This window comes from Scyliorhinus torazame, chromosome 30 (genome assembly GCF_047496885.1).
Source record: "Scyliorhinus torazame isolate Kashiwa2021f chromosome 30, sScyTor2.1, whole genome shotgun sequence".
In the NCBI taxonomy this organism is placed as follows: Eukaryota; Metazoa; Chordata; class Chondrichthyes; order Carcharhiniformes; family Scyliorhinidae; genus Scyliorhinus; species Scyliorhinus torazame.
In genome coordinates this window covers 7768675-7840763 of record NC_092736.1, presented here as the reverse complement: position 1 = coordinate 7840763, position 72089 = coordinate 7768675, and the positions used below count along the sequence as shown (strand labels likewise).

The following is a 72089-nucleotide window of genomic DNA, read 5'->3' as shown; positions in this document are numbered from 1 at the left end:
ACCAGAGACAAGGGAAGGTAGTCCTCAAAATCTTCCACTGGTGCCTCACTCGAAGCCTGCGCAGGTCGTTACAGGACCGAATGGAGATAGAGACGCTGACATGACGGAGGCAGCAGACTCTGACTCCGAGATGGAGACACAGGATGCATCAGAGAGGGAATCCTCGGGTCCACAGGCCGTGGATGTACAACCGCGCCGTTCATCACGGAAGCGCCGGTCTCCGTCTCGTTACACGCCGCCTGATCCAGCGCCGCGTGCAAATGGCGTCAGGCCTGCGGCAAAATGAGTCCAACGCCCTCCTTCGCCAGGGTCTTCGGTGGATTCCTTGGACTTTGGGGGGGGAGGGATGTTATAACCTGCCTACGTACGATTGGCTGGGGACTAATGACTATCCCACAATCCTATGGGAGTATGAACTTCCCCAATGAGTGGGGCGGAGAAACTCCTAGTATAAATAAGCTGGCCAGTTCAGGAACCAGCAGGAAGGAGAAGGTAGCAAGGGAAGTTACTGCTACGACTATGTATATATTGTTATAGTAAATAAACGTTATTATTTTGTATCCTTAAAACTCGTGCTGGATTCTTCGTGGCCCTTACAAAAGTCTCAAAAATGTAATGGCCGGGTACAGAAACCTCCAGGGACATAAGAACACTTTCAAAACAAAGTGCTTCACAATAAAGCTGAATCAAGCCATAGAGTTCAATAAAAATACAAATAGCCTGATCTCAAACTGAGTATTTGAACATAACAGACTAGCAAAGACCCAAATTTGATCTTTGATGGCCTAATGGGGGAACAGTCTGGGATGTTTCCATGGGTGTGGAAATAATAGGAGTCAACGTCCTCTGGAGTCTCCAAGAATCTATCCCTGGCCTCTTTGCTTTTTGAACTTTGTTAGACATGGCCAAGTTGGTCACATTCTCGCTTTTGAATCACAATATGGTTGTGCCACTCCAGGCTGACATTCCAGAGCAGTACTGAGGGAGTGCTGCATTGTTGGAGGGGGTGGCTTTTGGATGTGATGTAAAACCAAGGCTCTGTCTGCTCCCTCAGATGGACAGAAAAAATCTCTATTTTGGAGTAGGGCAAGGAAGTTATTCCCAGTGCCCTGGTCAACCCTCCCATCAACATCCTGGAAGTTACCACTGACCAGAAACTGGACCAGCCATGTAAATACTGTGACTACAAATGCAGGTCAGAGGATAGGGATCCTGCAGTGAGTAACTCACCTCCTGACTCCCCAAAGCCTGTCCGCCAGCTACAAGGCACAAGTCCAGAGCGTGATGGAATACTCTCCACTTGCCTGGATGAGTGAACAATATTCAATGCACCATCCAGGACAAAGCAGCCCGCTTGATTGCCACCCCCTTCCATAAATATTCACTCCCTTCACCACTGACGCAGCAGTGTGCACCATCTACGAGATGCACTGCAGGACAGTACCAAGGCTCCTTTGGTAGCACCTTGCAAACCCCTGACCGCTACCATTCACCACTTGAAACATTCATTCCCTCCACCACCAATGCACAGTGTCAGCTACAAGAAGCATTGCAGGAACTCACCCAGGGTCCTTTGACAGCATCTTCCAAACCCGTGACCACTACTACCTAGAAGGACAAGGGCAGAGGGTACGTTAGCTCAGTTGGCCGGACAGCTGGTTCATGATGCAGAGTGACGCCAATGTCGAGGTTAATTTCTCACACCAGCTGAGGTTATCCATTAAGTCTTCTCAACCTTGCCCCTCGCCTGAGATGTGGTGACCCTCAGGTTAGACTACCACCAGTCAGCTCTCTCTCAAAGGGGAAAGCATCCTCTGGGATTGGTGACATTCACATTTTACATCCTGTAATTGAGTAAAAAATAATTTATTCTTCAATCAAAATCACGAAAACAGATTATCTGATCATTAACACATTGCTGATTCTGGGAGCTTGTGAGTGCAAATTGACTGCCTTGTTTCCTACAGTACAACACTTCATTGGTCGTAAAGAGCTCTGGGATGTCAGGTGATTGTGAAAGTTGCTATATAAATCTTACTTTTTTTTCATTGATAACTTGGTGACATCTGAACGCAGGGAGTTAGCTGCCACGCTTAGACTGAAAACACCAAGCTCTGTGTTGCCACCACATGTCCTGAGCCCTCCACTACCTGTCTTCCAGTCCACTGATCTTGAAATGAAATGAAAATCGCTTATTGTCACAAGTAGTCTTCAAATGAAGTTACTGTGAAAAGCCCCTAGTCACCACATTCCGGCGCCTGTTCGGGGAGGCTGTTACGGGAATTGAACCGTGCTGCTGGCCTGCCTTAGTCTGCTTTCAAAGCCAGCGATTTAGCCCTGTGCTAAACAGCCCCTTGCATCTAGTCTTGGATAAGCTTCAAATTCCTCCTGTTAAACAATGTCTTCAACCCACACCACCGGCTCTATCCCCCTCCTCAGGCCACTGTCTCAAGTTAAACTCGACTGCTCCCAATTTCAGCACCTATTTGAATGCAGATTGAGTTTCCATTCCCGTACTGAAATATCTAAAGGGCTCACATGTAAACGTTCAAGATAATCCGGAAGAACTGTCACACAAAGTGTAGCGAATATTTAGAATTCTCAACCTCACCAAGATAACGTGGGTGGGTCAATTGAAATTTTCAAGACTGAGATTGATAGTTTTCTTTTTGAGGTAAGGGCATCTAGGGTTATGGAGCAGAGATTAATAAATGGAGTTGAAGTTGAAACATACGACTGGATGTCGGCCATTCAGCCCCTTGAGCCTGCATTGGCGTTCCGTAGATCATCTGTAGACATACTCTATTGACCAGACTTCACTCCATACCTTTTGTAAGAGCAACAAAGAGTCCACACCGAGTACCTTGCTACTCTAACTTAACAAAGGTCTTGCTAGCTCCCAACGTCCCAGCAGCTGCAGGCCTTTTGAGGAGAATTCTGAGTTTCTACTTTCCTTTTGGAGCACAAGAATTTCCTGAATTCCCTCCTGGCTCTAAGTGATTCCCTCACCTGATTGAAAGGCGGAACAGATTCGAGGAACTGTGTGGCCTGTTCTTAATTCTAATTGCTACCACTTACACCTTTGTAACATCATCCCTCTCCACATCTTTCGTGGATGAAAATCCTCACCCTTAGTCACCTCCAAACTCGATGATTCCAATGCTCTCCTCAATCCTTTCCTTTCTTCGTCTTCCATAAACTTCAGTTCCACCCGCCCATTACTTCCGTCTGTGCCGATTTGCAATGGTTCCTGTGAAAATTTCCTAGTCGCCACACTCCGGCGCCTGTTCGGGTACACTGAGGGAGAATTCAGAATGTCCAATTCACCTAACAAGCACGTCTTTCAGGACTTGTGGGAGGAAACCGGAGCACCCGGAGGAAACCCACGCAGACACGGGGAGAACGTGTAGGCTCCACACAGACAGTGACCCAAGCCGGGAATCAAATCCGGGACCCTGGCGCTGTGAAGCACTAGTGCTAACCCCTGTGCTACCAAGTATCTATATATAGGAAATCAGAAATGACTGTGAAGTTTTAAATTTATTAGCACTTAGAATCATAGAATGTACAGTGCAGAAGGAGGCCATTTGGCCCATTGAGTCTACATGGCCCTTGAAAGAGCTTCCTACTTAAGCCCATCCTTCACCCTATCCCCATAATCCAGTAACCCTACCTAACCTTTGGACACTAAGGGACAATTTAGCATGGCCAATCTACCTAACCCGCACATCTTTGGACTGTGGGAGAAAACCGGAGCACCCGGAAGAAACCCACACAGACAAGGGGAGAACGTGCAAACTCCGCACATACACCCGAAGCCGGAATTGAACTCGGTCCCTGGGGCTATGGGACAGCAGTGCTAGCCACTGTGCCTCCATGCTGCTCCATGGATAAGATGCAAATACTATGTACACTGCCTCCAGACGAGTATTGGACCCTACAAGCATTTGCTGAATTATTACATATGTTACAAGTAAATACTCATTCCCTGTGAACCAAAGCATGAACATATGCATGAGATATCTCGTAATATGGCATACCCAGGATGAACAACACACTCCTTATGCTGTTAATAATCTCACTTGTGTTGCGACCACAGTAGATGTTATTGTTGAGGAAGCTGAATACCAGGGAGACGTCTGCTTCACTGATCATAAACCATTTTTTACTGTGAAAACGAGGAGGAAGAGCTACTGACCCCAAAAGCATAGAACTCCGGTGACACCTTTAGAGTTCTAAAAATGAAAATATCTATTGAAAAGAAAAAAAAACTTAAGCACATAAGATTAAAGTTACACAGTTAAAACAGCTTTACAGCGCATCCTCCAAAAAAACCAAACTGCTTGGTTAAAAGCACACAAGTAAACTACCTTCTTGGCAACTACCCCACGACTTCTTAAACACTTACACTCTGATGTGGAACGACATAACCCCGCATCAAAAAAATCTCTCATGACACTGGAGTGCTAGAATAAAAACACTCTAATAACCGTATATCTCAGGCTACATGCCACGTACCAAGTTTATCAAGAAAGAAAAACAAAATACTGCGGAAGCTGGAAATCCAAAATAAAAACAGAAAATGCTGGATAAACTCCGCAGTATCTGTGGAGAAAAAAAACAAAGCTAACGTCTTGAGTCAATATATGACTTCTTCAGAAACATTAACTAACTCACCTCTCGGGCAGCACGGTAGCATAGTGGTTAGCGCAATTGCTTCACAGCTCCAGGGTCCCAGGTTCGATTCCCGGCTGGATCACTGTCTGTGTGGGGTCTGCACATCCTCCCCGTGTGTGCGTGGGTTCCCTCCGGGTGCTCCGGTTTCCTCCCACAGTCCAACGATGTGCAGGATAGGCGGATTGGCCATGATAAATTGCCCTTAGTGTCCAAAATTGCCCTTAGTGTTGGTTGAGTGGGGTTACTGGGTTATGGGGATAGGGTGGTGTGGGCTTGGGTAGGGTGCTCTTTCCAAGAGCCGGTGCAGACTCGATGGGCCGAATGGCCTCCTTCTGCACTGTGAAATCTATGAAATTAAGAAATCATTCAGCTTATTATTAGAGTTTATTTAAGAAATAACATTATTTGAAACACAGCAACATATAAAACTTACATCAAACGTGTTGCAAAACAACTGTGGTCACTCATTACAGTGTTGCACTTTTATTTTGTACCAGTGTCTATGAGGCAAAATTTAGACATGATCAGGAGTGTTCCACTGACTCCAAATCATCGTCGGCCTGGTAAAGCTGAGAACTTAAATGATCAGATGGGTTAGCTGCTTCTCAACTGATCTGAAGGTCAAGCAATGACAAAAGGATCCACTGTAAGCATTTCTGTCGATTGTAGATCAGTCAATTAAATTTGTCTTTTTAAAAAAATCAGTATTGAGGCGGCTGCGTGGGCACTGGCCTCAGCACATTGACCCACTTTCTGGACAAAGCAGAGCTAAGTGGTACACAGGCCTCCCATGTTGAGGCAGATAAATCACAGTTAATGATTCTGGTTCTCTTGTGCTTTGGCCAAATTCACAGAAATGTCTGAGGTGTCCGGCCAAACTATTTCAATCTGGTGAGCCGTTTCAGCATAGGAAACAGGGAATGTTGAGCATAAGCATGGATAACCTACTTCCACAAGGCAATACTTAAAGTGGTACATTACTAAAATAGCTATAAAATCACAGAAGGAAGTACGAAAATAATAGAATCTTGTACGACACTGTCCTCCAATTCATCACGATAGGTTTGTCCTCTTGCGATAGCTCAATAACACTTACTTTTCCATAGTCTATAAAGATGAAAAATGGTGAGTTAGTTGATTGAGATAGAGGGCGCGATTTAATGGCCTTGGTGTTGCCATGAGGCCGCTGAATCTCAGAGGCCTCTCACGAGATTCACGATGCTCGAGACAACTCGCGAGATGCAACCAAACCTCTCGAGACATCGTGATCTGGATCTCGCCATCGATGGGCAAAATCCAGAGCAGCATATTTAAATGATCCATTAGGCTTATTTAAATATGCATGCGCTGGATTCTCTGTGCTTGTGGGAACTAACGGCCTCCCCAGCAAGGCCTTGACCGGGCGCCCTTTAGTATTGGTCCACACAAACTTGGACCAGGCGTAATTGCACCTGGGGGGGTTCCCCCTGGGTCATCGGGGACAGGGAAGGGTGGCACCCTGGCTCGCCCTCTGGCACCCAGACATCTTGGTACTACCACCCTGGCACTACCAAGGTACCTGGTGGCCTGGTCAGGCCAAAGAGTCAGGGCCTGAGGGGGGCCATGTCCATAAAAGGGGGTGTGATGACTTTGGGGGGGGGGGGTAAAGGATCAGTATAAAGGGCCCTCATAAAAGTTGGGGTGTGAAGGGTGGGGGTCGTAAAATAAGGGGCCTATTATGGGCCAGGGTTTAGAGAACACGAAAGTATATCATGGAGTTCACCTGACCCACAACCTTCAATAGAATTTGGTTATGGGGAGCACAAGGGCCCACTTTACAGGTGTGATGCAACAGAGATCTAAAGTATTTTAAAACAAAAACAATGTTTATTCTATGAATTCAGTTAACATTTTATAAACACACAGTAAACATCTTAGCAACTACCAACACTGATAATCCCCACAGATACAGTACTCTATAGGTAACCCTTAGTAACTTTCCTAACAACATCCATAAGTCAAAGACCCTTTCGAACAAAGACAGTAGGTTTGCATTCCATACAGAAACAGGTATTACTTTGAAATCATCAAGTGATCTGGAGATATTCTTTAGCATGCGGAGAGAGAGACCAAAATACACCTCCTTGGTTTGAATGCAGCTCTCCAACTGAAAACGAAACTAAAACTCAGAGCCAAAAACAGCTTCCAGCTCAAAACGAAAGTAAAAAGCCGAGCCAGAGCCCAGCTCCACCCACACAATGACATCACTGCAGACACTGGAGAAGACAAACATTTCTTAAAGTGACATTCCCATGACGGGCCCAAAAAGGGTCTTGGAATGCTGAAGACCTCTTTTGGGAGGCCTGAAAATGGGGTCTTCAGCGATCCCCTAGCAGGGTGTTCTCACTTGGTGGGGGTAATACCCGTATGTGCGGGGGGGGGGGGGGGGATGACATTGCATGTGGGTGGGTGGGGTGTCTGTGGGACCCTCAAGCTCACTTACAGATCGGGGCACCCTTTCAAAATGGCGGCCCGATCCCGGAGGAGCTGGCCTCTCCGCCTAGTTCCGCTCCCTAATCCCTGTTCTGGGTGGGAACATGTCCAGTGATGTGTGGGTTAGGTCAGGTTGCGGAGATAGGGCGGGGGCCTGCGTAGGGTGCTCTTTCAGAAGATAGGTGCAGACTCAATGGGCCGAAAGGTCTCCTTCTGTACTGTCGGGATTCTGTGAAAAGCTATCTAACAGCACTCTGTTGCTATTTCAGGCCCGGGTCAGGAAGGCCCCAGGCCCACCCCCCCTGAGGCCGCGCTCAACGTCATTTCCTGCACTGAAGCGCTCCAATGAGCAAAGCTCCACGGAGCAGGAAGCTCTCGGGGTGCCATTTCTCAATGGTGTACCGATCCTGCGACCCACTGACGTGAGCCCCGGGCCCCCCCCAACTCACCTTTAAGGGGGTCTTTGAGCCTCCCCCTCCCCGCAGCCTACTACATACTGGCAGAGCACCCCCGGGCCTGATGCACGACCCAGACAAAATGCCAGCTTGTTACCCTGGCACTGGAAGCCTGGCACTGCCAAGCTGGCTCCTGGGTGCACAGGTGACACTGCCAGGGTGCCAGGCTGGTAGTGCCAAGCTGCCCAGGTGGCACCAGAAGTGCCAGGGTGTCAGCTGGCCAGAAGATAACCACCCGGGACCTCCAATTGCCTGGGAGACTGCCCCACCCCCACCTCCCCAAGTGGGGACGCCTGGTCCTCGTTTGTTCGGCCCAGTACTCATCAGCGCTCGGCTGGGGTCTCCTCAGTGAGGCCGATAGATGCCGGGTGACTGCTTGATCCAACGCCAGTGCGGCTAAGTGGGTTTTGAAACTCACTTAACCGTGCAAGACTGGTTAGATTGGTCTCTCCCAGGGTCTAACGGCCACGTCTCGCTCCGAATCCGGCGAGCGAGGCCGATGGGTCACGCACCAAGTGTGAGTGAATACGGGTGTGGATCTCACCCGGAAAGCTGGCGGGAAACACCCAGCCAAACTTGCCCAAGATGACACTAAGAAACTTCTTGGTTAAGTCACGCTCAGCAATGCTAGGATGGTTCTGTGAACAGTTTTGGCCCCATTCTAAAGGAAAGAGATACTGGCATTGGAGGAAGTCCAGAGGAGGTTTGCGAGGCTGATCCTGGGAATGGAGGGATTTTTGGATGAGATGAGGTTGAGTAAAGGTTGGGCCTGTGCTCATTGGAGTTTAGAAGAATGAGACGTGACCTTATTGAGACATATAGGATACTCAGGGGGCTTGACAGAGTAGATGCGGAGAGGATGTTTCCCCTTGTGGGAGAGTCTCGGACCTGAGGGCATAATCCCAGAGTAAGGGGTCAGACAGTGAAGGCAGAGATGAGGAGGAATTTATTCTCAGAGGGGAGTGAAAGTGTGGAATTATTTCCCGGTAAATGAAATGAAAATTGCTTATTGTCACAAGTAGGCTTCAAATGAAGTTGCTGTGAAAAGCCCCTAGTCGCCGCATTCCGGCGCCTGTTCGGGGAGGCTGGTATGGGAATTGAACCGTGCTGCTGGCCTGCCTTGATCTGCTTTCAAAGCCAGCGATTTAGCCCTGTGCTAAACCAGCCTAAGTATGTTCAAGGCTGAGAGAGACAGATGTTTAATTGGTGACAGAACCGAGGGTTATGGGGATAAGGCAGGAAAGTGGAGTTGAGGATTATTACATCAGATCAGTCATGATCTCATTGAATGATGGAGCAGACTCGATGGGCTGAATGGCCTACATCTGCTCCTACATCTTTGTGGTATTAGAGGTATTATGGTACCTGACAGGCTGGAGCACCATCGGTGGAAACTGTATGCTTTCTATTGGTTAGGATGTATGGTAGCTCCGCCCTGCTGTGTGGGGTACAAGAGCCCATGCCGTCCCAGCAGCCTTCATTCTGTACCTGAGCTGCTGGGGGAAGCATCTAGCTTATTAAAGCCTTCAGTTGGACTACAACCTCACTTTAGTGGTCATTGATCGTGTATCAATTTAATAAGCTAGTTTTTTTAAGAAGAAAGGATGGAGCTCCGAATCAAGCCGGAGTGTCTGCAACTCAGTCCCCACGCGGCGACCTCAGCCCCCACGCAGCGACCTCAGCCCCCACGTGGCGACCTCAGCCCCCACGCGGCGACCTCAGCCCCCACGCGGCGACCTCAGCGGCGATCTTCAAGCACTGGCTGGCGTGCTTTTTTTTTTACATAGAATTTACAGTGCAGAAGGAGGCCATTAGGCCCATCGAGTCTGCACCGGCTCTTGGAAAGAGCACCCCACCCAAGTCCACACCTCCACCCCATCCCCGCAACCCAGTAACCGCACCCAGCACTAAGGGCAATTTTGGACACTAAGGGCAATTTATCATGGCCAATCCACCTTTAAAGGGTATCTCAGGATGGCCGAAAACACACCCAGGGGAGAGCAGAAACTGCAGGTCCTGCACTCAAGGGTGAGCCCGGAGATTTACACCCTCATCGAGGAAGTGGAAGACTTCGACGCAACAATAGAGCTGCTAAAAGGGCACTATATTCGCCCGGTAAACCAGGTCTACGCCCGGCACCTGCTTGCAACAAGGCAACAAACCCCTGGGGAATCGCTGGAAAATTCTACCATGCACTCCTGGTGTTGGGGAGAAACTGCAGCTGCCCACAAGTTTCGGCGAGCGAGCACACTGAACTCTTAGTCCGGGTGCGTTCGTGGCAGGTATGCTATCCTCACAAATCCGCCAGCGACTGTTCGAAAAAAACATTCTGGGTCTCAGGGAGGCATGGGCCCTTGCAGGCTCCCTGGAAGTGGCCTCCAGAAACGCCCGCGCTTACGTTCCCGACTCTGCGGCAGCCCCCTGGGCAGCGTGGAATCCCTCTGCGGCCGACCCCGAGACTTCCCCCATCCCCCCACAGGCGTGCGCTGCAAGGCGGCCTGACAACCCCGGGGGGCACCGCTGCTACTTTTGCGGGCAGGCCAAGCACCCCCGTCAGCGCTGCCCGGCCCGCGCATCCACCTGCAGGGGATGCGGCAAAAAGGGCCATTTCGTGGGGGGTATGTCAGGCCCGTGCGGTTGCCGCGGTCTCTGGCGGCGAATGCGGACCGCAACCACAAACCTCTCCACGGTCCCTGTGCGGCCAGCGGTCGTCGCCATCTTCCTATTCCAGGGCCACGTGCGTGTCATAATATACACCAGTATATCATGGTGCAGACACACACTGATGGACACACAGTTGGACCAATCAACACAACAACACCGCAGCCAATTACTCGTTAGAGCATACGCACTATAAAGACAGGGGGCATCAGAGTTCCCGCTCATTCGAGTAGCAGCTAGCTAGGAGCACAGAGCTCACAGCCTGCAACACAGACATTAGAACATAAGAACTAGAAGCAGGAGTAGGCCATCTGGCCCCTCGAGCCTGCTCCACCATTCAATGAGATCATGGCTGATCTTTCGTGGACCCAGCTCCACTTTCCAGCCCGAACACCATAATCCTTAATCCCTACTGCTTTACTGGGCAAGGAATTCCATAGATTCACAACCCTTTGGGTGAAGAAGTTCCTCCTAAACTCAGTCCTAAATCTACTTCCCCTTATTTTGAGGCTATGCCCCCTGCTTTCACCCGCCAGTGGAAACAACCTGCCCGCATCTGTCCTATCTATTCCCTTCATAATTTTATATGTTCCTATAAGATCCCCCCTCATCCCTCTAAATTCCAACGAGTACAGTCCCAGTCTACTCAACCTCTCCTCATAATCCAACCCCTTCAGCTCTGGGATTAACCTAGTGAATCTCCTCTGCACACCCTCCAGTGCCAGTACGTCCTTTCTCAAGTAAGGAGACCAAAACTGAACACAATACTCCAGGTGTGGCCTCACTAACACCTTATACAATTGCAGCATAACCTCCCTAGTCTTAAACTCCATCTCTCTAGCAATGAAGGACAACATTCCATTTGCCTTCTTAATCACCTGTTGCACCTGGAAACCAACTTTTTGCGACTCATGCACTAGCACACCCAGGTCTCTCTGCACAGCAGCATGTTTTAATATTTTATCATTTAAATAATAATCCCTTTTGTTGTTGTTCCTACTAAAATGGATAACCTCACATTTGTCAACATTGTATTCCATCTGCCAGACCCTAGCCCATTCACTTAGCCTATCCAAATCCCTCTGCAGACTTCCAGTATCCTTTGCACTTTTTGCTTTACCACTTATCTTAGTGTCGTCTGCAAACTTGGACACATTGCCCTTGGTCCCCAACTCCAAATCATCTATGTAAATTGTGAACAGTTGTGGGCCCAACACTGATCCCTGAGGGGCACCACTAGTTACTGATTGCCAACCAGAGAAACACCCATTAATCCCCACTCTTTGCTTTCTATTAATTAACCAATCCTCTATCCATGCTACTACTTTCCCCTTAATGCCATGCATCTTTATCTTATGCAGCAACCTTTTGTGTGGCACCTTGTCAAAGGCTTTCTGGAAATCCAGATATTCCACATCCATTGGCTCCCCGTTATCTACCGCACTGGTAATGTCCTCAAAAAATTCCAATAAATTAGTTAGGCACGACCTGCCCTTTATGAACCCCTGCTGCGTCTGCCCAATGGGACATTTTCCATCCAGGTGCCTCGTTATTTCTTCCTTAATGATAGATTCCAGCATCTTCCCTACTACCGAAGTTAAGCTCACTGGCCTATAATTACCCGCTTTCTGCCTACCTCCTTTTTTAAACAGTGGTGTCACGTTTGCTAATTTCCAATCCGCCGGGACCACCCCAGAGTCTAGTGAATTTTGGTAAATTATCACTAGTGCATTTGCAATTTCCCTAGCCATCTCTTTTAGCACTCTGGGATGCATTCCATCAGGGCCAGGAGACTTGTCTACCTTTAGCCCCATTAGCTTGCCCATCACTACCTCCTTGGTGATAACAATCCTCTCAAGGTCCTCACCTGTCATAGCCTCATTTCCATCAGTCACTGGCATGTTATTTGTGTCTTCCACTGTGAAGACCGACCCAAAAAACCTGTTCAGTTCCTCAGCCATTTCCTCATCTCCCATTATTAAATCTCCCTTCTCATCCTCTAACGGACCAATATTTACCTTAGCCACTCTTTTTTGTTTTATATATTTGTAGAAACGTTTACTATCTGTTTTTATATTCTGAGCAAGTTTACTCTCATAATCTATCTTACTCTTCTTTATAGCTTTTTTAGTAACTTTCTGTTGCCCCCTAAAGAGTTCCCAGTCCTCTAGTCTCCCACTGATCTTTGCTACTTTGTATGCTTTTTCCTTCAATTTGATACTCTCCCTTATTTGCTTAAATATCCACGGTCGATTTTCCCTCTTTCTACCGTCCTTCCTTTTTGTTGGTATAAACCTTTGCTGAGCACTGTGAAAAATCGCTTGGAAGGTTCTCCATTGTTCCTCAACTGTTTCACCATAAAGTCTTTGCTCCCAGTCTACCTTAGCTAGTTCTTCTCTCATCCCATTGTAATCTCCTTTGTTTAAGCACAAAACACTAGTGCTTGATTTTACCTTCTCACCCTCCATCTGTATTTTAAATTCCACCATATTGTGATCGCTCCTTCCGAGAGGATCCCTAACTATGAGATCCTGAATCAATCCTGTCTCATTACACAGGACCAGATCTAGGACCACTTGTTCCCTCGTAGGTTCCATTACATACTGTTCTGGGAAACTATCGCGGATACATTCTATAAACTCCTCCTCAAGGCTGCCTTAACCGACCTGGTTAAACCAATCGACATGTAGATTAAAATCCCCCATGATAACTGCTGTACCATTTCTACATGCATCTGTTATTTCTTTGTTTATTGCCTGCCCCACCATAATGTTACTATTTGGTGGCCTATAGACTACTCCTATCAGTGACTTTTCGCCTTACTATTCCTGATTTCCACCCAAATGGATTCAACCTTATCCTCCATAGCACCGATGTCATCCCTTACTGTTGCCCGGATGTAATCCTTAAATAACAGAGCTACACCACCTCCCTTACCATCCACTCTGTCCTTCCGAATAGTTTAATACCCTTGGATATTTAAATCCCAGTCGTGACCATCCTTTAACCATGTTTCAGTAATGGCCACTAAATCATAGTCATTCACAATGATTTGCGCCATCAACTCATTTACCTTATTCCGAATACTACGAGCATTCAGGTAAAGTACACTTATGTTGTCTTTTTTACCTCTGTTCTGAATCTTAACACCTCGATCAGTAACCTCTCCTAAGTTGTATTTCCTCTTAACCTTTCTCCTAATTTTCCTTGTCGTTGAACCCATATCGTCATGTAACAACCTGCCGCATCGCTTACCATTAATGTTTTCACTTCCCGTTTTATTCCTTAGTATTCCTGGTCCATTCACCATGTGCTGAGTGCATCGACTGGTTAGGACAAGGCAAAGGTCTTTAGTTAAAGCAAGTATCGTATTAACCCACAGTCTAAGTAAGTTTAAACAGTTAATGATTCAATAAAATAGTGTTGCACTATTTCAAATGTTGGTGACCTGTATGTGATCCAGAACACCCAACACATCAGTGCGGACCCCGGGCGCTGCCATCTTGTTCCACGGACGCCACGTTGGAGGGATGGGCACCGCCATTTTGTGCACCCCCAGCGATGTGCGACCAATGGGAGCTGCCATCTTGGATGAACCCCCAGGACCCCAGCTCGGCTGACCACGCACTGCCCGAAGAGAACTCTCAACTGCTGCGATTAGCCTCGGTGACTCTGGATCAGTCCCGGCCTCGAACACTCTCAACTGCTACAACGACTGTATTCATCAACGGGCACGAGACGTCCTGCCTAATCGACTCTGGGAGCACGGAGAGCTTCATACACCCCGACACGGTAAGGCACTGTTCCCCCCTCATCCACCCCGTTAACCAAAACATCTCCCTGGCCTCCGGGTCACACTCAGTGGAGATAAAGGGGTTTTGTGTAGCAAACCTCACAGTCCAGGAAAGGGAGTTCAAAACTTTCCGCCTCTACGTCCTTCCCCACCTCTGCGCGGCTACACTCCTGGGTTTAGACTTCCAGTGTAACCTTCAAAGTCTGACTTTCAAATTCGGCGGCCCTATACCCCCCTTACTGTCTGCGGCCTCGCGACCCTTAAGGTCGACCCTCCTTCCATGTTTGCGAACCTCACCCCGGATTGCAAACCCGTCGCCACCAGGAGCAGACGGTACAGTGCCCAGGACCAGATCTTCATTAAGTCAGAGGTCCAAAGGCTACTGAGGGAAGGAGTCATTGAAGCCAGTAACAGCCCCTGGAGAGCTCGAGTAGTGGTGGTAAAGACCGGGGAGAAGCATAGGATGGTCATCGACTACAGTCAGACCATCAACAGGTTTACGCAGCTGGACGCGTATCCTCTCCCCCGCATATCCGACCTGGTAAACAGGGTCGCGCATTATAAGGTCTTCTCCACGGTGGATCTCAAGTCCGCCTACCACCAGCTCCCCATCCGTACTAGTGACCGCAAGTACACTGCCTTCGAGGCAGATGGGCGGCTCTATCACATCTTAAGGGTTCTCTTCGGTGTCACCAACGGGATCTCGGTCTTCCAGCGCGAGATAGACCGAATGGTTGACCGGTACGGTTTACGGGCAACATTCCCGTACCTCGATAATGTCACCATCTGCGGCCACAACCAGCAGGACCACAGCACCAACCTGCGAAAATTCCTCCAGACCGCAAAAATCCTTAACCTTACATACAACAAGGATAAATGCGTGTTTAGCACCGACCACCTAGCCATTCTCGGCTACGTAGTGCGAAATGGAGTTATAGGCCCCGACCCTGAATACATGCGCCCCCTTATGGAGTTCCCCCTCCCTCACTGCTCCAAGGCCCTGAAGCGCTGCCTAGGGTTTTTCAGTTACTACGCCCAGTGGGTCCCCAACTATGCGGACAAGGCCCGTCCCCTGATCCAATCTACAGCTTTTCCCCTGTCGATAGAGGCCTGCCAGGCCTTCAGCCGCATCAAAGCAGACATTGCAAAGGCCACGATGCACGCCATCAATGAGTCCCTCCCCTTCCAGGTCGAGAGCGATGCGTCTGACGTAGCTCTGGCGGCCACCCTCAACCAAGCGGGCAGACCCGTGGCCTTCTTCTCACGTACCCTCCATGCTTCCAAAAACCACCACTCCTCAGTCGAAAAGGAGACCCAGGCCATAGTAGAAGCTGTGCGACATTGGAGGCATTACCTGGCCGGCAGGAGATTCACTCTCCTCACTGACCAACGGTTGGTTGCTTTCATGTTTGATAATGCGCAGCAGGGCAAGATAAAAAACGACAAGATCTTGCGGTGGAGGATCGAACTCTCCACCTACAACTACGAGACCTTGTATCATCCCGGGAAGCTAAATGAGCCTCCTGAAGCCCTGTCCCGCGGCACATGTGCCAACGCACAAGTGGACCACCTCCGAGCCCTCCACGAGGACCTCTGCCACCCGGGGGTCACTCACCTTTTCCATTTTGTCAAGACCCGCAACCTGCCGTACTCCATCGAGGAGGTCAGGACAGCCACCAGGGACTGCCAAATCTGCGCGGAGTGCAAACCGCACTTCTACCGGCCAGAGAAAGCGCACCTGATAAAAGCTTCCCGTCCCTTTGAATGCCTCAGTATGGACTTCAAAGGCCCCCTCCCCTCCACCAACCACAACACGTACTTCCTGAACGTGACTGATGAGTACTCCCGGTTCCCATTCGCCATCCCCTGCCCCGACATGACCGTAACCACCGTCATCAAGGCTCTCCATAGCATCTTTGCACTGTTCGGGTTCCCCGCGTACATACACAGTGATAGGGGGTCCTCCTTTATGAGCGACGAACTGCGTCAATTCCTGCTCAGCAAGGGCATCGCCTCGAGCAGGACGACCAGTTACAACCCCCGGGGTACCGGACAGGTAGAGAGGGAGAACGGAACGGTCTGGAAGACCGTCCTATTGGCCCTACGGTCCAGGAACCTCCCAGTATCCCGCTGGCACGAAGTCCTCCCGGATGCCCTCCACCCCATCCGGTCACTGCTTTGTACGACCACCAACCAGACACCTCACGAACGTCTCCTTGTCTTCCCCAGGAAGTCCTCCTCTGGGACCTCGCTCCCGACCTGGCTGGCAGCTCCCGGACCCATTCTGCTCCGAAAACACGTGCTCACACGGGCTCACAAGTCTGACCCGTTGGTCGAGAGGTTCCATCTGCTCCACGCTAACCCCCAGTACATCTACGTGGCATACCCCGCCAGCCGACAAGATACGGTCTCCCTACGGGACCTGGTGCCCGCCGGAACTCCACGCACATTCCAGCCACCAGTCCCACCCTCCATCCCACCAGTGCACCTTACAGGAGGATCGGTCCTCCCGCCGGCCACCTCTAGGCCCCCCCACCTACCGATGCACCCTGCAGGCGCTCCCTCCCCAAGTCAACCGTTTGCCCCACCAGCGCCGTCTAGAGGTGCCGAAGCTGCCATGGAGACCGTTGCCACGCTCCCAGAGTCACAGACGCCCGAGCCTCCACCGGAGTCAACACCGAGGCTCCAACGATCAGAGGAGACGACCAGGGCCCCCGATCGACTGATTGCTTAATTTTAAATTGTAAATTGTAAATTTAAATCAGAATTGTAAATAGTTACAAAATGCTGTACCGAGGTATTACGGTACCTCCATAACTAATTCTACCACGTTGCCATGTTTGTAGTATCAGGCCACCATGGACTTTTTTTAACAGGGGGTGAATGTGGTATTAGAGGTATTACGGTACCTGACAGGCTGGAGCACCATTGGTGGAAACTGTATGCTTTCTATTGGTTAGGATGTATGGTAGCTCCGCTCTGCTAGGCGGGGTATAAGAACCCGTGCTGCCCCAGCAGCCTTTATTCTGTACCTGAGCTGCTGGGGGAAACATCTAGCTTATTAAAGCCTTCAGCTGGACTACAACCTCGCTTTAGTGGTCATTGATCGTGCAACAGTCTTATGATCTGATGGTCCTCAGTGCCCTGGACCAGGTGCAGGCAAGATCAGCCAAAATTCTTGCTTCTGAACCTTATCCAATGACTCCTGAAAACTGCGTCTGCTTGGATATTAGATGTAGTAGTACTTCATCATGGAATAGCTTTCTGCCTCCAGTGCATTACAACCCCCGGCCATGTCACCACTTTCCAGGTGGGTGGTCACTCAATGAATGCCAGCAAGCTATTTGACTGTGCATGGTGGGTGGGTGGGTGGGGGGGTTGAGTATCAGAGCCCAGTATTATCCTGCGCTCACTCAACAGCCACACAATTGTCCATTTCAGCAGGTCACTGGATAGCAATTAGGAGCTGGGACCCTGACCCACTATTTTTTTCTCACTCCCAAACCCAGAGCTGAGTGCTGGGACCCCCCTCGCTGTTGCTTTGGGAGAGATTTAACGAGCACAGCGCAGGCCGGGACCTACAGTTCTGTGATCAAGGCATTGGGGTGGCTCGGGAAGCATTTTGCCGAGCTATACACATGTATAGAGTTACAGGGCTGAGTGACCCTGGTTTGATGACATTTACAGCGATGTTCAGGCCCAGGCAACCCACTCTGTCCAAATCTGTGAGCCTTTCTTTAGCAGCGCTCAGCTGTAAATAAATTTGTTTACCATTAGTGAAAGCACGCTGTTAATGAGTTCTTGTTTGAATTTTATCATGTTTGCCAAAATTGATTTGTCTGATTATTCACTGAACTGATGACTATCTCTGTTCTTTCTGCCTCTAAATAAAGACATGAAATCATTGTAGATGACTTATTAGAGTGAGAGACAGTAACTCTTTTGTTGCCCGCCATAGGCTGGTTTTTTGCCACTGTCAGCACACAAATTCAAAGCGTTCGAGACTGAATACTCTCGATGGGCAATGATAAGCGGTTGTTAACACATTCATTTATTCTTCTCCATTCTTGAAGGTTGTGGCTCATTGCAGGGCTGCACATCCACTGGTCCAGGGTACTCTCCAGATTCCTCATCGAGCAGGCAAGTCTTCATTTAGGGGAACAGACAGTATAGGTATTGGCAGTCAATCATTAGCATCACCTCCAGCCTTAACCTGCCCTCACCTGACATTTAAACAAATGCTTTTGTGACAGAACAATAGAACAATAATAGAACATTACAGCGCAGTACAGGCCCTTCGGCCCTCGATGTTGCGCCGACCTGTGAAACCGCTTTAAAGCCCATCTACACTATTCCCTTATCATCCATATGTCTATCCAATGACCATTTGAATGCCCTTAGTGTTGGCGAGTCCACGACTGTTGCAGGCAGGGCATTCCACGCCCTTACTACTCTCAAGTCACTGAACGGTGGAAATCCTAGCTGATTTTGCTCATTTTCCTAACCCTTTGTATCTTTAGATTAACAGTACAAAAGAAATGAGCGCGGTAATATGCGGGTTTGGTGCTAGATTAACAGGGGTTTATTGAATAGGTCTTCACTGTATAAGGTTTGCTTCTAGGCTCCTGCAGAAACCCTCAAAGTAGTCGAAGACGTCAGGTACTTCACGTCACGTGCGTCAGTTTGGAAAGAGACTTGCACACAACTACAATTACCCACATATATAACATTCCACCCCTTTACTTCTAAGGCCCAACATAACTAATAACTAGTATTTTAACAGTCATTTACATCTGTATACAAGTGCAGACATCACATTATTACAGTACAGTCACACAGGTAACAAGATAGATGATCAGGTGAGTGTCTGTTCCTGCTCGTTGCCTGCTCACTTCCGGGACTTTGTCATTCTCTTTTTTTTATATATAAATGTAGAGTACCCAATTATTTTTTTTTCCAATTGAGGGGCAATTTAGCATGGCCAATCCACCTACCCTGCACATCTTTGGGTTGTGGAAGCGAAACCCACGCGGACACGGGGAGAATGTGCAAACTCCACACGGACAGTGACCCAGGGCTGGGTTTTGAACCTGGGTCCTCAGCGCTGTAGGCTGCAGTGCCCCGTGCCGCCCCGGACTTTGTCATTCTCAGCCTCAGATATATTTTCATGGTCTCCAGTATGTGTCTCTATCCTGGAAGGTGTTACAGTCTCTTTTTCCCAGGGAAGACTAGAAGTTGCAGGGACTGCTGACGCAATCTCTTCTTCTGCAGACGAACAAAAAGTTAGACAGTCAGATGGAACGACGAGGGTTACCTCTTTGAGGTAGTTCTGGCACTGGCACGCTAACACGTGTTGACAATAATTGATCTGTATGGCATTTGCACATGAGTTCGCCTGTCGTTTGGGCCAGGTAGGATATTGGACTAATCTGAACCAATACCGTCGCACTGCCCCACTTCTCACGAATGGTGTAGCTGCACGTTAATACTTGTTCTCCTTGTTGAAACAAGAGCTTCTTTGAGTTACTTTCTTGTCTCAAGATCTCTGATTGTTGGTTTTGCTCTACTGTGTCAGATGTCGATGTGGTGGCACATTGGTTGGCACGGCTGCATCACAACACCAGGAACCCAGGGTTCGATTCTGACCTTGGGTGACTGTGTGGAGTTTGCACTTTCTCCCTGTATCTGTGTGGGTTTCCTCCGGGTTCCTCCCACAGTCCAAAGGTGTGCAGGTTAGATATATACGCTATATTGCCACTTAGTATCCAAGGATAGGGAGATTAGAAACAGAGAAAATAAGAGCAGGAGGAGGCCATTCGGCCCTTCGAGCCTGCTCCGCCATTCATTATGTTAATGGCTGATCATCAAACTCAGTAGCCTAATTCCGCTTTCCCCCAATATCCTTTGACCCCTTCGCTCTAAGTGCTATACCTAACTGCTTCTTGAAAACATACGCTGCGGGATTGTCCATCAGCGGGACCCTCCGCTTTGCTGGCAGCGCACCCACACCTATGGGTTTCCCGACGGCGTAGGGGTGACCACAATGAGAAGCCCCATTGGCCGGCAGCTGGAACAGAGGATCCCGCTGCCCGTGGCACGCGCCCGGAAATGGGGCTGGCGGGACGGAGAATTCCACCCACAATGTTTTGACCTCAACTGCTTTCCTGTGATAACGGATTCTACAGGCCGACCACTCTCTGGGTGAGGAAAGTTCTCCTCACCTCTGTCCTAAATGGTCTACCCCGTATCCTCAGACTGGGCCTCCTGATTCTGGACCCACCCACCCAGGTTAGGTGGGGTTACGGGGATAGGGTGCGGGCCTGGGTATGGTGCTCTCTCAAGAGGGTTGGTGCAGACTCGATAGGCCGAATGGCATCATTCTGTGGTACAGCAATTCTATGTCGCTTCTGGCAAGAATAAATCAAAGGTAGTCCTCAGCTTCCTTTTCATTGATAACGAAGCTGGTGAACTTTCTGTAGTTGCATGTTGCAGGAAAAAGGTTCACCTGGCGATGAAGTGAACCGTAGTCTTTTGTAGCCTTCAGTGCGTGTTTCAAAGACTGGACAACCTTTCGGCTGAACCATTCATGGATGGGTGGTAAGGTGCTGACTCAATATGTTGAACTCCACACATCTTTAATTCGTGTTCAAACGCTTGTGCTGTAAACTGTGGCCCAATTTCACACATGATCTGCTCTGGTTTACTGAATCTCGCAATCATCTTGTCGGGTTTCTCAATGGTTCGTGGTTGACTTCATTAGAACCACCTCAGACCACTTGGAGTGTGCGTTTACAATGACCGACAACATGTGCCCTTCGACTGGACCTGCAAAGTCAATGTGTAGATGTCGCCATGGCATTTTAGGCCACTCCCATGGATGCAAGGGGGACAATGGCGGTGCGTTCCTTACCCGCACACATGACTGCCGCAGTCCTGCTTTTCTTCGACTCCTGGCCACCAAAAGTAACTTGGTGTCACTTCCTTCATTCGTACTATGCCTGGGTGTCCTTCGTGTAACTGCTCCAAAACGTTTTGATGTAATTTCGGTGGTTTACTCTCATCCCCCACAACAGGCCTCCGCCCTGTGCTGTTAATTCGAGTTTCTTGGAAATGTACGGTTTCAATTCGGGATGTTTTCCTGCTATCCTTCCCTTTAATACCATTCCCAGTACCTTCCCCATCACAGGATTGTTTCTGGTTTGTCTTTGCACTTGAGCTGCGTCACTGGAACATTCTACATCTGTGAACAGTGAAAGATATTTGCATGATTAGGTGGTATTTGACCAGCTGGTAAAGGTAAGCGTGACAATGCAACTGCAGGGTTTTCGGATTGACAGTATTTGATGTCGTAGGGATGTGCCGATAGGATTAATGACCATCGTTGGAGTGTACCTGTAGCCAAGGAAGGGATACCTTTGTGTGGTTCAATAATAGCTGTTTAGCAAGGGGAAGTGATGACCATACAGGTACTGGTGGCAATTCCTTACACCAACTATAATACTCAGTGCCTCCTTCTCTAAGTGAGCATAGTTACATTCTACACTTGTCAACATACAAGATGCAAAAGCTAGTTGTCTTTCTTCCCCTGAAGGTATAAACACAACACTGCTGTCCATTGCTGTTCCTGTTTTGCGCACAACACTGTATATAAGGGTTTCAATAGAGTTGCCAGAATAGGGATAAATTTCCCATAGTAGTTGCTTAACCCTAGGAATGACCTAGGTTGAGTCTCGTTCTTTGGCCTGGGACCTCCAGGTAGGCCGGTGGGCCGGATTTCGAATAACGACGAGGCAGAATACAGGAGGGAGATAGAGAACCTAGTGGAGTGGTGCAGCGACAACAATCTCTCCCTCAACGCCAGCAAAACTAAAGAGCTGGTCATTGACTTCAGAAAGCAAAGTATTGTACACACCCCTGTCAGCATCAACGGAGCCGAGGTGGAGATGGTTAGCAGTTTCAAATTCCTAGGGGTGCACATCTCCAAAAATCTGTCCTGGTCACCCACGTCGACGCTACCACCAAGAAAGCACAACAGCGCCTATACTTCCTCAGGAAACTAAGGAAATTTGGCATGTCCACATTAACTCTCACCAACCTTTACAGATGCACCATAGAAAGCATCCTATCTGGCTGCATCACAGCCTGGTATGGCAACTGCTTGGCCCAGGACCGCAAGAAACTTCAGAGAGTCGTGAACACAGCCCAGTCCATCACACAAACCTGCCTCCCATCCATTGACTCCATCTACGCCTCCCGTTGCCTGGGGAAAGTGGGCAGCATAATCAAAAAACCCTCCCACCCGGCTTACCCACTCTTCCAACTTCTTCCATCGGGCAGGGGATACAGAAGTCTGAAAACACGCACGAACAGACTCAAAAACAGCTTCTTCCCCACTGTCACCAGACTCCTAAATGACCCTCTTATGGACTGACCTCATTAACACTACACCCTTGTATGCTTCACCCGATGCCGGTGTTTATGTAGTTACATTGTGTACCTAGTGTTGCTCTATTATGTATTTTCTTTTATTCCCTTTTCTTCCCATGTACTTAATGATCTGTTGAGCTGCTCGCAGAAAAATACTTTTCACTGTACCTCGGTACACGTGACAATAAACAAACCCAATCCAATCCATGATGGCTTCCATCTTATTAGGTGCTTTATGCAGAACCTTACTCTCAGTTACTTTAAAATAAAATAAAAAAATTCCAATTAAGGGGCAATTTAGAGTGGCCAATCCATCTACCCTGCACATCTTTGGGTTGTGGGGGCGAAACCCACGCAAACACGGGGAGAATGTGCAAACTCCACACGGACAGTGACCCAGGGCCGGGGTCGAACCTGGGTCCTCGGTGCTGTGAGGCAGCAGTGCTAACCACTGCACCATCGTCCACTGCACCATCGTCCCCCCCCCCCCGCCCCGCAACCCCCCACCCCCCCCCCCCCGCCCCGTAAGCCACTAAGGATATGGTCCATTGAATGTTGAAATAAAGCTGGTGCAGACATTATCCCAAAAGGTAATCTCTTGTCGTGGAATACGCCTTTGTGTGTGTGATGATACTGAGCAGGTGTTGAGTTGCAGCTGCCACATTCATTTATAGGTAGGCCTGCGATAGGTCAATCTTGCTGAACTTTTGTCCTGCTAGGTCTGTGAACAAATCCTCAATCAACGGTAGCGGGTATTGATCAGCACATAGTACCAGTTTGATTGTTGTCTTAAAATCTCCACAGATACATATTGCACCATTCTGCTTCGTGACAGGTACGATAGGGGTTCCCAGTCACTAGTAGTGACAGGTTCTAAGACTCCTATTTCCACTAGCCTCAGTAGTTCAGGTTCAACTTCCAGATGTAGTGCATAGAATGCAGCCAGAGGCGGACTTTCAATGAAGCACAGTGCTATCGGACAGAGCCAATCAGAGTCCAGGAAGCCAATCAGCTGACAATACAGAATAACATCGGCTTCTGATTGGTGGACTCCCCTTTAGAGCGGGAAAACAATGTACCAGACGTTGAGAGGTGGTGGAGATTTGCAGCAGTTCAGACACGGATCTCCTGAATTGCTGTGAGGTTTCTGAACTTACAGTGGGTAAAGGTGCAAAGCTGCAGCCAGGTTTCTGGTATTCGGTCCGGTGGGTAACCTGAGGCAAAAGTGAGGTCGCTGACCTAACTTCAGGGTGAGAATCAGCAAAGCCTTCAGTGAGACAATAAGGTGGCGCTGGCCAATGGCCGTCAAGGGGAGCAGCGAGGCGACTCTCAACCTCCAGGCCAGGGCTGAGGCGGGTGGGAGGGCAACCATCCAAAAAGAGCAGACGCCGCCAGGCCAGGTAGCCAGCAGCATCAGCAGCCGGGAAGCCAGCCAGGAGCACGTGCGGTCATCAAGGGTCGAGGCTCAGCCACTCAAGCGGGAGCGGGGAGGTGAGCAGAGCAGCAGACGGGGGATGCGAAATGGGCCAGGCAAGCACCGGCAGCGTGTCTCGGGGAATCAGGGAGTAGTGGCCAGTGGGAGCAGGGCGACTCGAGCAGAGCCAGAGACTAGCCAGGCAGGGCTCAGAGTGAGAGGGCTGGAATGGGCAGCTACCAGACCGAGCGGTGAGGGCAAGAGAGAACAAAGGTGGGCAGCAAGGTGGTGCCGTGGTTAGCACTGCTGCCTCACGGCGCCGAGGTCCCAGGTTCGATCCCGGCTCTGGGTCACTGTCCGTGTGGAGTTTGCACATTCTCCCCATGTCTGTGTGGGTTTCGCTCCCACACCTCAAAGATGTGCAGGGTAGCTGGATTGGCCACGCTAAATTGCCCCTTAATTGGGGGAACAAAAATGAATTGGGTACTCTAAATTTATTTTTAAAAAGAAAACAGAGGTGAGGCCAGACAGCCAGCAGCTGAAGCCAGGCGGCCAGCTACGAGCACACGCGGTCGTCGAGGGTGGAGGCCTGGCCATCCCAGTCAGGGCCGAGAGGTGAGCAGAGACATCATTGCGGGTGAGGCTCAACGTGATTGGGGCGGAGTGCACTGTTATTGTGGGGGGGCTTGACCGCATTGGAGCGGGGCTCAACATCACTGGGGCAGGACTCGATGTCACTGGGGCAGGGCCCGATGTCGCCAGGGGGTGGGGCACAACGTGAGCCCCCCGAAAGGAGGGAGAGCACAGGATCCCCAAAAGTGTAAGTCCGCCTCTGGGTACAGCTCTAACCCTGAGACATTTTGCCTGGCTGTTTTCAGTAACCTTCCGGGGACCTGTGCACCTTTCATGGACCCCAGGGTGTCGTCAAAAACACTGCTGTATTTTTCCATTACGGTCTGTAAATCTGACTTTGAATCAACTAAGCTGTTGACAGCGTTCCAATTCAGTTTGATCCTTTCCAGCCAAGGGCGGCCAAAGAGAGCTGGAAAACCTCCTCACACCACATGGAGTGGTAGCTCTGTAGTTTGTCCACTTAACTCAACCTTGACTGTGATGTAACCCCTCAGGGGTACTATCTCTTCAGTATAGATCCTCAAGGTCACATCTGCTATTTTTAAGGCAGGTGGTGAAGTTTCTGTTCATAGATGGTCTCAGGGCCAATGCGACGATGGTGTTCAAGTGGGTGATGGAGGGGGAGGGGGCTGCATGGAAGAGGCTGGAGACGGCGTCTTGTATGGGTATGAGATTGGGGGCGCTGGCAATGGCGCCGCTGCCGCTCCCTCCAAGGAGGTATACCACGAGCCCGGTGGTGGCGGCTGCCCTCAAAATTTGGGGGCAGTGGAGGCGGCATAGGGGGGAAGCTGGGGCCTCGGCGTGGACCCCCAAACGGGGGAACCACCAGTTCGCCCCAGGAAGAAGAGGTGGAGGGTTTTCGGGGTGGCACAGGACAGGGATACGAAAGTTGGGGGACCTGTTTGTGGACGGGAAGTTCGCGAGCCTGGGTGAGCTGGAGGAGAAGTACGGGCTCCCACCCCGGGGAACATCGTCAGGTACTTACAGGTAAGGGCGTTTGCCAGACGACAGGTGGTGGAATTCCCGTGGCTACTGCCACTCACAGTACAGGACAGGGTGCTCTCGGGTGGGGGGGACTGGGGAAGATTTCAGAAACTTACCAGGTGATGCAGGAGGAGGAGGAGGCCTCGGTGGTGGAGGTAAAAGGTAAGTGGGAGGAGGTGTTTGGAGAGGAGATTGAGGAAGGAACGTGGGCAGATGCCCTGGGGAGGGTGAACTCTTCCTCTTCGTGCGCGAGGCTCAGCCTCATACAGTTTAAGGTGCTGCACAGGGCACACATGACCGGGACAAGGATGAGCCGGTTTTTTGGGGGTGAGGAAAGGTGTGTTAGGTGCTCAGGGAGCCCAGCAAATCACACCCATATGTTCTGGGCATGCCCAGCGCTGGAGGAATTTTGGAAGGGTGTAGCGAGGACGGTATCGAAGGTGGTAGGATCCAGGGTCAAACTGGGCTGGGGGCTCACAATATTTGGGGTGGCAGAGGAGCTGGCAGTGCAGGAGGCGAAAGAGGCTGGTATCCTGACCTTTGCGTACCTGGTAGCCTGCCAAAGGATTCTTCTTCAGTGGAAGGATGCGAGGCCCCCAAGCGTGGAATCCTGGATCAGCGATATGGCGGGGTTTATTAAGTTGGAGAGGGTGAAATTTGCCTTGAGAGGGTCGGTACAAGGGTTCTTTAGGCGGTGGCAACCGTTCTTAGACTTCCTGGCAGAACGATAGACATTGGTCAATGGCAGCAGCAGCTCGGGGGGGGGGGGGGGGGGTTACTTTATTATTGTTTTTGTTATTTACACTGAAGGGTCTGAGGGGGGGGTGTATACCTGTTGTGCTAAGTCGGGGTGTTAATGTTAATTTATTATCTATGTACAGGGGGGGCGGTATGGAGGGTTGCTTTTCTGGATTGTGTTTTGTACTTAACCCTGTTGGGTTCTTTTTTTTTTCTCATTTTGTTATTGATATTTTATGAAAACCTTTAATAAAATTTAAAAAAAAATAGATGGTCTCAGGAATTAGGGAGATTACAGCCCCCCCTATCGAACTCCATTTTAATAGTTTGCCCATTCAACTTTGGCATTACCCAAAAATGGTGTGGCTCACCCTGGACTGGCAGCTCGTTCAACTTTAATTCGGCATGGGGATGAATTGTTTTAGTTTCATTGTGGTTGTTATTCTTTTCTTCCACATTATGTATTTTCTTAGTTGAATTTGTTTTGTTTCTTTGTTTGAATGAGTTCAGTGTCTCCCTTTGAGTGTTCATCTCTGGAGAAGTTATTTTACTGCAGCAAGCATTTGCTGTGTGGTCAGTTCTAGCACAGTTCCACTGGCTATCTTTCCTCCAGCTTTGGTGAATAACGATCTTCTAATATTTTCACTCGTTTATTGATATGTCTTATCCCTAGGTTTCTCGGGTTGAACTAAGCTCCTTGGCAAATTAAAAGTTTTGCTTCTGTATCTACTTAAGAATACGGGGACCTTAATCACTTCTGAAATTTTGTTGGTTCAAACGTAATAACGGAATCGCTCTAAATATGACGTCCATTTCTCTGAGTCCCCATCAAAAGCACCCAGCGCACCAAAATTTCCCGCCATTTTTCACGGTATCGGAATGTTCTGCCCCATCGCTTAATTCAGTGGTCTAGCTCACTCAAGGTGGATTACCAATTTGTAATAGCGTTAACTTTCATCACATTTAACTTACAAGTTTTACTTTCATGCAAGTTCTCTGCCCTGCTCTACCTCCATCTCTTCCTGTTCTCCCCGTGTTTGCGTGGGTTTCCTCTGGGTGCTCCGGTTTCCTCCCAAGTCCAAGATGTGCTGGTTAGGTGGATTGGCCATAATTGCCCTCAATGTCCAAAAAGGTTGGGTGGGGTTACTGGGTTACGGGGATAGGGTGGAGGCATGAGCTTCGGTGAGTGCTCTTTCCAAGGGCCGGTGCAGACTCGATGGGCCAAATGGCCTCCTTCTGCACTATAAATTATATGATTCTTACTGTACTGCACGGGTCCAGCCCCGTAGCCTAACACCTCGGATTGCCGGTTTAACATCGGTACGAGCCCTTCCTTTGAATTTTTGCCCCAAAACATTACCAGTACCGATGCCAGCAATTTCGGACCTTCAGTTAGTCAATTGATTGATTGATCTGTTGAAGGTGCTCCATTCCAATGATCTTTTGGGGAAAAAAAGTTTTCTTTTTTCCAATCCGTTTCTTGGGTGGCCCGGTAGCATAATGGTTAGCACTGCTGCTTCACAAAGCCAGGGATTCGGGTTTGATTCCCGGCTTGGGTCACTGTCTGTGCGGAGTCTGCACATTCTCCCCATGCGCGTGGGTTTCCTTCGGGTGATCCGGTTTCCTCCCACAAGTCCCGAAAGACTTGCTTGTTTTCAGCTGTACTGGGAGCTTACAATTCCATTCCCCTCTACCGTCCGCCATCCTCACCTTGCAGCTCTAACCCCGTTAATTTCACCATGTACCTGGCCCATCTAAGAAGGCCCCTTTCTCCGCCTCGAACCATGTTTCTTCGCCATCCTCGCCGCGTCGCATCACCCTCCCTTCCCCGCCCCCCCCTCCCCACCATTCCCACCTTCCTCCATCTCCCAAAATTGTTCAATTCTCCCCCAGGTTACATCCCTTGATAAAGTCATTGGCTGCTTCTGGGTCTCAAAGTAATATTCCCGGCCTTCATAAGTCACCCACAGTTTCACCGGGTAGAGCACCCCAACCTGATCTGTTGTTGACAGCACCACCATGGCCCTGTTGAACCCTGCACTCCATTTTACCAGTTGAGCTCCAATGTCCTGGTATATTCGGACCTTGTTCCCCTCCCATTCGCAGTTCCGCTTCTTCCTGATCCACTGCAGAACCTTCTCCTTCTCCAAGAACTTGTGGGGCCACACAATCACCGCGTACGACAGTTCCCCAGCTCTTGGCTTCTGCTCCAGGTACCTGTGCGCTCTGTCCACTTCAGGGGTCTTGTCCAGCACCCCCTCCGCCACCAGCATCCTCGAAAAGTACCACGTGGCACCCGCACCTTCCACTCCTTCAGGCAGGCCGACTATTCACCGATTCTGCCTCTTCGACCTATTTTCTTGCTCCTCCACCTTTGCTCTCAATGTCTTGCAAAGTTCTCCTAAGAGCCCCACCTCCGCCTCCAGTGCCACCACTCCATCGCTGTGGTCCGACGTCACCCTCTCAAGCTCTCAGATCTGGGACCCCTGCGTCTCCAAGCATCTCTCCAACGAGCCCTTCATGGTTGCCATAGCCCCTTCAACGGCCTTCGAATGATCCTCCTGCATCTCCTTCCTCTGCTGGCGGAACTCTTCCTTGATGAAGGCCATCGGCTGTTCCATCAGGGGCTTTGCTACTTGCACTGACCCTTCCCTCTCCGCCATCTTTCCAGGAACTGCTGTGCCACAGGTCCCTTCCAACTCCTTGGCCAGGTCCTTCACCTTCTTCCGGGTTTGGTAACCAGCAGACATACAATTCCCGGCGGCAACTTCTCCTCCAACCTTCAGTTACACTTTTCCATCGATTTCGGGTACAAAAGAGCTCTTTTCTACAGCTTCAAGCAGGAGCTGCCCTGTGTGCGATTGCTCATACCATGGCCCCCACTGAAAATGAAAATGAAAATCGCTTATTGTCACAAGTAGGCTTCAAATGAAGTTACTGTGAAAAGCCCCTAGTCACCACATTCCGGCGCCTGTTTGGGGAGGCTGGTACGGGGTTACTGAGCCCAATTGTAGCATTACCATTACTATCCTGGCCCAGTTCGGCAGACTCAGCAAGGTCACAAGTTGAACATAGAAGGTAATGTAGTTAGAGGGGAATAACATGAATAGAAAAATAGGTCTCTTCCTGATGGCTCACTCAGTAGTCACTGCACAGTGCAGTACTGAATCATAGTGGCACAGTGCCATGTATGGATCACCAGGCTGTGCGGAGCTAGCTGCTCTGAGTCAACACCGTGATGAGATCTTTCAATTGGCCTCAGTGCCCCCAAAGTGAGGAAAGAGGGAAAATCAGCATTGGTTACTGTTCCTGGGAGTGTGCACTTGTCAGGGCACAGGTGGGGATACAACCCGGCTGTGATGTCCCCTTTGGTGTAATAAATCAACAACGTTGTCATTCACTGTCAGACATGAAGACTGATCGTTTGAGTGAGCTGATGGAATGGGCTAGCACAAGTGGAAGCACATTCCAGCATGAACTCAGTGGCATCTGCAGCACCCATAACATCAGCTAACTCAACAACTTGCATTTATCTAGTGCCTTTCCTCCTTCAGTTTAATACGTGCTAGATTAGTGACCATGCACTTCCATTGGCCGGATCCATCATTAATAATAATAATAATAATAATAATAATAATCTCTTATTGTCACAGGTAGGTTTCAATTAAGTTACTGTCACCACATTCCTAGTCACCATGACCTAATCACCACATTCCGGCGTCTGTTCGGGGAGGCTGGAACGGGAATTGAACCCGCGCTGCTGATCTTGTTCTGCATTACAAGCCAGCTGTCTTTGCCCACTGTGCTAAACCAGCCATTATGCTTGGAAAATTACAGCAGTGGTGTGCCGTTGCCTTCTGGAGTGTGGCTGACCAGGAGACTCCCACTCTTACCACTAGGGCAGCACGGTAGCATTGTGGATAGCACAATGGCTTCACAGCTCCAGGGTCCCAGGTTCGATTCCCGGCTTGGGTCACTGTCTGTGCGGAGTCTGCACATCCTCCCCGTGTGTGCGTGGGTTTCCTCCGGGTGCTCCGGTTTCCTCCCACCGTCCAAAGATGTGCAGGTTAGATGGATTGGCCATGATAAATTGCCCTTAGTGTCGAAAATTGCCCTTAGTGTTGGGTGGGGTTACTGGGTTGTGGGGATAGGGTGGAGGTGTGGACCTTGGGTAGGGTGCTCTTTCCAAGAGCCGGTGCAGACTCGATGGGCCAAGTGGCCTTCTTCTGCACTGTAAATTCTATGAAATCTAGCCATCAAACGTATTGGAAGGATTTACAGGCTGATAATCAACAAGGCGGGACCACGTTATGAACACACCTTCCATCTAGTCCTGGAGTGGTTCTTGAAACTGCAGCTTCTGGCTCAGAGGCAAGGACGCTGCCCACTGCGCCGCAAGGCCTCCACACACACAGCCAAGGTGACTCACAGGACACTTAGTAGCGTGTTGGAAAGGGTAGGTTTTGGAGGGTAACTTGAGGGAGGAGTGGTTTAGGGAGGGAATTCCAGAGTTTAGGGCCTGGGCAGTTGAAGGCACGGCTGCCAATGGAGGTCCAATAAAAATCGGGATTACACAAAGAGGCCGAAATTGGAGGAGCAGAGGGATCTTGGAGGGACCAGTTCTACGATGGACAGTTCACTAATAATTAGGCCACTAGGTCGCCTTTGGCAGGACCGGAAGATGCTCCCGGTGGGAAGGGCCGGAAAATCCCGTGCCCAGTCTTCAACTTTTGCGAGCCAAAATGTAATGCCACAAACTAATTGTGCCCAGATAATAATTTACAACATAATCAAGTCAGAATCCAAAGTCCAGCGGCTTTAAGTCGATTGTGCAGTGAGAATTGGGTGTGTAATCCGGTGAACAGAACTCAGGTAAAGTTAGCAAAATGACTGAGATGAGTAATTAAGCAATGAGGAATAATTAGTGCTGTGTTTTCTTTGGCTGACTTTATTTTTAATTAAAATTTTCCGTTGGGTATAATTACAACATCCCTGTGCTGTTTTGTGTGCAAAACAATACAACGTACAAACATATGAGGCTGAGTTAGTCTATACTCACTGTTGTGATAACATGTTACTCAGTTTCTTAGCTGACAAACAGGTTTTGCATTCCCAACACAGTCGGTCGGAATAAAGCAGACGATGAAAATGTCAGACGGAAGACCCATGCCCAAAGTCCACAGTTCTCCACACTTCGTGGCGAGCAGGGGAATCAATTTATTTTCGTCCATTTTCAAGCTTCCTCCCCCCGTTTTTGTTTAAACTGATGGGGTTAATCCCCCCCCAGCCAGTCGCTCTCCTGAGTGTGTCAGCTGTGGCTCACTTGCTTGGACTCTAAATCATAAGGTTCTGGGTTCAAGTTCCTCTCCAGGGTTTAAGAACAAAAATGCAAGGCTGATGTTCCCCTGCAGTACTGAGGGAGCACCGTGTTGTCGGAGGTGCTGTCTCTCAGATGAGATGTTAAACCAAAAGCCGCATTTGCCTGCTGGTAGATGTGAAAGATCCCATGACATTGGTTTGAAGATTAGCAATGGGTGTCCTGGCCAATACGTATCCCTCAATCGATGTGACAACAAAACAGACCCTCTGGTTATTGCTACACTGCCAGTGCTGGGTGCAAATTAGCTGCTGTATTTACAACAGTGACCACACTTTTAAAAAAGTTTTTAATTCATTGGCTGTCGAGTGCTGTGGAACGTCTGGTAAGTCTTTCTTTACTCCACAGAATTATAGAATCCCTGCAGTGCAGAAGGAGGCCATTCAGCCCATCGAGTCTGCAGCGACCCTCCGAAAGAGCACCCCACCTAGGCCCACTCCCCCACCCTATCCCCATAACTCCTCCTCACCTTTGGACGCAAAAGTGGCCAATCCAGCTAAACTGCACATCCTTGGACTGTGGGAGGAAAGCAGAGCACCCGGAGGAAACCCACGCAGACACGGGGAGGACGTGCAGACTCCGCACAGACCAAGGTCGGAATTGAAGCCGGGTCCCTGGCGCTGTGAGGCAGCAGTGCCACTGTGTCTCATTTAGACTATGAATATCAGAGGTCCATCAAATCCCCATTGGATGCACGCACGTGGTAACGGCTACCGGATATCAAACAGGTGCAGGAACGCTGGTCGAATCTTCTGCTTCCAAGCCCAGGAGAACCGAGGCCCTAATGGAGGCCCCACTGCCCCTGACTTCGGGTACACAGCAAAAGCTGCAATCTGGTTCCACAACAAACGTGAGAGTAACACATTATTGTCTATTTTGGCACAGGGCACAGAGACGTGTTTAAACCCAGATAAACACACACATTTCAGCTTGTTATTGCCAGTAAATTACTGCTTTGAGTTTTTTGAAATGTTGCTAATGTAGAAAAATTCATTTCAGCTCTTTTGATCTGCCCAGTTTTGTTGCGGCGCTGTGACGTAACATCATGAAAGAGTCTTGTTTATCATATCCAGAACCCGCTTCCCTGGAGCGAATTCTTTCAGGTCCGTAAGAAAAAAAATGAACAGAAAGAAAACCAAAACAAGATTCCAATTAGTGATTAAAGGTATTAAGTGAAATTTCTCTAACCTCAAATCATCATAAAATCAGCGACAATATACGGTGCACTGCACAAAAGTGCTAAACTTTAAAAAGGCACACGATCATTTGAAGTAAGTTCACTCATTTCATTTGTACAGAATCACAAGCTGGTTATATGGCTAATATTCTGCAACAGACAGCAATAGCAGTTTGCATTAGTGTTTTTCCTCAACGGGCTTCTGCTCCAGCGGCATGCAGTTTATGTGCTGTTCCATCCAAGGGCTACCAACACAGCTTTAAAGCCGTCTCTTCCAGTAGCTCAAAGTGGCACTTAACTGCGCAGGTGTGGTCTGACGCAGGACATTTGTATGGGTGGAATCACAGTGCCTTAGGTGATCCTCCTTGGCTGCAGTGGACCTTGACAAATAAACAAGTTGTGGACTCTATTTTGGCTCACACTTTAAGTAGAGCCTCGACCTCCTGGAATCATAGAATCCCTACAGTGCAGACGGAGGCTATTCGGCCCATCGGGTCTGCACCGACCCTCTGAGAGAGGGCCCTACCTCCACCCTATACCCGCAATCCAACCCAACTTGCACGTTCCTGGACACAAAGGGGCAATTTATCATGGCCAATCCACCTAACCTGCACATCTTTGGACTGTGGGAGGAAACCGGAGCCCCCGGAGGAAACCCACGCAGACACGGGGAGGACGAGCAGACTCCGCACAGACAGTAACTCATGGCTGGAATTGAACCCGGGTCCCTGGGGCTGTCAGGCAGCGGTGATTCCAGGAGATATTCCACAGCTTGTTGAACTGGATCACATCACCAACAACTTGCATCTATCCAGCGCCTTTAAGGTAATGAAACATCCCAAGGTGCTCCACAGGAGCATGACTGGACAGAGTATCGCACCGAGGCACATAAGGTCAGATGATTAGCTCAGATGATCAAAAGCTTGGTCAGGGAGGCAGGTATCTGAAAGGATAAAAGTGAGGTGTGGAGAGGGGTAGGGAGGGAATTCCAGAAGGTGGGGCCCAGGTAGCTGAAGGCTGGACCGCCCATGGTGGAGCGACTGTAATTGGGAACGCAGAAGTCTTGGAGGATTGTGGGGTTGGAGGGGATTACAGAAATGGGCGGGTGGGGGCAGAGTTTATGGACGGATTTGAAAAGAAGGGTGAGAATTTGAAAGTCTGGGCACTGGTTAACAAGCTGAGCCTCCAGGAGAGGAGACGAAAGACAGATTGAAAACAAAGATTGAAAAACGTCCTTATTTTCTTTCAGCCCGACATCCGACAGGAAGTCATTCATACCTGAGGTAACAGGTAGCTTTAAGTAAAGACCATACTGAGGCATTTTCAATTTTCTCCATCATTTACATGTCAGGGTGCAGTCCTCATTACATTCTGTTGCACTTTGAATGATTTCCAAAGTCTATTCTTGCAAAGGATTTTAAGTGAGTGTCATTTCCTTCAGTTTCATAGATGAAGGTAGTTATGCATGTACATACAAATTAAATTCAATGTTCAGTGAGCTGAACTAATTCAAGGCAGGATACCTCATCCATAAACATAGGTTTAAAAATGCATATAGTTTAATTTTATTCTTTTGGCATTCAAAGTAATAAACGTTTTGTGCTGGGCAAATGGAACTTGCTACTTTACTCGAGTCACAAGCCTTACCTCGCTTTCTCGATGGGGCACACCCAGTATGGCAGTATGAGTTTTCACTATTTGCATATTATACCACCTTTGTGCCGTCTTTAATTCCCTGTCTGTAGAAGCAAACGGGGCAAATTAAAAACGTTGCCTTGCTGCTGCCTCTTCATGAACCATAGAAGGGAAACATTTGGCCTATTGCGCCCGTGTCAGTTCTTTGAAAGAGCTGTTTAATTCGTCCCACTCCCCCCGCTCTTTACCCACACCCCTGCAATTATTTTCCTTTTCGAGTACTTAGCCAGTTCCCCTTTGAAAGTTACTATTCAATCTGCTTTCACCGCCCTTTCAGGCAGCACATTCCGGATCTTAACAACTCGCCAAAGATTTTCTCCATCGCACTCCCCTTTCGGAATGATCTTGGGCGGGATTCTCTGTTGCCTGACACCGATATCGTAATTGGGCGGAGAATCGACTCCAACGCCCAGATCAGGCCCGGCGCAGATTTGACGCCGGTCAGCCATGCTCCGCTCCCTCCGGAATGGCATCATCGCGTCGCCCGTCATTGCAGCATCATCAGCCAGCCCCTCCGCGATGCTCTGGCCCCGATGGGCCGCGTTCCCAACGGCGCGGGGCACGTGTGGTCTCAGCCGTGCGGGAACCTGGCCTGGTGGCAGCGGACTGTGTCCGGCGCCGTCACGCTCGGCCGGGATCTGTGCCGCTGGCCGGGGGGGGGGGGCTGCAAGGGCACGGGGGGGGGCGGGGACTGGAGGGGGTGGCCTGTGGGGCCGCGGGTGGCGGGTCGGGTCCACGCATGGCCGATGCCATGCCGTATGCCACGACCGCTGCAGGTCATCGCTGTGCGTATTCACGGCCAAGGACCCGGCCATTCTCCGACAATTTTCGGCGCGGGAGCCGGGAGTTTCACCCGGCGCCGGTGCTAGCCCCTCACCGGTCCGGGAATCAGTGACGGTTTCACCTGGAGTTTTTGGTGGTAAAAGATCACACGCGCTCCACCGGCGACGACACTTAGCTGCTGTCACGGAGAATACAGCCCCTTACCTCTGCGTTCTCTGCTTACCAACCTTTCTGCCAGTGAGAACATTCTCTCCCTATCTGTGTTTTTGAATCCGTACATGAATTATGAACACCTCTATTAAATTACCTCTTACCTTTCCCTGCTCTCCAGGGGGGATGGGGGGGGGTCCTTACTTTTTCTGTACAATAAATGAAATACGAAAGATGTCTCCAATGTGCTGCATTTTGGTTAACTTACACTGTAGACATATGTCCACTTGGAACTGGATTGAAACTTACCAAACTCATTTCAGGCCAGCAGAGACCTGTGACTGCTCAGCCGATGAGTAAATACAGAGCCAAGATCAACAGAATTTCAGTCTGCAGCGGAATCAAAGGATTTGGGGAGAAGACAGGAAAGGGGAGCTGAGGTTGGAGAAAAGTCATGATCAAGCGTACCGAATGGCAGAGCAGGCACAAGGGGATTGAGGCCTACTCTTGTCTCTATTTCCTATGTAGCAGGGAAGAGCTTTTTACCTCATAATTGTGGCTATATTCAAAAGCCAGTGCAATGTTCTTGTCGGATGGCCTTATTTATTACAAGAACACTGGTAGTTAAAGCTATAAACGGTTTATCATTAGCTCTATAGCTATGTACAAGAGAAAAGATGAAAAACAGTAAAACCTTGAACAAACAACCTCTCTCTTGTACTTCCTCTAGCCAGTCTGAGGTCAGCTGACTTTAACATTCACTTATATACTAGCGGGACTCATAGTGGTCAGTCAGTGAATTATAACACAACCATGATATCTCTACTGCCAGGCCCTAGCAATGTAAAAGGCCAGCAATCTCGGCTGAGAGTGGGGGCTGCAGGAGGTATATACTATAATTTGTTTCAGAATTTATTAGTTAGTTGAGGTTCCTGCTCCAGACCAATACCTAGTGATCTTTGTCGAAACTGCATGTTTGTGGGGTAGGTTGAGGGTGGGATCAGGTTTGCTGCCAATCATTGTCCAGGTTTATACATTGTCATTGAATGTCCGGGGTCCCTGCCCAACGCTACCCCAGCAATGAGTCAATAATAATAATAATCTTTATTGCAATACGTAGGCTTACATTAACACTGCAATGAAGTTACTGTGAAAATCCCCTCGTCGCCACACTCCAGCGCCTGTTCGGGTACACAGAGGGAGAATTCAGAATGTCCAATTCACCTAACAGCACGTCTTTCGGGACATGTGGGAGGAAACCGGAGCACCCGGAGGAAACCCACACAGACATGGGGAGAACGTGCAGACTCTGCACAGACAGTGACCCAAGCCGGGAATCGAACCTGGGACCCTGGCCTCAAGGAGAGCAGAAAACTGGTAGGACAGAACTGATGAGGAAGAGACAGGAAATGTCAAAGCTCAGTCTGCCACCTGGTGTGATGCTGGCACGGTAGCACAGTGGTTAGCATTGTTGCTTCACAGCACCAAGGTGATTCATTTTGGAAGGAATAACAGGAAGACAGAGTACTGGGCTAATGGTAAGATTCTTGGCAGTGTGGATGAGCAGAGAGATCTCGGTGTCCATGTACATAGATCCCTGAAAGTTGCCACCCAGGTTGAGAGGGTTGTTAAGAAGGCGTACGGTGTGTTAGCTTTTATTAGTAGAGGGATTGAGTTTCGGAGCCATGATGTCATGTTGCAGCTGTACAAAACTCTGGTGCGGCCGCATTTGGAGTATTGCGTGCAATTCTGCTCGCCGCATTATAGGAAGGATGTGGAAGCATTGGAAAGGGTGCAGAGGAGATTTACCAGAATGTTGCCTGGTATGAAGGGAAGATCTTATGAGGAAAGGCTGAGGGACTTGAGGCTGTTTTCGTTAGAGAGAAGAAGGTTAAGAGGTGACTTAATTGAGGCATACAAGTTGATCAGAGGATTGGATAGGGTGGACAGTGAGAGCCTTCTTCCTCGGATGGTGATGTCTAGCACAAGGGAACTTAGCTTTAAGTTGAGGGGAGATAGATATAAGACAGATGTCAGAGGAGGTTCTTTACTCAGAGAGTAGTAAGGGCGTGGAATGTCCTGCCTGCAACAGTAGTGCACTCGCCAACACTAAGGGCATTCAAATGGTCATTGGATAGACATATGGACGATAAGGGAATAGTGTAGATGGGCTTTAGAGTGGTTTCACAGGTCGGCGCAACATTGAGGGCCGAAGGCCTGTACTGCACTGTAATGTTCTATGTTCTAAGGTCCCAGGTTTGATTGCAGTGTTAATGTAAGCCTACTTGTGACAATAAAGATTATTACATTAAATTATATTATAGAATGGGGCCAAGGGGGATCGGGAGCAATATTGTGAACAGCTTTGAACAATCCACAGTGAGACGTTACTATTCACAATGGCACTACCCAGGATAGCTCTACAGGAGGTGATACATGTTGAGAAACACTTCCACTGCTGATGTACACCAGTGTCTTGTACAAATGGCCAATTGTCATGTGTGGGCCTCCACAGTGAGCTGCAGAGGCCACGAGGACCATTGCACAATGGTCCAGTCCAATCCCAACGTTCACACAAATATACACTCCTACAGGAAAATGATTACGAGGAGCAAATCTCTTCCCTCTCGGTCAAAGCCCTAAAGGCCCAATCCTCCACAATTCCTCCTCTCGCCTCGTGAGCAGAAATTGACCCGAAACGTTTGGGTTCTACACCATCGAATCTCACGTGGCGTGGTGCATTTACCAGCCACCCAGCGGGGAAGTTATGATGATTTTAAATGCTGGGGTGCAACTAAGCTCCCAGTCCACTGATTTCCTGGTGTAAAGTCAGGATAGGACCATTGAATTTTGCATCGCAAACGGCAAAAGCCAAACTGAGCCAGCTGTCACGTTGTACCGACTCGAACAAGGGACGAAGGTTGGGGTTCTACGCTGCTCCAGGGCTGCACATGCAAAACTCAACTCTAAAAGAAAGGCGCTTACGCCACACGCGCTCCATCCAGCTGCACCAGGCACCCGGCACTGTTGTCGTTTTGATCCAAAAGACTAATTTTCAGCTTGTGTTTTTCTGTCCTTGGGGGTAATTCCTCTTGGGCCCATAAAATACTCTGTCCATTCTGAATATGTCCATTCCAAACACTTCGCACAATTGTCTAGGCGCACCCCCCCCCCCACCCCCCACCCCACATCGAGCTCACCACCCCCTCCCCCCCATCCCAACATGGCCAGATGGGTCAGTGTCAGATACTGCCCAAATTCCTGACCACCAGCTTTACGCCAGTGTTTTGCAGGGGGTCGACATTCTCTGCCATCATTTCCAAGACGTTCCAACTTTAAAATTCAGTGAGGAGTCTGTGCTGTTTAAAATCTTCACAAATATCAGTATTGAAAGACATTCACGGTCTACTACCATTAGTAATAACCTGAGTAGGTGTTTTGGTTAAGCCAGGAATTTCTGGTTTGCAAGTCTAAAGGTTCTGACAACAAAAACGTGGAACTCAATGAATCCCTTTGTACATTTCGGGCCACTGAAGCGACTGGCAATACATAGCGCCATCTACTGCATAGAAATGAAAATGCTTCATATAATTCCGAACGATCCTTAATTCAGGAATGATGAACGACATCTGCTGGACCACAAAGCTAATGCATATTCTGTTAAGTGAGGGAATTTCAGCTCTGGATTCACCTGAGTTACCGGCCAGTTAAATATCCAGATGATATATTTGTAATTATATTGCTGAAATGAGAGACATGCGGCGGGATTCTCCGACCCCACGCCGGGTCGGAGAATCCCGTGGGGGGGCGGCGTGAATCTCGCCCCGCCGCTCCGACTGCCGTATTCTCCGCCGCCGGTTTTCGGACTGGAATGGGGATCACGCCGTGCCGGTCAGGGGCTGTTGGCAGCGCCCCGGCAATTCTCCGGGCCTCGATGGGTCGAGCGGCCGTCCGTTTTCGGCCAGTCCCGCCAGCATGAAATGGACATGGTCCCACACGGTGGGACCTGGCTGGTAGGCCGGCTGGTGCGGTCCTCGGGAGGGCGCGGGGGGATCCGGCCCCGGAGAGGTCCCCCACGCTGGCCTGGCCCGCGATCTGCGGACGGGCCTGTGCCATGGGGGCACTCCTTCCTTCCGCGCCGGCCTCTGTAGGGCTACGCCATGGCTGGCGTGGAGAAGAACCCACCTGCGCATGCGCCAGAACACGACGGCACTTTGCCGCCAGTTGGCGCGGCTCTAACCCCTCCGGCGCCGGCCTAGCCCCCGGAAGTGCGGAGGATTCCGCAACTTCCAGGTGGCCCGCGCCAGAGTGGTTTGCGCCGTTCTTCACGCCGGCGTCGGGCCATCCCGCCGATTGCGGGAGAATCCCGCCGATTGCGGGAGAATCCCGCCCATTGTGTCAAAGCTTTTTGTCTTGCATTCATCAGGACAAATGCAAGAATACCAAATTTCAAATGATTGCAACAACATATACTGCAGGAGAAAAGGGTGCTGATAGGTTGGCAAGTCGACTCTGATTGGCCGAGGCGGGAAAGCAATGGGGAAAATTGTTGGCAACATGTTTCGCTTTTCAGCAATATTTAAGTTCATAGAATCCCTACAGTGCAGAGGTCGGCCATTCAGATCTGCACCAACCCTCCGAGAGGGCACCGCCCTATATCCAACCCCCACCCCCCAACCCCGTAACCTAACCTACACATCTTTGGACACAAAGGGGCAATTTATCATGGCCAATCCACCTAACCTGCACATCTTTGGAATGTGGGAGGAAACCGGAGCACCCAGAAGAAACCCACGCAGATACAGGGATAACATGCAAACTCCACTCAGACAGTCATCCAAGGCTGGAATCGAACCCAGGTCCCTGCGCTGTGAGGCAGCAGTGCTAACCACTGCGCTGCCCTAGTTCTATACTACAAAATGACTATTTGTATTTATGTACCTTATATATTTACATTTTTTTTAAATGTATTTTATTACAAACATGTATCAAAACAGGTTACAGCGAACAAACATCCCGGGAAACATACTTCCCAACAATCAACTATACAGTCTGTACAGATATTTCCCCTTTTTCACCCCCTCCCCGCGATGAACAGCCCCGCAAACACGTTCACAAACATCCCCCACCTTTCCTCAAACCCCTCCTGAAGAGCCCCTTAACACCTACTTTATCTTTTCTAATCACAGGAAGTCGTACAGGTCACCCAACCAAGCCACTACCCCCGGTGGTGATGCCGACCGCCACTCCAGCAAAATTCGCCGCCATTCAATCAGAGAGGCGATGGCCAAGACATCGGCCTCCTTCCTCTCCATGAGCTCCAGCTTCTCTGAAACCCCAAATATCGCCACCAAAGTATCCGGGTCCACCTCCTCCTCCACTATCCTGGCTAAGACCGCGAACATTGCCACCCAGAATCTTCCCAATTTTTGTCCTTTATATATTTACAGTGAACAATTAGACACCTTGCTGGACACTCATCATTGAAGCAACAGGAGAATCCATTATATTTGTCCGCCAGCCTTCTTCCTCACTCAGCTGAGTGCTGGAAGGAAATTCGGTAGGTGCTGTACATAAATGAGCTTGCAAAGAAAGTGATCCAGGGCGTGCCAAGCCTGATTTTCAACTGAACGGGTATATACACACACATGCATGTTTCATCCAACGCACATATGCACACGCACACATGTACATGCAGACAGCCATCAGGCCAGCAGGAGAGGGAACCTTGGCTGAATTTCCCCAAGCTAATTCAGGAGTACAAATAGAGGCCAAGATTAGCTAACACTACGAAAACTGGGAAACAGTTGTCACTCAGCACCGCACTAGAAAGTGTCTCAACCGACTGAGGGATCGGGGAGCTGCCAGATTGTGACCAGAACAAAAATCAAAAACGCAAACTAAGGAAAAACAAACAATCAGGTAGAATAAAAGTATTATAAAAATGTGTTACATGCCCTTTTTAAAAGCATGGTTCAGCACCTTTCAAAATCCCTCAGTGTGCTCATACTGCTGTTTTTTTATTAGAGTAAGAACATTAGGGATTTCCACTGTAACTGCTTAACACACACAAATCTTAAACAAAAAATTAGTCTTGATTATAGGAAGCTGCCCTACCTCGTAACAAGGTATAAGACCATAAGATATCGGAACAGAATTAAATCCATCGGCCCATCGAGTCTGCTCCGCCATTCGATCATGGCTGATGTGTTTCTCATCTCCATTCTCCTGCCGTCTCCCCATAACCCCTGATCCCCTTATTGATCAAGAACCTATCTATCTCTGTCTTAAAGATACTCAGCGACCTGGCCTCCACAGCCTTCTGCGGCAAAGAGTTCCACAGATTCACCACCCTGAAGAAATTCCTCCACATCTCAGTTTTAAAGGATCGCCCCTTCAGTCTGAGGCTGTGCCCTCAGATCCAGTCTCTCCTAGAAGTGGAAACATCCCCTCCACGTCCACTCTATCCAGGCCTCTCGATATTCTGTAAGTTTCAATGAGATCCCCCCCTCATACTTCTAAACTCCATCTGCTACAGACCCAGACTCCTCAACCGCTCCTCATATGACAAGCTCTTCATTCCAGGGATCATTCTTGTGAACCTCCTCTGGACCCTTTCCAAGGCCAGCACATCCTTCCTTAGATACGGGGCCCAAAACTGCTCACAATACTCCAAATGGGGTCTGACCAGAGCCTTATACAGCCTCAGCAGTACATCCCTGCTCTCGTATTCTAGCCCTCTCTAAATGAATGTTTTTTTTTAAATTTAGAGTACCCAATTCATTTTTTTTCAATTAAGGGGCAATTTAGCATGGCCAATCCACCTAACCTGCACATCTTTGGGTTGTGGGGGCGAAACCCACACAAACACGGGGAGAATGTGCAAACTCCTCATGGACAGTGACCCAGAACCGGGATCGAATGTGGGACCTCGACGAGGTGAGGCTGCAGTGCTAGCCACTGCGCCACCATGCTGCCCTCGATTACTGTGATTTGCGATGGATTCAGAGTGTCTCCTATACTCCTCTGTTAAGTCTGTAAGCAGCCCTCAGGCAAGAACATGTCACAAATAAGCTTTCAGGTATAGCTGGAATATACAGTGTAGATCTATTTTAATTGGATAAAGAAATTGCTACATTAAAAGCCCACAGGAAGTCTATGTTACTTTTACCTATTTCCAGTCTTCAAGTTACTTCCCTGAAGGCACTGACTCATGTTGGGATACTGTACCACAGATGCTGTCCTGTGCCTCACCCAAGTTGCTATTCTCCATGTGTGGGCCGAGATGCAAAGTGCCAATTGACAATCTGACTGCAGAGCTATCACAGCCAAATTAGATCATTCACTCAGTTAATGTCCATCGCTGAGCATGTTCCATCAGGAGCCACACAGTCTGGGAAGAAAACTTGGAACCTGCTTGGTCTTCATGTTTACATTTAAAACACATTCTTCTTCCAGTTTACCCCCCTCGCCTGCTGAAGGAGCTGATCTGTGTCGACGTATGATGCAATATGTCCTCAGGACTCTGTTTCTGCGCCCAAGCACCGATGATTCATCAAAAGGCTCCAGAGCATCCTTGCCTCTGGTTAGAAAGTTATGTAATCAAGTCCATGCCCAGAGACGTGAGCTATAGCTCGGGCTCGCATTCCAGTGCAGTATTGATGCAATACCACACTCTTGGAGATGCTACTTGGCAAACGAGACATTAAACTGAGATCCCATTTACCCTTTTGTGTGGATATAATCTAAGCTGAGTCTCTTTGCTCATAGCCCTGTCATTATAGAATCAGAGAGGTTACATCACAGAAATGGCCCTTCAGCCCAATGCGACTGCACCAGTCAAAAACAATGACCTAAATATTCTAATCTCATTTTGAAGCACTTGGCCCATAACCTTAATAATAATCTTTATTATTGTCACAAGTAGGCTTACATTAACACTGCAATTAAGTTACTGTGAAAATCCCCTCGTCGCCACATTCCGCCTGTTCAGCTACACAGAGGGAGAATTCAGAATGTCCAATTCACCTAACAGCATGTCTTTCGTGACTTGTGGGAGGAAGCCGGAGCACCCGGAGGAAACCCACGCAGACACGGGGAGAACGTGCAGACTCCGCACAGACAGTGACCCAAGCCGGGAATCGAATCTTGGACCCTGGCGCTGTGAAGCAACAGTGCTACCGTGCCACCCTTATATGCCTTGGCATCACAAGTGCACATCTAAATACTTCTTAAATGTTATGAGGGTCTCGGGATCTACCACCCTTTCAGGCAGCGAGTTCCAGACTCCCACCCCCCTCTGGGTGAAAAGGTTTTTCCTCACATCCCCTCTAAACCTCCTGCCCCTCACCTTAAATCTCTGCCCCCTGGCCATCGATCCCTCCACCAAGAGGAAAAGTTTCTTCCTGTCTACTCTATGACCCTCAGAATTTTTTTTTTCAAAATTCAACAATATTTATTCACACAATTAACTCACATATTACTGACAAAGTACTCTAGGTACCCAAGATCAGTGTATACTACCTGTAAAGATGGCTTGGTAGGCTATGTATCTCACTGGTGGTCTCTGCCTTCCTTCCTTCTGGTCTGGTCAAGATTTGGTCTGGTGTTCACTTCTCCGATCTGGTCAAGGTCACCTCGCACGAGGAGTCTTCGCTCGACCCTCATAATTTTAAGGGGTCTATAGAACATTCCAGCAATGTGAGTGTTCCTTTTTTAGGTTTTTAGGTTCTACCCATATGGCTTCATTTGAAGAGCCTTCTAAGATACTATCTCTCCTTACTGCTGTAATTGATTTCTTGATCAAAATTTCGACACCTACTCCTCTTTTACCTCCTTCCCTGACTCATCGAAGATCCTGTATCCTGGAATATTGAGCTGCTAATCCTGCCCCTCTCTCACCCATGTCTCAGTGACAGCAATGGCATCATACCCCCCCATGTTTTAAATTGTGCCCTCAACTCATCTGCCTTGTTTGTCAGACTCCTTGCATTAAAATAAATTCCATCCAGTCTTGCCAAACTCCCTTGTGACGTAGCTGGCCTATAACGTCTATGCCTTTCTGACACACTTTCTGTCTCTTCTGATTTTAATTTAACCTTCTCTCAGGATCCCAACTCCCGTCAAGTTATTTTTTTCTCCCATTTTCTTTTTAAAAAAAAAATATTTATTAAAGTTTTTTAACAACACAATTCTTCCCCCTAACAAACAATAACCCCCCCCCCCCGCCGTAACAAAATAACACAAAATCGCACTGAGCAAGATATATACATGGCAAAATGGTATATTTACACAGCTTTATACACTGGCTCTCGCCCACACGTGCCAGTTTCCCCCACTCTTCATGGCACATGAGGAGGAGGAATTGACCCTACCCAGGGCATCAGCCCACAAACCTTCCTCGATCTCCGCCCCCCAGCTCCTCCTCCCATTTACCCTTCAACTCTTCTGCTAGCGCTTCCCCCTCTTCTTTCATCTCTTGGTGTATTGCCGAAACCTTGCCCTCCCCGACCCATACACCCGAGATCACCCTGTCTTGAATTTCTTGTGCCGGGAGCAACGGGAATTCCCTCACCTGTCGCCTCACAAAAGCCCTCACCTGCATATATCTAAATGCATTTCCCGGGGGTAGCTCAAACTTCTCCTCCAGTGCCCCTAGGCTCGCAAATGTCCCGTCAATGAACAGGTCCCCCATTCGTCTAATCCCAGCCCGATGCCAGCCCTGGAACCCCCCGTCCATCTTCCCCGGGACAAACCGGTGGTTACCCCTGATCAGGGACCACACCGAGGCTCCCACTGCACCCCTGTGCCGTCTCCACTGGCCCCAGATCCTTAGCGTTGCCGCCACCACCGAGCTCGTGGTATACTTTGATGGCGAGAACGGCAGCGATGCCGTCACCAACGCCCCCAAGCTCGTTCCTTTACAGGACGCCATCTCCATCCTCTTTCCATGCCGCCCCCTCTCCCTCCATAACCCACTTGCGGATCATCGCCACATTTGCTGCCCAGTAGTAGCTCCCTAGCTCCCTAGGTTTGGCAGTGCCAACCCTCCTCGGTCCCTACTGCGTTCCAGGGACCCTCTCCTTACCCTTGGGGTCTTATTCGCCCACACAAACCCCATAATACTCCTACCTACTCTCTTGAAAAAGCCCTTGGTGATCACGATGGGAAGGCACTGAAACACAAACAAAAACCTCGGAAGGACCACCATTTTGACCGACCCCCCAACTCCTGGCTATCTGGATCCCCAGATACCGAAAACTCCCCACCGCCCTCCTCAGTGGTAGGTCCCCTATCCCTCTTTCTTGGTCCCCTGCCTGTAATACAAAAAGCTCACTCTTTCCTACATTGAGCTTATAGCCCGAGAACTCCCCAAACTCCCTTAGAGACTGCATGACCTCCACCATCCCCTCCATTGGGTCCGCCACGTACAGCAACAGGTCACCCGCGTATAGCGACACCCGATGCTCTTCTCCCCCTCGGACCACCCCCCTCCATTTATTGGACTCCCTCAGTTATATGGCCAAGGGTTCGATCGCCAATGCAAACAGGGGGGGACAGGGGGCACCCCTGCCTCGTTCCTCGGTACAGCCGAAAGTACTCCGACCTCCGCCGGTTCGTCACTACACTTGCCACCGGGGCTCTGTAAAGGAGCTTAACCCAGCTGATAAACCCTCCCCCGAACCCAAACCTACACAACACCTCCCAGAGGTACTCCCACTCTACTCGGTCAAAGGCCTTTCCCGCGTCCATAGCTGTCACTATCTCCACCTCTCCCTCCCCCGATGGCATCATTATCACGTTTAAGAGCCGCCGCACATTCGTATTTAATTGCCTGCCCTTTACGAATCCCGCCTGGTCCTCATGAATCACCCCCGGGACACAGTCCTCAATCCTCATGGCCAGCACTTTTGCCAATAACTTAGCGTCCACATTGAGGAGCGAAATCGGCCTGTACGATCCACATTGCAGTGGGTCCTTGTCTCGCTTAAGAATCAAGGAAATTGTCGCCTCCAAAATTGTTGGGGGCAGGGTCCCCTCCTCTCTTGCCTCGTTAAAGGTCCTCACTAGTAGCGGGGCCAACAGGTCTACGTACTTTCTGTAGAACTCCACCGGGAACCCGTCCAGCCCCGGGGCCTTTCCCGCCTGCATGCTCCCCAAACACTTGCTCAGTTCCTCCAACCCGATTGGTGCCCCCAAACCAGCCGCCTCTTGCTCCTCCACCCTCCTCTTGCTCCTCCACCCTCGGGAACCTCAGTTGGTCTAGGAATCGTCTCATCCCCTCTTCCCCCTCAGGGGGCAGGGATCTGTACAGCTCTTCATAGAAGGCCTTGAATACCGTGTTTATTTTTGTTACACTCCGAACCGTGGCTCCCCTTCCATCTTTGATTCCCCCTATTTCCCTCGCTGCCGTCCCCTTACGGAGCTGGTGTGCCAGCATCCGACTAGCCTTTTCCCCGTACTCGTAGGTTGCCCCCTGCGCCTTCCTCCACTGTGCCTCCGCCTTCCCTGTGGTCAACAGGTCAAACTCCGTCTGGAGCCGTCGTCTTTCCCCAAGTAATCTTTCCTCCGGGGCCTCTGCGTATCTCCTGTCCACTCTCAAAATCTCCCCCACTAACCTCTCCCTTTCCATGCCCTCTGTCTTCTCCCTATGAGCCCTGATGGAGATTAGCTCTCCCCTGATCACCGCCTTCAACGCCTCCCATACCACCCCCACTCGCACCTCCCCGTTGTCGTTGGCCTCCAAGTACCTTTCGATACACCCCCTCACCTTCCCACACACCACCTCATCTGCCAGCAGTCCCACATCCAGCCGCCACAGCAGGCGTTGGTCCCTCTCCTCTCCCAGCCCCATTTCCACCCAGTGCGGGGCATGGTCCGAAACGGCTATGGCCGAATACTCCGTCCCCTCCACCCTCGGGATGAGCGCCCTGCCCAGAACAAAGAAATCTAACCGGGAATAGGCTTTTTGCACGTGGGAGAAGAAAGAAAATTCCTTGGCCTGCGGTCTTGCAAACCTCCATGGGTCCACTCCCCCCATCTGGTCCATAAACCCCTGAGCACCTTGGCTGCCGCCGGCCTCTTTCCCGTCCTTGATCTGGAGCGGTCTAGTGCTGGGTCCAGCACTGTGTTGAAGTCCCCTGCCATTATCAGGCCTCCTACCTCCAGGTCCGGGATGCGCCCCAACATGCGCTTCATGAATCCAGCATCATCCCAGTTCGGGGCGTATACATTTACCAACACCACCCACGTCCCTTGCAACCTCCCACTCACCATCACATATCTCCCTCCATTATCCGCTACGATAGTCTTGGCCTCAAATGACACATGTTTTCCCACCAAAATTGCCACCCCTGTTTTTCGCGTCCAGTCCCGAGTGAAATACCTGTCCTACCCATCCCCTTCTTAACCTGACCTGGTCCGCCACCTTCAGGTGTGTCTCTTGGAGCATAGCCACGTCTGCCTTCAGTCCCTTCAAGTGCGCGAACACTCGAGCCCTCTTCACCGGCCCATTCAGGCCCCTCATGTTCCACGTTATCAGCCGGATTGGAGGGGCTCTCACCCCCCGCTGACTAGCCATCTCCTTTTCTGGGCCAGTCCCGTGTCCGCGTCTCCCTCGCCCTCTAGTCCCCCAGCCGGGGGACCTCCGTTCCGACCACCTCTTCTGTGTCCCATTCCCTTTCGGCCAGTGCAGCAGCAACCCTTCCCCCCCCCCCCCCACCCCCCCGCTAGACCCCCGTCTAGCTTTTTTGCTCCCCCATATCACTCCCGTAAGTCAGCTGACACCTGCTGACCCCGGCTTCCCCCGCCATCCCTTTGACCCCCCCCCCCCCCATGTGGGAGTCTCCCAATCAATATACGTTCCTTCGTTCCCCTTCCCGCCTTTCTTCCCGCGCGCGGGAAAAGAACCCCGCACTTTCCAAAGCCTGCCCCGCCCCCTCTGGCACAGCTCCTGTAGCGGCCTTGTCTCTCTCCCCCAGCCCATATAACATTTCCTGCGCGTGATTGACCCCCTATATACAACAACCATCATACTTCAACCCTCAAACACCCCCCACCCCCACAAACCCTCAATTAGAGTCCAACTTTTCAGTTTGTATAAAGGTCCACGCCTCTTCAGGCGTTTCAAAGTAGTAGTGTTGGTCCTTATATGTAACCCACAGTCGCGCTGGCTGCAGCATTCCAAATTTCACTCCTTTCCGATGCAGCACCGCTTTGGCCCAGTTGAAACTCGCTCTCCGCTCAGCAACCTCCATGCTCCAGTCCGGGTATATTCTGATCTCCGCTCCTTCCTGGCCCATTTCAGGACCCTCTCTCTGTCCGTAAACCGGTGAAATCTCACCACCATCGCCCTTGGCGGCTCATTTGCCTTGGGCTTCCTCGCCAGCACCCGGTGCGCCCCATCCAGCTCCAGCAACCCCGGAGGGGCCTCCGCGCCCATCAACGCTCCGATCATCGTGCCCGCATATGCCGCGGCCTTGGCCCCCTCCACTTCTGCGAGACCCAGGATCCTCAGATTATCTCTCCTCGACCTGTTCTCCAGGTCTTCGAGTCTTCCCGCCCAGTTCTTGTGTAGCGCCTCGTGCCGCTCCACTCTCACCGCCAGGCCCAAGAGCTCGTCCTCATTCTCACGCACTCTTTTCTGGACCTCCTGGATCTTCACCTCGTGGGCCTTCTGGGTTATCCCTAGTCCTTCAATTACCGCCAGCATCTCCTTACGCAGCTCCTCGAAGCAGTGCTTGATGAATTCCTGCATCTCCTCTTTGTCCCCGGCCGCCGTCATTTTGCTTTTTTTCCCCCGCTTCTCCAATGCCGCTTTTTTGGCCGTTTCACTTCGGGTCCGGTCTATAAAAGTTGGAAGGGGACCTCTCTCTTCTCTTCCCCACGGGCTGTCTGTAAAAAAAATTCCGTTGGGGCTCCTCTAGCGAGCCCGAACGTCCGTGATCGCGGGAGCTGCCGAATCGTGCGGCTTAGCTCCGCATAGCCGCAACCGGAAGTCCTTTCTCCCCTTTTCAAGGAGATATCTAATTCTTTTTTGAAAGTTACTATAGGTATGGAATTTGTGGTAGTCATGACAGTGAAGCTATCAACATTCACCATCATTGCTTCTCTGAATACTCACAGCACCTTTTGGAGTCACACAGTGATTAAATGTGGAGGTCAATGTCAGCAATTCTAAGTTTGCCCATATAACACATAGTTGAGGCTCCCCAGACTGCAATCAAATAGAAATGGTTGAACTGACAAGAACTTTCCCTTTTAGTCTTGCTATAAAATCCCTTTTAAAAAGTTACACCTAGCAGAATGATCTATAACTGAGTTATCGGTGTGCTAAGGTTGTAATTATTGTGGACAGTAAAGCTTTTCAGCAACTGAAATCTCAAAGAAACTGCTAAATAATTTTTTTAATGTGAATTTTTTGACATATTGGAGAAATTTGATATACCACAAACATAACAATTGTTTATTGTGGACAGTAAAGCTTTTCAGCAACAAACAATTATTATGTTTGTGGTATATCAAATTTCTCCAATATGTCAAAAAATTCACATTTTAAAAATTATTCTGCAGTTTCTTTGAGATTTCAGTTTCAACCTCAATGCTATGTGTATGCCCCAATCATTGATTAAATATTAATCAAAAGTGAAAAATTCAGTACGTCTTACTTCCCGATTTGCTGCCTGTGAAAATACTTCAATACGATTGGCCGCCTGCCCTGCTTGATGACATCACTGCTGCTCGACACCTGGGCTTGGCATCAGGTTTAAACTGACGTTGGGAAAGGGGAAATGGACACCTCACCGATGGATAGGTCTTTGTGGGCAGCTTTCTTCGAGACAGCAGCGGGCGACATTGGTTCACTGCTGACTGTGAAACCTGAGCCATTGAGTCTGCTTCCGCCGCACTTACCCCCACCACACCCGGTAATTTAGAGGGGGAAAGGTGAGCAAGGAACCATTGCGGGATCAAGGGAAATAAGTTGCAAGTTAATAGAACGATTGCAATATTTTGCTTCAGGCCAATTCGAAAATATTGACTGATATATGTGGTTTGTGTGTTTTCACCTCCTATTTGGCCAGCAGGTGGCTTAAAGTGGACTTGCAATGAGCAGGCCTCAGCCCTGGCTGTCGAGCGCAAAGCCGCAAGTGAGATCTTAAACCTGAACTTCCGCGGAACTATTTTTTTAAAACTCAAACCAAACTTCACCTCACTGTATTGGCAGTCTGGCCATTGCTGGCCACCGCAGCTAGACTTGGAACTACTACTACTACTACTGCAGGAATGTGCACTGTTACCAAACTAATCCATTACATTAGTTTTGGAGAAAGTCAGGCAAGTGCTGTGAGTATTGGAAGCGGTCTATCGGGGCTGCTTGGTGAGTGCCAGCACACTTGGGAGATTGTCGTCTGAGAGGACTGCCGCGTTCGAGGTTTTCTTCTTCCATGAGATTCCCAGAATGCGCCGCAAATGGTGAAGTTGTAAGATACTGAGCTTCCTTTCTTGATAGCTGTATGCTGTCGGTGTTTCACAGCCATACAAGAAGGTGCTGAGAACACAGGCCTCATAAACCAGGTGATTGGTTCGCAGTGCCAGCTTTATGCTATTCCACGCATATTTCGTGAGTAGGCCAAAAGCAGTGCCTGCTTTTCCTATGCGTGTAGTGAGCTGTGCATCGTCTGTCACCAAGGACACAAGGTGCCAGAATTTGCTCAGCACTTCCGGCAGGATATTATTCAGTGTAATTGAGGGTTTCTTGATGCTTACTGTAAGGGAGAACAACTTACAGGCACGGAAGGGACAGTCTCCTTCACAGGATGCAAGACGTTTGCATTCCCAAGGATTTTCTCCACGGCAAGGTGGCCAGAGCAGAGGACCAGTGAGAACATGAAGGCCCTAAACCTTGTCTTCACACCTGGGACACAACAGTTGATGACCGAGGAAAATGGCGACCTCAAATGTGGGCCAATGTGTGCCACCATGACCATTAGTGGTTACGGGTGCCGACACTGACAACAACGACCCATGGCGACGCCTGATAACTATTTCAGACGCAGCAGTTTGGCAGAACCTGTCTCTCACAGATTGGTCTGTTCAGCATCAGGGAAACTGCACCACGTGAAGCTAACTCATCGTCAAATGCATTTGACTTTCTGCATGCTGATCACCTTACATAGATGTGTGCCAACGTATCAGAGCTGAGGATAGAGAAAAAAACAGTCGGAAGAAATGAAAAAGGTTTTTCTTCTCTCCTCCCAGCCTGCACTGAACTCCTCCATCCTCTTTTAATCTTCATTGATGTAATTGTATCACTTTCTTAAGATGTTATTTGGGAATAGAAAGAAGAAGGAAAAAGTGTGTTTTATTTAAATAAAAAATTAATTGGGGTGGGCACAGCTGTTGAATTGTGGGCTTAAAGCAAAGAACTTGTCATCAATTGCTTCCGCTATAGGATGGGTAGAATTAAAATTTCAGTGAGGTGTTTGCTGATCCGAAATGATATCAAGAAAAGCCAAGAATAGTGAAAACTAAATCAATACACTGATAGGGGATAGGGTGGAAGTGAGGGCTGAAGTGGGTCGGTGCAGACTCGATGGGCCGAATGGCCTCCTTCTGCACTGTATGTTCTATGTTCACCAAATGTATAAAGGAGCATTTTGGCACTGAAACTGGAGAGGGCAATTAATTTTTAAAAAAATATATTTTTATTAAGAATTTTTCAATAACAATATTTTCCACCTTGCAAACAACCCCCCCCCCCCCCCCCCCCCCCGTAACAAAGGAAAGAAAAGAACTCGCGTGGCAAGACATGAACATGGCAAGTCTATAAAATACAGAACTTTGTACAATGGATTCTTCCCGTACATGTCAGTTTCCGGATCATTCATGTGCTTTCTTGCTCACATGCCCCCCACAGGAATCCCCCTTCCCCCCCCCCTCCCGCACGAACAATGTCCCCCCCGCCCCCCCCCCCTCCCCTGGGTTGCTGCTGCTGTCCGACCTTCATCTAACGCTCCGCAAGATGGTCTAGGAACGGTTGCCACCGCCTGTAGAACCCCTGCGCAGACCCTCTCAAGGCAAACTTTATCCTTTCCAACTTGATAAACCCAGCCATATCATTTATCCAGGCCTCCACGCTGGGGGGCTTCTCCTCCTTCCACATTAGCAAGATCCTTCGCCGGGCTGCTAGGGACGCAAAGGCCAGAATGCCAGCCTCTTTCGCCTCCTGCACTCCCGGCTCGTCCACTACTCCAAATAGTGCTAGCCCCCAGCTTGGTTTGACCCGGACTTTCACCACCTTACATACTGTTCCCGCAACTCCCCTCCAGAACCCCTCCAGTGCCGGGCATGACCAAAACAGATGGACATGGTTCGCCGGACTTCCTGAGCACCTCCTACATCTGTCCTCCACCCCAAAGAACCTACTCAGCCTCGCCCCCGTCATATGCGCTCTATGAACCACCTTAAATTGTATCAGGCTAAGCCTGGCACACGAGGAAGAGGAATTAACCCTACTTAGGGCATCAGCCCATAGCCCCTCCTCAATCTCCTCCCCCAACTCCTCTTGCCATTTACCCTTCAGCTCCTCTACCAAAGCCTCCCCCTCTTCTTTCATCTCCTGGTATATCGCCGACACCTTGCCCTCTCCGACCCATACTCCCGAAATCACCCTATCTTGAATCCCCTGTGCCGGGTGTAGCGGAAATTCCCTCACCTGCCGCCTCACAAACGCTGAGAGGGCAATTAATGGTCAGTGGTAATAAAAACAGAAAATGTTGGATAAACTCAGCAGGTCTGGCAGCATCTGTGGAGAGAGAAACAAGAGTTAATGTTTCGGGTGTAAACGACCCTGCTGCAGAACTGACTCCTTTATTAGAGATTTCCAGCATCCGCAGTATTTTGCTTTTAACGGTCAGTGGTTTCCTGTGATGTAATTTGGGTAAGAATGGAGAACGAAAGAATCACAAAGATGAGTACAGATAAGGGTTGGCGTGGCACTCAATTGGTTCCTTTCGGAGCCACGCGTTCCTACATCGCGGCATTCGGTTGCCTCTTGAATGACTCCAGAACTTTTGCTTAAATTGTCCTATCCTTGAGACTCTGAGTCATTCACTGCGTGAGAAGTGCTTTTTGGCATCAATTCTGGGGTTAGGCAGGAAAGTGGAGTTAAAGCTACTATCACATCAGTCAGGATTTTGTTGGATGGCGCAACAGTCACGAGCAGCGGACTACTCCTGTTCCTATTTCTTATGATCTTAAATTGCATTTACCAGTTTGCACCACCGTTGTCTTGTCCTCTTGTTGCAGTTTAATTTTGACAATGCACGGATTAACCTTTTCTAGTCCACTTTCTCTACCTCTGATATGTTCCCTCTAATTTGCTTCTTTCACAGGCTAAAGGGTCCAAGTTACCTTTCAGTGGGCAGCACGATAGCACACGTGGCTATCACTATGGCTTCGCAGCGCCAGGGTCCCAGGTTCGATTCCCCGCTGGGACACTGTGCGGAGTCTGCACGTTCTCCCCGTGTCTGCGTGGGGTTGCTCCGGTTTCCTCCCACAGTCCAAAGGCGTGCAGGTTAGGTGGATTGGCCATGATCAATTGCCCTTAGTGTCCAAAAAGGTTAGGAAGCGTTATTGGGTTACGGGGATAGGGTGGAAGTGAGGGATGAAGTGGGTTGGTGCAGACTCAATGGGCCGAATAGCCTCCTTCTGCACTGTGTGTTCTATGTTATACTCAGAGACCAGTTTGAGAAGCTGATTGCCTTGGGCATGAGTTTTCCTTATCAACCACTACCATAATCCATGTTGTTGATTCCATCCAGCTTTTGATTAGATCCGTATTCTCTATATCCCAATTGTTACGAATTTTGAAATAAAAGCAAAATACTGCGGATGCTGGAAATCCGAAGTAAAAACAGAGAATGCTGGAGAAAGCTCAGCAGGTCTGGCACCATCTGTGGAGGGAGAAAAAGAGAGCTACTGTTTTGAGTTTAACATGACTTTTCCAGAGCTGAGACGGAATGTGTTATGAATTTCAGTCTGCTGCACGGTAATGTCTCCGGTTTTCAAACTTCTAACAGCACGCAATGCTTTAGGGTTCAGCATGATTGCCGAGGAACCATGTGATCTTCATTACAAGAGAAACCAGTGGAAGGGAACAAAGGGTACATCGAATATACATTACCACAAACACTTGGAAAGTGGCACTTTATTTTTATTATTTGTGAGTAAAGAGGCAATAGTATGCCACAAAATAAAACAAATCGAGCTTGATACTGCTCACATGGAACAGAGTCATTTTGCCACTGTAAAGGTGCCAGACAAATGCAAGTTAAGACACTCGATACTCTTTGACCAAGAATTTGACCTCCTGATCTAATATTGCCTTATGTGGCTTGATGTCAAAATCCCCCTTCATAACTCTCCTCTGACCATTTACAACAGTTTAAAAATATGCACGCTATGATGTCCTCTCCATATCTAGACCCTCTATTGTAAATATGTATACAGTTCAATAATGTTAATAAAGACTTGTTGGTAACTTCTATAAGACTGCTTAATGATGTTTAAGCAGTGCATAGCGACAACCCAACAAAAGATAGTGGCAGCTGGAGATCAAAATCCACAACCACCATAAAAAAACTGGAGAAATCAAGGAAAGTACACCAGCAATGAATTTCCGCTCTGTAAAACCGCAGTCAAGAAGCTGAGAAAACCCACTCGAAAAGCTCCAGAGACAGAAGATCCTGGCAGCAGAAAAAAGACAGGCGCTACCTCAAGCTAAATTTTCCACTGGATCACTGTGGAACTAACTTCAAAAAAGCAGAGTTAGCAGGCCAACAGCCTGCACGGTAAGATCTAACCTTTTTAAAGTTCCAGGGAAGCCAGTCCTGTGAACTATTTTGTTTATATATCAAGTCAGGTAGAAAACTCAGTTGCATGTTTGTGGCTAACCCAACGTCTAACTTGACGCCCCCCCCAAGTGACCTCTGGGTCAACAGAACAACAAAGGAAAAATAAACCATCAAACATGTAGAAACCTCCGTTTAAACAAAATCCCAAGTGCCTTGCTGGGCAGCGAGACTTCTGTCCTCCTCCCAGCCCGCACCCGACCCGTGACAGGCTAATGCGATTCGACTGACCCGCAGTCGCGACCAAACCCGAGGAGGAGCTTCCTCCTCCTCCCAGCCCGTCACGGCATTTTAAAGTTGTGCCAAATATCAGAAGCACGGCTGCATGGTGGCTAGCACTGCTGCCTCATGACGCCGAGGCCCCGGGTTCGATTCCGGCCCCGGGTCACTGTCCATGTGGAGTTTCCACATTCTCCCCGTGTCTGCGTGGGTTTCACCCCCACAACCCAAAGATGTGCAGGTAGGTGGATTGGCCGCACTAAATTGCCCCTTAATTGAATCATTTTTTAAAAAAGTCCGAAGCACGTGTGCATGAAAGCCTTCTCCTCGGCAATACCAATGGTGCCATTTTCAAATCCTATGGTCACTTAAAGAGACATCCATACTTTAGATTATTTAAAACATGCACCACAATTCCGCTACACCAAATCCAAGAGGTCATTTGGCATCCTTGAGAAGCGATTTTTCACATTACTTGACCACGTCAGGCATCAGCAAACATTCAGAGCAACACCAGATCAATGCTTTTTTAAGATGATTGGTGATCTAACAAATCATGTAGTGATGCAGTTGCAAAACCACAGACGAGTTATCTTTATGGTGACCTTGGGCCAGGAGACACACAGTCTTTCTTCCTGAACAACACAGATGACGTGATTCCTCCTTCCAGAACTCGGACATCTCAGTAAACGTCCATCTAACTAACTTCCAATTAGGTTCCGGCGCCAAAGTGACCATCATAACAGACAAAGAACTGTGGCTCGGAGACCACTGGGTTCGAAGCACAGACAACCCACTCTGCGGTGCAGGGGAAGTCCAACTCCCGGTCAGTGGAACGATTCAAGAGCCATTAAGGTACAGAAACAAACAGATCACAGATGTTATGTACGTTGTGCAATATCAGCCATTTTCACTCCTTAGTAGAGATGCCTGCATAGCTCTCGACCTGCTTCAACCGGTAGAAGATGTGAAGCCATACCCCGGTCCACCACATCCAACCACAGAAGCACAGACACAACCTGAAATGTTTGTCTCAAAGACGAGCTGGAAGATATCAACTTGAAATGGAGGTGGGGGTTTAAGTGGGGTGCTCTTTCCAAGGGCCAGTGCAGATCCAATAGGCCAAATGGCCTCCTTCTGCACTGTAAACTCGATGATAAGTACAGCCAGGCATGACAGCAGACAAGAAAGACTGTTTGACAAACTGATCCGAATCCCTTGAAAAACACAAGGAGTTGGCGGAGACCTTGAAGTCTACTTCAGAGAAAGCTGCATTGGAGCGGTCAGCAACGTCAAACTTACTGGCTGATACACAGCTCGAGAAGGCAAGAGCAGAACAAAAAAATAAAGATTTGAAAGAGCCGCTGCTTGTCCTTTGGGGACAAGGGCAGATTCAACCACAGTCCATTACCCTTCGGCAAGATGACAAAATGTAGGACACCACGAGCAACAGAATGGCAGAACAGGCTCGATGAGGCTCCGCTAAATTACAGAAGAACTCAAAATGAAGTACCCAAGCTCCGCAACGCAAAGGAAAAACTGTTTAAGGTCCGGGGTTGTCCCTCAGGAACATTACAAAGCAAGACAAAATGGATTTTCTGCCACCCAGAACGAACCGACAACCGAGTTATCACAGAAGATTCAGGAATGTTCACTGGTCTGGGAAGAAGCAGAGAGGTGCAACAATGATTCTGCAAGTAATGTTGGGAAACACATCACATTCCCTAAGAGGTCTACGAACAGCCGAAGATCAAAAACATAGAAAGGTAAGCGAAGGTTGACGTTCCCACTAAAGGGTGTGAGCTCTTACAAAACAAATTGGCAGAAGAGCAATCACAGACTGTGCCCTTGGAAGGTTGCACGAGGAATTATACACCGCCGAGGCAGAACTGATCACTGGAGAGAGCACTTAATTGGGCAGAAACCAGACCTCGGCCACAATCCAGCCGCAACGGCTTCCTCGCAAAGGCTCACCCACAAAACCACATTCAAATGTTGACTCTGTTTATCACCTCTCTTTCCTGTGCGGAGCGTCTGTCCTCCTTTTCGGGTCACCGAACCAAACCAAGGGCCAGACCTGGGAGTTTACCACAGCGGAGGTGAGGCCAGGCCAGGACATCTTCCTCTTTGCCTCCACCAGTGAACACGCTGCAATCGGTTGAGATAATGACCGGCACCTGGCCCAAGCAACTACCAGCCAGTATGATGAAACCAAAGAGTCCACCCAAAACAGGTAACTGCCAGACAGAAACACTACTCGACAAAGGTGAGCCGCCCCTGCACTGGTCCTCCAAAGACAGGACGGCTCCCCCGCAACGCAAGAAAACTTCCAAATGCCGGAAAAAGAAGAAAAGAGGACTCAACCGACAGCTTTACAGACAATACTCCCACCCTCCAGGGAAATTACCACCACTCACAGTACTAAACTACCACCACAGGAGCCTGACCGCCAAGCGGTGCAACATTCACCAATGGAAAAAGCACATGAAGCCATGCCTGCACCCAGCTCCAACCAACCATCCACCAAGATCAACAGCCTCTAGATCGTGGTGGCAAATGAGATGCGGCAGAGGTACAAATCCGCCGCAAACCCTGATTTCAAAGACTAGAAAGGGGTAGGGGGGGGGGAGGTGTAGTAGAAGGTTGGAAATATTAAGAGTTAACCCAATGATGCAAAAGGCACCTGAACTAGTGCTTAAGTGGGCAGTATAAAGACAGGTAGAAACACGCTCCCCACACCTGTACCCTCTAAGGCAAATATTTTTTTTAAAATTTAGAGTACCCGATTCATTTTTTTCAAATTAAGGGGCAATTTATCGTGGCCAATCCACCTACCCTGCACATCTTTGGGTTGTGGGGGCGAAACCCACGCAGACACGGGGAGAATGTGCAAACTCCACACGGACAGTGACTCTATTGCAAATATGTCCACAGTTCCATAATGTCAATAAAGACTTCGAAATAACCTTTCCCCACCTTGCTGCCCACGCAGTGCACCCTACGGGTAGCGGAAACCCCTCACAAAAAAAAACCGAGGCAGGATAGTGGCAGTGAAGCCACAATCAGGCCAGCCATGATTTTATGCAATGGTGGGGCGGCCTTGGTGGGGAGGTGTATGTTATGGGCGCTATATAAATGCAATCCACTGTTGCCGGATGCCGCCAAACTGAGAATTTGCGGGGGGGGGGGGGGGTTTGAGAAATCGGGGGACGGGGAAGTTCTGAGACACCGCGCGGGGAAGGGGTGGGGGGGGGGGGAGAGGAGATTGAGGCTGTGGGGAGGGGAGGGGCGCAGAGCCCTTCATCGGTGAGCAACGCCACCCCGGCAGGGCGGTCACCCCGCGCTCAGACCGCCAACCGTCTCCAACCGTCAGCTGGGAGCTGGCTCGCTCGCGCGCGTGCGCGGGAGGGGGGGCGGCGGATCCGCCCACCTCCCCTTTCTCTATTGGTCGTCAAACGTCCCGAGCGTCCGATTGGCCGAGAGCACTGTCAGTCAGGCCGGGGGGCGGGGCCGGATGAAGCCCCCCCCCCTCTCTTTTCACTAAAAATCAGATTTAAAAACAAAAAGGGTGCGCGGCTAACGGACAATAGCGTCCCGTCCAACCCATTCCACAGCGGCGGCTCGGCGTCAATAAAAGGGGGATTCATTCCGAGTTCATTTCAAACGGGCCTTTACCTCAGTCCGGGGGGGGGGGGGACCTTGTGACCGCACCGGGCGGGCAGCGGGGTGGATTTGGGATTGCTCCGCCCTCCCGTTCTCCCCTCCCGCCCCATCGCCGGCGGACTGACCGCTAGAACAAAATGGCGGCGAGGCTGAGCATGTGCAGCTCCCTCTCCAGCTTGAAAGGCGGTATTTCCGCTGCTGATGACAGGCAGGTTTCCGTAGTGTAGTGGTTATCACGTTCGCCTCACACGCGAAAGGTCCCCGGTTCGACCCCGGGCGGAAACACTATTTTTTTCCCCTCTCTCAAACGTTTAATTCCCCCAAAATTGCTCTGATCAGCCCACATTCCCCCCCCCCCCCCCCACCCCCAAAACCATTTTTTGCACTCATTGCATTGAAGGATAAAATTTGAGCGCGGTGCAAGCATCCATCGTTTAATCCGCACGGAGCGGTGGGCTTTTAAAGCACAGGAAGTGGCCCTTCAGCCCGTCGTACGTGCGCCGGCCATCGAGCCCCCACCTATCTCAGCCCGCTTTCCAGCGCTTCGTCCATCCGCCGTAGCCGCGGCGTTTCCAGTGCTCGTCTAAATGCTTCATAAACGTTGTGAGGGTTCCCCTTTCAGGCAATGGGCGCCAGACTCCCCCGCCCCCCCCTCTGGGCGAAAAAGTTTATCCTCAAATCTAGCCCAGTGGGCATTTCATATAAATTCTGTAGTATATGTATCTGGTACAGTAATGGTTAAACACCTGGTTAGTGTCTATGTATCTGCTGCAGTAAGGTTTTTAAAAAAAATTATAAAATTGCAATTCATTTAATAAAAAAATAAACGTGGTTTAATTTGCAAATTTAGTTGCACAAAAGTTTTAAACTCTAAAAACAAGTGACTCATAGGTTTTCAAAAACTAACCCAATCTTACAAAAACGTGATCAGTTTAGCAAGTTTCTGAAAGTTAAAAATAGTTAATTAATTTGCAGAAAGATATTTTAGCTGTGCTAATTTTTTACATGAGTGCCCTTACTTATTTCTTTTAAAAAAAAAAAAATTTTGAGTTCCCAATTCATTTTTTCCAATTAAGGGGCAATTTAGCGAGGCCAATCCACCTACCCTACACGTCTTTTGGGTTGTGGGGGCTCAACCCACGTAAACACGGGGAGAATGTGCAAACTCCACACGGACTACACCCAGAGCCGGGATCGAACCTGGGACCTCGGCGCCATGAGGCAGCAGCGCTAACCACTGCACCACCCTATGAGTGCTCTTATTAACGATCGAGTAAATATTTAATTGATTTACTTTCTATTCACGCCCCAGGTTTGAATCCCAGTGTGTGTCAAGGTCCCAGGATGTGACAATTAGCATCCTACACAAAGAAGTGACGAACACAAACCACAGCGCTATATCCCTGCTCAACATTCACCGAACCTTGTTGCAAGTTGCACCTATTTGGCCGACTGATCAAGCGGTGATGAGATTGGCGTGGTTCCGATACCACTTTCTCCTCACCCTTTTACCAGCCGCTGTCCAGCTGCATATGTGAAAATTGACAACAGGATCTTGCCAGATGTGGTGAGGGTCGTCTTTATAAATGGACTGTTTTCCCGGCCCTTTCGGAGTGTACAACTCACCCCCGGCAGTGACTGTCCGGCATAGCTCATTCTGGGTTACTGCATCTCTGATCACCTTCTCCAGGAAAATCTTCAGCCCCAGCAGGTCTCTTTCTAAGTCAGACCCAAGATCCTCTTGACCCTGCAGTGGCGTGAAGGTTTGGTGATGCCCTCAATGCTTCCACAAGGAACTTTGCACCCTCTCTGACCTCTGCCAGACATGATTCCTCGCAGAAAATTAAACTATAGACGGCCATGTCGCTCGATTTCGATCCCAACAGCGTCACCAATACTGTTGCTAGTATTAATGATAATGTTGGTGAACCACAAGCCTTCCCTTATATCGATCAAATGACCACACAACCAGTTAGTTAGTTCAAAAGATGGTTTATTTACATACACAAGAGTTACCTCGACATGCAAACACAATATCCACTGAGAGTTAAACTACATCTATGAGCTACGATAACTTATACTTAACTTCAGGGCGACCGGCACTGTGTAAATGGATAAGGCCTTTATCTGGATTTCACTCGGCTGGTTTGAAGAAAGTGGCTCTGTCTCTGCTGGGCTCATCCGTCAGGTAGCGATCGTTGGTCTTGAACTTGGCTGGCTATTCCTGCTACAGTTGGCTGGCACAGGCCGGATCCAAAAGAGACAGAACACATGATGTGCTCTCTTTTATCCCTCTGGGATTTTGCGCTCTTTGGGGCGGTCCTTAACCTTGGACCCAATAGTTCAACAGGGCTCTGATCACTGTCTTCGATTTCGACCAATATAGGCCTTGGTAGCTGGGTGGGTCCTTAGTGGTCATTGACCTTGGCAGTTGGGCTCTCTGAGTAAAGGGAGTGGCGCTGATCAGTCTGTGGCTATACCGGTTTCTTGATTGGAGTTCTATTGTCCTGGGAAAATGGGCCATTGAAATGTAAACGAGCACGGGTTTCGATCAGGCTTGGTTACCTGCGTTTCGGATACACATAAGCTCTGTATCTGTCTGAGTCCTGGGTTGGCCATAATTCCCATGGTCCTTTGCAGGTGGCCATCTTAGATGGCTACAGCCAGTACCTGTAGAACTGTAACTTATAATAATAACAATCTTTATTATTGTCACAAGTAGGCTTACATTAACGCTGCAATGAAGTTACTGTGAAAATCCCCTAGTCGCCACACTCCGGCGCCTGTTGGGGGACACTGAGGGAGAATTCAAAATGTCCAATTCACCTAACAGCACATCTTTCGGGACTTGTGGGAGGAAACCGGAGCACCCGGAGGAAGCCCACGCAGACACGGGGAGAACGTGCAGACTCCGCACAGACAGTGACCCAAGCTGGGAATCGAACCTGGGACCCTGGAGCTGTGAAGCAACAGTGCTAACCACAGTGCTACCGTGCTGCCCCAATTTTTCTCAGAGATTTGTGAGTCTTTGGAATTGTCTTCCCCAGAAGGCAGGGGAAGTAGAATCTTTGAATATTTTTAAGGCAGAGCTGGGTAGATTCTTGATTAACAGTGACCCAAGCCAGGAATCAAACCCAGGTCCCTGTCACTGTGAAGCCACAGTGCTAACCACTGAGCTACCATGCCTCCTAGGCAAGAGCCAGCACCTTCGGGAGACAAAGACAAGGAATGATGAGGAGGGCAGTGGGAGTTCAAACAGAATTGTTTATTTCTTATCTTCCCGGCCATCGCTACTGCAGTTCTTCAGCCCCATGGGTGAAGTTAATGGATGCACATTACATAGTCCAACTCACCTTTCCTGGGGGTTAAGAATTGCCACATTCAAACACTTTTATTAAAAAACGAAAACCTTTCACAACCTCAGCGTGTCCTGGTGAGCTTCAAAACCAGCGGAAAACCATTTGAAGTGTAGCTATTGTTGCAATGGAGGAATTGCAGCAACCAATTTGGGGACAACACAGTTCCACAAACTGCAATGTTTTTTTAGTGATGTTGACTGGGGAATAAAGGTTTTCCAGGAATATCTTCAACTGGCATCCTGTCTGAGAGGGCAGACGGAGCTTCAGAGGATTTAAGAGCAGCAGTGGACCATTCGGCCCTCTGAGCCTGCTCCACCATTCATTAGGCCACGGCTGACCCTGTTCTGTCTCAACTGCACTTCGTCACCTTGGCGTCCACAACGCTCGACTCCCTTCCCTGCCACCCAAAAGATGGTATCTCTGACCGTCCAACGCTGCTTCAACGCTACACTGGAATGTCAACCTGGATTATGTGCTCAATTTCCTAGAGTGGGATTAGTACCAAACTCCTCCTGACCCAGAGGGGAAGAGTGCTACCACTGAGCAAATAAGAAGATGTAGACTTTGGCCATTTTTGTAATTTATGACTGAGGATTTTTTCATTTTGGCAAAGCAATTGAAATTAAACACTTGTGCCCCGAATGTTGTGCCTTTGGCCATCTCAGTGGTTAGACTGTTTGAACTAAATGTTTAACAATCCTCGTCGTTTACCTCATTAAGCCCTAAAGACTAATATTGCCAAGGAACGGAAATGCGTGGAGTTTTACAGGAGAAAAAGTGCCTGACAGTAAATATTATTTATGTGAGAGTAGATGAGCCTCAGTGACAATGCCAGTCAATCCTGAATTTTTTCAGTACTTTTTAGGCACTTAACTGAGTCTGTCGGGGCAAGTCATTTGCAAGCTGACTGCTGACATGGTCTTCCAGAGCCAAAGCATCTCAGTGGTACAAGTATCCTCCAAAGCAACAAGTTTAACCCGGCAGAGATAGGTTTCCCAGACTAACCATGGATGTTAATGGGCAAAGGGTGACTGCTGAGGACACCGGGAATCCGATTTTGGGAGGATACCCCGTCAGGGAAGAAAGTTATAATGAGCGCTTATGACTTAGTACCGGAGGTCTACAGGCAAAAGATTTTAAGTGTAACAAAACAGTCTGGATAGACTTTCTTTAAAATATAAATTTAGAGTACCCAATCTTTTTTTTCCAATTATAGGGCAATTTAGCATGGCCAATCCACCTACCATGCACAACTTTTATTTGTGTTGGAGTGAGACCCATGCAGACACGGGGAGAATGTGCAAACTCCATACGGACAGTGACCAGGATTGAACCCAGGTCCTCGGTGCCTTGAGACAGCAGTGCTAATCACTGAAAGGATTAGGAAAACTAATTCCGATAGAGCACATGGTGAATGTCTGTGTTGCAGGCTGTGAGCTCTGTCCACCTAGCTAGCTGCAACTCGAATGAGCGGGAACTCTGATGCCCCCTGTCTTTATAGTGCGTGTGCTCTCACTGGTGATTGGCTGCGGTGTTGTGTATGTTGATTGGTCCCACTGTGTGTCCATCAGTGTGTGGCTGCACCATGATATACTGGTGTATATTATGACATCACTCCTTTTATAAAAAATGTGCCTGCGTGACAATAAATAGTGTATGGTGAATGTTTCTGACTACGTGTGTGTGAAATATTTACAGGACTATGTACATAAAAACTAAGCTATTTACATGGGAAGGTGCCTGGTGCAGCAAAACAGTGTGTCACAAGAATAACGAGATGAACACTATATACAAACCACTTGAACGATTACATGGAAGAACAGAACAAATCAGAAAGTCCACAAGTCCACAATGTTCACAAATTAAGTCTCTGAGGTGGGTGACGAATTCTGGTTGACCGCCTCAAGGGTGGGTCGGGAGCCGCCGGCTGAGGAGCGGCTGGACTGCGTCAGAGTGAGGAGGATGCAGAGTGACCGGGATCTCTGCATAGTCCAGGTCAGGGTCAACGGGAGGGCGTGGCAATGGTGGAAGATCACATAGCGAGCGCGGAACGAGACGAAGGGCACATCGATTGCGGCGCAGAATGGAGCCATCCGGTAGACGAACCAGGAACGAGCCGGGAGACACCTGACGAAGAACCACAGCAGTTGCAGACCAGCCACCATCCGGAAGATGGATACGGACGTTGTCATCTGGAGCCAGAGCAGGGAGATCAGCTGCATGGGAGTCATGAGCCGCCTTGTGCTGTGCACGAGACAGTTGCATTTGTTGAAGGACCGGAACGTGTTTGAGGTCTGGGACATGAATGGACGGCACCGTCGTCCACAGGGTGCGACCCATGAGCAGCTGGGCTGGCGACAAGCCAGTGGACAGTGGGGCCGAGCGATAGGTCAGCAGGGTGAGGTAGACGTCGGACCCAGCATCGGCAGCCTTGCAGAGGAGCCGTTTGACTATGTGGATGCCCTTCTCCGCTTTGCCGTTGGATTGGGGGTACAGGGGACTGGATGTCACATGCACAAAGTTGTACCTCCTGGCAAAGTTGGACCATTCTTGGCTTGCGAAGCAGGGGCCATTGTCCGACATCACAGTGAGTGGGATGCCGTGTCGAGCAAAGGTGTCCTTACAGGCACGGTTGGCTGCAGACGATGTGATGTCATGCAAACTAACCTCCGGGTAGTTTGAAAAGTAGTCTACATTCAGGACAAAGTCCCTGCCCAGCGCATGGAACAGGTCAATGCCGACCTTGGACCAAGGGGACATGACCAACTCATGGGCTGTAGGGTCTCACGTGGTTGGACCGGCTGGAAGCGCTGACAAGTGGGGCAGTTGAGCATTGTGTTGGCGATGTCGTCACTGATGCCGGGCCAGTACACTGCCTCTCGGGCCCGTCGGCGGCACTTTTCCACGCCAAGATGGCCCTCGTGTAGCTGTTCCAAGACGAGCTGGCGCATGCTGTGCGGGATCACGATGTGGTCCAGTTTCAGGAGAACACCATCGACTACCGCCAGATCATCTCTGATGTTGTAGAACTGCGGACATTGGCCCTTGAGCCACCCGTCTGTTAGGTGGCGCATGACACGCTGTAGCAGGGGGTCAGCCGCAGTCTCGCGGCGAATTTGGATGAGGCGTTCATCCGTGGCCAGTAGATTGGAGGCTACGAAGGCCACATGGGCGTCAACCTGGCAGACGAATCCCGCTGGGTCACACGGAGTGTTGACTGCCCTGGAGGGAGGGTCAGCAATGATGAGGTCCATGCCTGGGGTGTATACCAGCTGGAAGTCGTATCGCCGGACCTTGAGAAGAATACGCTGGAGGCGAGACATCATGTCGTTCAAGTCTTTCTGTATTATATTAACCAACGGGCGATGGTCGGTCTCGACGGTGAATTGGGGAAGGCCGTACACATAATCATGAAACTTGACGACACCGGTCAACAGGCCCAGGCACTCCTTTTCTATCTGCGCGTAGCGCTGTTCCTTGGGGGTCATGGCGCGTGACACATAAGCAACGGGGCCCATGATGAGGCCTCATTGCGTTGCAGGAGCACTGCCACAATGCTAGATTGGCTGGCATCGGTCAAAATTTGTGTCTCTTTCGCTGGATCAAAAAAGGCTAAGACCGGGGCCGTGGTGAGTTTGGTTTTGAGTTCTCTCCATTCGCACTCATGGGCAGGAAGCCATTGGAAGTCTGTCGTCTTCCTGACCTGGGGCGTCATTCTCCGACCCTCCGCCGGGTCGGAGAATGGCCGTTGGCCGCCGTGAATCCCGCCCACGCCCCCGCATAAGTCTCTGGTACCGGAGATTAGGCGGGGCGGGAATCGGGCCGCGCCGGTTGGCCGCTCAATTCTCCGGCCCGGATGGGCCGAAGTCCCGCCCAGAAATTGCCTGTCCCGCCAGCGTAAATCAAAGCTGGTATTTACTGGCGGGACCAGGCGGCGTGGGCGGGCTCCAGGGTCCTGGGGGGGGTGCGGGGCGATCTGACCCCGGGGGGTGCCCCCACGGTGGCCTGGCCCGTGATCGGGGCCCACCGATCCGCGGGCGGGCCTGTGCCGTGGGGGCACTCTTTCCCTTCCGCCTCCGCCACGGCCTCCACCATGGCGGAGGCGGAAGAGACTCTCCCCACTGCGCATGCGCGGGAAACTGTCGGCCGCCGCATTTCCGCGCCAGCTGGCGGGGCAACAAACGCCATTTCCGCCAGCTGGCGGGGCGGAAATCCCTCCGGCGCCGGCCTAGCCCCTCAATGTTGGGGCTCGGCCCCCAAAGATGCGGAGCATTACGCACCTTTGGGCCGGCGTGATGCCCGTCTGATTGGCGCCGTTGGGGAAGAATTTCGCCCCAGGTTCCTGAGAGCCATGGTATGAGAGGTGACGTTAGGGATGAACTTCCCTAGGAAGTTGACCATGCCCAGAAATTGGAGGACCGCTTTCTTGTCCTCTGCCGTTTTCATGGCTGTGATAGCAGCTACCTTGTCCGCATCCGGCCGCACACCCAACTGGGAGATGTGGTCCCCGAGGCACTTGAGTTCCGTCTGACCGAAGGAGCATTTGGCTCTGTTAAGGCGTAGGCCCTGCTCCCGTATGCGTTTGAACACGCGCTGGAGGCGACTGACATGCTCCTGCGGGGTGGTGGACCAAATGATTATGTCGTCGACATAGACACGAACACCTTCAATGCCTTCCATCATTTGTTCCATGATCCTGTGGAACACTTCTGAAGCCGATATGATCCCAAACGGCATCCTGTTGTAACAGTATCTGCCAAAGTTTCCTGCTGGATTTGTCGAGCTGGATTTGCCAGAATCCTTTCGAGGCGTCAAGTTTGGTGAAGAGCTTGGCTCGAGCCATCTTGCATGTGATCTCTTCGCGCTTGGGAATTGGATAATGCTCCTTCATGATATTGCGATTCAGATCCTTGGGATCAATGCAGATTCTCAGCTCGCCGGAAGGCTTTTTTTACGCACACCATGGAATTGACCCAGTTGGTTGGTTCCGTAACTCTGGAGGTCACTCCTTGGTCTTGGAGGTCCTGCAGCTGCTGCTTGAGGTGGTCCTTGAGGGGGGCTGGGACTCTGCGAGGTGCATGCACCACAGGTGTGGCGTTCTGTTTGAGTAGGATCTTGTAAGTATATGGGAGCGTGCCCATGCCTTCGAAGACGTTGCGGTGCTGGTCGGTGATGGCGTCGGGTTGCGCCCTGAAGTCAGCGTCCTGGAAGGCAGACGTGTCATCAGGAGTGAGAGAGTGAACTCTTTGAATGATGGCTTTCCGTGACTTGTGCGTCACTTCAAGTTGGCACGAGCCGGTAGCAGGAATGATGTTGCCATTGTAGTCCAATAGCTGGCAGGCCGATGGAAGGATGGCTGGTTTGACACGAAGGCCTTGGAAATCAGACCACGCCATGAGATTGGCGGAGGCACCAGTGTCCAGGCGGAATCGTATTTGGGACCGGTTGACCGTCAGGGTGGCACACCACTCATCGTCTGGATCGATGCTGTATACCGACAGCGGCTGGTGTCTTTGCTTCGGGGACAGCCTGTTTTTCGTTACCACACCGACTCGAAAAGGCGCCTTCGGGTCCTCGGTGTCACTGCTGTGTGGGAGGTCCGCATCGGACTCGGTGACCGTGGGTTGAATTGCCCGAACATTCCTGCGAGGCTGGCTGAAGCGATGGGAGTTGGCAGGCTGAGCTGCTCGACAGCAGGCAGCATAGTGGCCAAGTCTGCCACATCGTAGGCATTGTCGAGATTTTGTGGGGCATTGCCGCTTTAAATGGGCAGAGCCACAGTTGCCGCACGTCGTGACGTCAGCACGTTCACTGCGCCACCGCGCATGCGCGGTGTGGTCGTGCGTGGTGTGCGCCTGCTCATTACATTCCTCAACATCGCCGTCCCCTCGTTTGGTGCGCACAAGCGCGGGAGTCCGCGAAAAGCGCGCGAAATGGCCGCCCTCATTCAGGCTGAGGCCCTGGAGGTGCTCAATCACTTGGACCCGTTCCGCCCCGTGGGGACCTTGCCACGCCGTTTCAGCCGCTTGGATGTGGGAATACTGACTCGTGGCGTTTTCATGTAAGACACAGGTCTCGATGGCGGTCGCTAGGGTGAGCTGCTTTACTTTGAGGAGCTGCTGTTGTAGGGGGTCCGACTGAACACCGAAAACGATCTGGTCGCGTATCATGGAGTCGGAGGTGGGCCCGTAGCTGCAAGATTGCGCAAGGACGCGGAGGTGCGTGAGAAAGGATTGGAAAGGTTCATCCTTACCTGCAAACGATGCTGGAACACGTAGTGTTCGAAACTTTCATTCACCTCTACGCTGCAGTGAGTGTCAAACTTGAGGAGGATCGTCTTGAACTTTGTCTTGTCTTCATCATCTGCGAAGGTGAGAGAGTTGAAAATGTGGATGGCATGGTCCCCGGCCGTGGAGAGGAGAAGAGCAATCTTTCTGGTGTCCGAGGCGCCCTCCTTGTCCGTGGCTTCGAGGGAGAGCTGGAAACGCTGTTTGGAAATCTTCCAGTTGGCCCCGAGGTTGCAGAGGGGAGGGGGGGGAGGGGGGGGGGGGGGGGGGGAGGGGAGGGGGGGGAGGGGGGGGGGAGGGGAGGGGGGGAGGGGAGGGGGGGGAGGGGGGGGAGTCAGCTAACGTAAGAAATAAAGCAGATATCGGGCGCGATTCAGTGGACTTGAGTTAAAGTCTGCTCAACAGCACATTTAGTGCGAGGAAGGCCCCGCTATTCAATAGCACTTTGCCGTTTCCCTTGGCCTTGGGGAGATTCTGCCAAGGCCATACTTAGAGGGATTTTCTCCTGGCAAGGTTCAAGGTTCCTCACAGATCAGGGCACCATATTGACCGGCTGCCCCCGCCCCCTCCCTTTCAGGCCCCCCTCCCATTTTTGTGACCCCCCCCCCCAACCTTGGCGAAGCCCCTGGGGGAAGCCCACCCCCCTCTCCCTGGCAAGGCCCCCTCCCCAGGCCCGACCCCAGGCAGTGTCAACCCTTCCAGATGTGGTCGCCTTAGAATCATTACAGTGCAGAAGGGGGGGGGGGTCCTTCGGCCCATCGAGTCTGCACCGACCCTTGGAAAGAGTCCCTACGTAGACCCACACCTCCACCCTATCCCCATAACCCCACCTAACCTTTTGGACTCTAAGGGGCAATATAGCATGACCAATCCACCTAACCCGTACATGTTTGGACTGTGGGAGGAAACTGGAGCAGCCGGAGGAAACCCACGCACACACGGGGAGAAAGTGCAAACTCCACACAGACAGTCGCCAAGGCCGGAATCGGACCCGTGTCCCTGGTGCTGTGAGGCAGCAAGTGCTAACCACTGTGCCACCATGCTGCCCCACCGTGCCTTAACCTGGGTGCGGTAAATATTTGCTGGGTTTAGCTCATAGTTACTTAATATTGGATGTTGTTTGGGAAAAGGGGTTATGTTGCCCTATTATGTATTTTCTTTTTCTTTTCTTTTCACAGATTATCATAGAATTTACAGTGCAGAAGGAGGCCATTCGGCCCATCGAGTCTGCACCAGCTCTTGGAAAGAGCACCCTACCCAAGGTCAACACCTCCACCCTATCCCCATAACCCAGTAACCCCACCCAACACTAAGGGTAATTTTGGACACTAAGGGCAATTTATCATGGCCAATCCACCTAACCCGCACATCTTTGGACTGTGGGAGGAAACCGGAGCACCCGGAGGAAACCCACGCAGACACGGGGAGGATGTGCAGACTCCACACAGACAGTGACCCAAGCCGGAATCGAACCTGGGACCCTGGAGCTGTGAAGCAATTGTGCTATCCACAATGCTACCGTGCTGCCCCGTGTACTAAATGATCTGTTTGAGCTGCTCGCAGAAAAATACTTTTCACTGTACCTCTGTGACAATAAACAAATCCAATCCATCCATGTTGGACAAATATTACACCAGCTTATTAGGCATCGAATTAGCTGGATGACAAAGGACTGGATTCCATCCAGGCTTCCTTCTGCCATCCAGCTGGTCACATGATGCAATGCTAATGGAGCTATTGACCAATCACACTGATTAACACCCATCAATGAGTCTACAATAGACTCAGACATGAAGTGAGGGTAATTTCCTGAGGCACAGAGATTTGGGAAGCTCCTCCTCTCTGAGCAAGTTCCTCTCCCCATATCAAGGGCTGGATTCTCCGGACCCCCATTCTGCGTGTTTCTCGGCCGCGCGCCGTTCGCCTGCGGGCGGGATCCTCTGCTCCTGCCGCTGGTCCGTGGGAATTCCCATCGGAGCGACCCCCACACCACCGGGAAAACTGAATCGCAACGGTTGGAGAATTCCAGCCCCTATGTCTCAAATTGCTCACGTTCAATTGCTCGCATCCCAAAATATTTTCATATTTCCTGCAAGGAACACGTCCAATTGACATTGAAATGAACCTATACCACCCGCTTCCCCCATCTCCCGGGGAAAGCTTTTCCATAGCTTGGCCACTTGCCCCTCTCGAACGTTGACGCCGTACGATCCCTTCCCAGCAGCCCCAGCACCCGGCTAGTAGTTTATAGAGAGCCAGGCTGCCTGATACCAAACACAAAGCTGCCAAGGGGCACGGCTAACTGGCTGCTCTGAGATGCAGGAATGGCTGGCTCAGCCACTGGGGGACAAGCTGCTTCATGCGGCCTGCACAGAGGTGTTAAAATGAGCCTCTTGGGTTTATGGGATTACCTAATTACCACGCAATTCAAGCGAAACGATGCCGCAGAGTACAGCTGTTGTCGAGACCGATTCAAACTCACCAGTTTCAAGGGAAGTTGACTCACCTACCTGGGTGAATCATGTTTGACTCAGTAATTCCTGGGAACAACTTACCTTTCCCGTGGCCCATTCCGAACGGCCCCTCCCCACCCTCGCCCCACCCCACCCCCGCCCCCGCATGCATACTTCACTTCTCCATCCAGTCACATTCTTCCCAATGGCTTTCTCACAAGCTCAGCTGCTCGAGGCAGTTGAACAGGTGGACATCCGGAACCAGGCCGGGTCCCCGCGATTCAATTTTCCCGCCGGGAGCCCAGCTTTCCCGGCGGCCTGGGGTGGCTCCGGTGGGGAAACCCCCTTGACAATCGCCGGGAAGATAGGATCCCGACGCCAGCGAACGGCATTCCACCGGGAAACACGTGCGGGGGCCGCACCGGAGAATCCCGCCCCCCCCCTATCAGGCCCTTTGTCCAATCTCTACCGGTGCTGAGTTAGGCTGTGGCCTGGGGCATCACAATTGTCCTCGGCGCCCCCTGGTGTGAGGGGTGGAAACCATGTACCCAGCAGTGTGGCCATGTCTGACCACTGTGTAATGGTCCGTACTGGAGGTACCTATGCATCGTTGCATCATCTGCGATGCATTGCATGGCCAAATGGCATGGTTTAGACCAGTGGTGGGCAACCTAGGCCAGTGAGTGGGCCGTACGAGTGACCCTCCTTCACCTCAGTGAGTCGCAAGATTGAAATCAGGATTGTTCACGAATCATGACCCCA

At 50.1% G+C, this 72089-nt stretch overlaps 2 long non-coding RNA genes and 1 other non-coding gene across 3 annotated transcripts in view; 1 reads left to right on the top strand and 2 right to left on the bottom strand.

Moving 5' to 3' along the window:
* Positions 1 to 1812, bottom strand: part of LOC140404275 (uncharacterized) — an 11628-nt gene extending 9816 nt beyond the window's left edge. The window contains exons 1-2 of the long non-coding RNA XR_011938479.1: positions 1703 to 1812; positions 1564 to 1608 (exon numbers count right to left, since the gene is read on the bottom strand). This is a non-coding gene — a long non-coding RNA (uncharacterized lncRNA). The remainder of the gene's footprint in view (positions 1 to 1563; positions 1609 to 1702) is intronic.
* A 29374-nt stretch (positions 1813 to 31186) lies between these two features.
* LOC140404349 (uncharacterized) lies at positions 31187 to 58744 on the bottom strand. The gene is made up of 3 exons (XR_011938495.1): positions 58542 to 58744; positions 34456 to 34547; positions 31187 to 32727 (listed from the first exon to the last, which is right to left on the bottom strand). It is a non-coding gene; the product is annotated as an uncharacterized lncRNA (long non-coding RNA).
* Positions 58745 to 59440: 696 nt separating this feature from the next.
* trnav-cac (transfer RNA valine (anticodon CAC)) lies at positions 59441 to 59513 on the top strand. Its single transcript has one exon. It is a non-coding gene; the product is annotated as a tRNA-Val (tRNA).
* Positions 59514 to 72089: the final 12576 nt, after the last annotated feature.